Genomic DNA, 72,089 nt, shown 5'->3' with positions numbered 1-72,089 from the left:
GATGATCATTAATGGATAATGATACTAATGATTAATTGTTTATGCTATACATTATTCATGTTTACCTGATCATGTGTTTCTAGGGAATGATAAATTCTTTGCCACTCAATTGCTTAAAAAGATAACCTATTAAAGCTAATCGCAGGTAAAATCAGTGTCAGCCCTTTTGAGCCTCATGAACCCCATGATATAATTGTTAAGTACGACATGTACTTATGCTTGCTTTACTTTTCTATACTTTGGATAAAAATCCTGGATGGGATACCAGATTGCTGGTTTGGAGGAGTTAGGCTTATGGTCAACCAGTCAGTCGTCCCTATGGATTTGGAGTCTACGCCTGAAGATCGGAGTCGACTTTCTGATGTCTATACTCTGAGGTTATTTTCCTTATGCTAATACATTATGTAATAAGTATTATCTCTTGATATTACCTTTATTTGTGGCTATATGTGAGATTTGACTTCCTGGGCTCACATATAGTGTGTATCTGGTTTTGCCTTTAAAACTAGGTGCTACAAAGTGGTATCAGAGCAATGCTGACTGTAGGACGCAAACCTAGATAGAACTAGATGTTTTAGCATGCTTTTATCTTGCTTAGTTCTTATTTTCTCTACAACCTTATTATTTGCTAAAATTTGTGCTCACTTTAGCCATTGTCTGTTATGAAAACTTTGTCTCTATTCTTAATCCTCTTTCTTTGTTTATATAGATGGGTTGTAATGAGGAGACCACCAGCATTAGAGATCAGGAGGACCAAGCTACATTATCCTTGACTACATTCGACAAGGAGAAGCTTGTAGCTGTGCAACAACAAGCACCAGAAGGAATGACTCAACCTAGGAGTGTTCAACAGTGCTTGCCACATGGTCAAACCAACATTCCAAAGAGACCAGTGAAGAGACAAGTAGTAGAAGCTTGAAAGAATATGAAGTCCAACAAAGATGTTGGAAGGACGGCACATGAATGCTAGGATCAACCACAGCCGAAGCAAGAACAGAAGGTCCAGAAGAAATAGGAGCAAGGAAGTAAAGCAAAGAGAAACTACATCCAAGTAAGATTGAATAATGTGGATATGACGACCACTCAAGGAGCTAAGGAGGTTGTGTATGGTTTCATTCCAGTAAACTCAACTTTCGCCATAGTGTTGTTTGACCCCAGAGCTTCACATTCATTTATCTCTAGTGCATACGTAAAAGAACATAAGATAACTATGCTACCAATGAGGAAACCAGTGATAGTTAAGTCCCCAGGAGGAGAAATGAAGGCAAACCGCAAATGCCCAAGAGTTAGTCCTAACATAAAGGGGGTAAAATTTGAAGCAAACCTTATTGTATTAGAGTTAGTGGACATTGATGTTATTCTTGGAATGGGATGGATGTCTGCATTTAAAGGAGTGATCAAGTATGCCCAGCGTTCAGTGCTTCTAACAACACTGTCAGGGGAAAGAATTGAGTATGAAGGTATTCAGCCTATACCTAAGGACAATGTGGATAAGAAGAGAAAGGAGGTCTCACCAGAGTTAGAATTAGGAAGCAAACAACATTCGAGTTCTATTACATCATCACATCCAGCTCCAATCCTTGGTCAGATAAACTCAGACTCTAAAGAATTAGAAGTTTCTCAAGCTAAGGTTACTCCACTCTTTCCACATGAGGTATGCATAGATGGGTGGACAATCACCTACATGGAGTTTCAACCCCGAAAGATCAAGCGAGCTAAAAAGCGGTCTAGTCAAACAAATATGAACTTATAGAATCAGCAAGCTGACAATACTCTAAGCAACAACTATGTGGAGTATGACATCACAAAAGATCCAGCTAAGAGAAAGTGTTATCATTGCCAGCAGGAAGGACATTATGTTAAATCTTGCCCATAGAAGAATCAACAATTACACCAAGGAAGTAGCCAGAGTCAGATCACTACTGGTCTGTCACCAGAAAGTGTCAGTGATAACCAACCTGAAAGAAGCAATTGGTGAGAGTGGTGAATGAAGAAGTTATGCTAGACTATCCAAGATCCTTAGTTAAGGATAGGAGTTGTGCCCCTTATGTAATAAAGACGATAGTATCGCAAGTTGAGTCGATGATTGAGTTATGCATCTTTACTGTCTTGTTGAATTGTCATTATGCTTATGATTGTTTGCATCTTTGTAATGATTGCAATGATCTTGTTGGGTGTTCCCACAATTTCATTTAGTTCATAGGTTTAAGGTATAAGGATTAATGAAATAAATAGTTGGGTTACGATTTTCTTCTATTTTTCCTATCCTGTCTTCAGAGCAGCCTGCCTTTATCGGTTCATATCTCTGATTTTGGACGACCAAAAGTCATGAGGAATTTCTGGACAATAGTAGATGTCAATCACAAGACAATGCAAGCTATACTTTGGTATCCCCTACTTTACCTTATCTTAAGGGGGTAGCCAAGTTGAAGAATTTGCAAAATGAAGTGTCCAACGTTCTAGTTTGTGCAGCGGAAGCGTGGTGGTACCCAAAGATTCAAGAGGAAGCTCTGTTGGATGGTGAACATATGAGGAAAAGAGAATTATGGCCTAGTGATTAGGGTTACCGGAGAGTTATTCAAGGTACCTGTCAAAGTTTTGGAATTAGTTTAGGCATGTTACTTGGAGTAAGGGCGACAGGTATGCAAAGTAAAGTGGATCTTTATCAAGACAGTGGAACTGCATGAGGAAGTAAAGAAGAATCCAGGGACGGAGTAATCCTATCTCTTAGTCGACGTCTTCTGAATCTCGAGGACAAGATTCATCTTAAGGGGGGTAGAATTGTAACACCAAAAATTTGCCTCTTTTGAAATAGTGCTAAAATGATTTATTTATGAATTTTTGTGCACATGAAATATAGGAAATAAAATTTTTCATTAAATTAAAATACATCATAAGGTAGCAACATGTTTGAGCATACATGCCATTGCATTTGATTTTATTGGTTGAGTGGTTGAAAAGTCAAAATAGTTAAAATGCTTTTGAAATGAAATTAAAAATGGCTTTGAAATAAAAGAAAAGAAGGAAAAGAAAATTAGAAAAATAAAAGTATTATTAAAGTTGTAAAGTTTATCTTGGGAAGCCCAACAAAATTGTTCAATTTTATTTGAATAGGGAAGTATATTTGAAACTATACTTGAATTTGATTTGAATTGGTCTTGGATTTGAAAACTAGAAATTGGAAAAGAATTTGAATTTGAAAAACTCTCCTTCCAATTTCAGCCCAATCCTAGGAACTAGCCCGCCCTCTTCTTCCTTCCCCTTCCTGGCTTGGCCAGCCTAGCGGCCCAGCCGCATTCGCCCTCCCTTCTCCTTTTCTACCGCGCCGGCCTGCTCCTCCTCGGTCCACTCGGCGGCCCGCTTCGCGTCGCCCACGTGCACGCACTGCACGCGTCCGCAGCCCAGATGGCATGCCCGTCCGCTCGGCCTTCAGCGCCCACGCTACACGCCACCCCCTTCTCCCTCACTGCCCCATAGGTCCCGCCCGTCAGCACTGCCTCCCTCCCTTTCCTTTCTTCCCCGGTGCGCTCTTTCCTTCCTCTGCCCCGCTGATGGCACATGCCAAGACGGCAAGCCACCGCGCTGTTGCTCCTACATGGAAAGCGACCAGAATCATCGTATTCCGCTCCCCTTCCTTCTACGCTGCATTCTCACCCGCCTATAAAGACCGAGCCGAGCCCTCCCCTCTGCCCCTTCCTCCGTTCCTCCGAGCTCGAGCTCGCCACCGCCACGGTAATACACTGACCTGCGCCCTAACCTCGTCGCAGATGCCACCCGAAGATCTGCCGTGTTCCTCCACGCTCGTAGGTACCGCCATTTCACATTTTGGTCTTGATTTCATCGGATTTCCCCTCACCCGTGCGTTCTCTCTCTCTCTCCAGCCATCGCCACCGTCGTCGACCCGCTTCGGAGACTTCCCGGATGCCGCAACCATCGCTATTGACCTCGTAGTGAGCTTCTCTGTCTCCCTATGCCCTCCGTTCATCGTATTGCACCCTAGAACGCCGTATCAGAGAGCACCCGACGCCGCTGGCAATGGCACTACCGCGGGACGCCGCCTCGACGTGCTCTCCGTCTTCCATTTGTACCTAGTTGAATCCACAAGATCCTATAGTATGTCCATGTGTAATCGGTTGAATGCGTGGTGGCCGGAACCTCTAGAACCACGGACACTGGCAAGCTTTTTGCCACCGCCCATGGCTGACCTTCACGCTTGGCACTATAGCCGCCGGCCGGCTATCCCCTCCCCCCCGCCCCTGCGATCAAATCACCGCCGTTCAAATCTAATCCGATGATCCAGAATCCTCGATACCCCTTCACGTGGCTAATTTTTAAAAGAGCCCCTTGGTTTATTCAAAATAGAACCCGCCGTCCATTATGCATTTCTCAGTTTATGCTTTCTTATTATAAAAGCGTATTTTGCTCGGCTGGTTCCAAAAATACGTTTTAGTTATTTACAATTTTGCCATTCGATTTATTTAGGCTATAACTTTTGCGTTTTAAGTCTGATTTGACCCGTTCAAATTGTGTTAGGACCGTATTTATGTTTTCTATATGTTTATAGTACTATTAGGCATGTTTTCAATATCTAAAATTCATGGGTAGATTTAATCTATTATCTAACTATAGGAAAACTTGTTTAAATCATAACTTATTCATTTTAACTCCGAAATAGTCCGTTCAAGTTGAGTTAGATTCATAACGATGAGATCTACGTGTCAATATTAGTGTTTACTATATTACTATTTCAGAAAAATAATGGTTTAAATCATATCTTGATTAATGATTATGCAACTGGGTTTTATACAGAAAATATGATTTGTTTTACTTTTGTTTTATAATTCAAATCTAAAATTGACTTAATTCAAGCTATATTATTTATAAAATATCTTTTATATATGAATTCATATGGTTAACGTAAATGAAGCTTATAGTTTTCTTTTCCACGTATAAAGCAAATCTCTCGGTAGTTGTAACTTTTCAACCGTAGCTCCGAATAGCGTGCCTCTCGCGACTGTGTGTTCGTAGCGATGCGTAGAATCGTGTTTCAATCTCTTTTACTTATTTTTCTATGATTGGTGTACTGTTCTGATATAGATGCAATTGTATGCTATGCATGTATGTGTATGGATGTTTGTGTGGTGTTCTACGATTACGTCTAGTCGGTGAGATATACGTGGTGATCCAGAAGAAGAAGAAGGACGTGGAGAGTAAAGCTTACCGAAGGATTGATGTGTAAGGCAAGTATAGCATGGGACCATCCTTGTTACCTATTCACATTTAATCACTTAATTCATATTGCATGTGTCTACCTCGATGCCATTAAGGATATCCTAGATATTTGATATCTTGTACCTTGAAATCTTTGGGACATTGCATTGGGTAGTTTTTGCTAGTGCTTAATCAAAACCATGATCTTGTAACTTGACTAATGGTATATGTAATAAACATTAAAACATGACTTTTTAGCAACATGGAAACAGGGGGCAAGAGTGTTTAGCTACTCTCTAAATGCTCTAGATTCCTCTCCCTAAGGACTTATCTGTAAGCGATCATCCGGGACTTACAGTATAGCTGTGAGGGCTATATGGCTCTGGCTTTAGCTCAGTATGAGGACCTTTTCTAGCTTGTTAGTGGTTACCTTTATGGCACATGAGGGTATGTTTCCTTTTCTATTGGGATGTGTGTACCGTGCTGCGATGCCCATGCGTGCCACTCCTAGAGAAGGGCCACATACGACTAGCAGCCCTAACTTGTTAGACGAACCTTTGAAAGGCTTCATAGTGAACCCTACCGACCTTCCTTGGAAGTGGGTCAAGAGATTGGCTACCTTGGGCAAAAGGGTAAATCACGACTCACAGTGAAAGTGTACAACCTTTGCAGAGTGTAAAACTGTTATAACAGCCGTACTCACGGTCACGAGCGGCCTTGGACCCTTATGGAATAGAGATGATCATTAATGGATAATGATACTAATGATTAATTGTTTATGCTATACATTATTCATGTTTACCTGATCATGTGGTTATAGGAATGATAAATTCTTTGCCACTCAATTGCTTAAAAAGATAATCTGTTAAAGCTAATCACGGTTAAACCAGTGTCAGCCCTTTTGAGCCTCATGAACCCAATGATATAATTGTTAAGTACGACATGTACTTATGCTTGCTTTAATTTTCTATACTTTGGATAAAAATCCCGGATGGGTACCAGATTGCTGGTTTGGAGGAGTTAGACTTGTGGTCAACCAGTCAGTCGTCCGTGTGGATTTGGTGTCTACGCCTGAAGATCGGAGTCAACTTTCCGCTGTCTATACTCTAAGGTTGTTTTCCTTATACTAATATGTTATGTAATAAGTATTGTCTCTTGATATTACCTTTATTTGTGGCTATATGTGAGAATTGACTTCCTGCGCTCACATATAGTGTGTATCTGGTTTTGCCTTTAAAATTGGGTGCTACATCGCCTACCCTAGACACGTCCCCTAATGGGCCCAAACATGATACACGGTTCAACGGACCAAAAGACGGTGTCGCAGCATCCTAGCAGATTCTGTACACTGACTTGTTTCAAAGATTCCTATTGATTCTGAAGGGCTTTTGATGTGAGACCACTTGGATTGGCTTCCTTATCAAATTAGCTTTCTAGCCATATGTGGATCATCGAAAATAGAGTCTAGATGCGTCCTGGGTGACCAGTTTAAGGCAGACTGGTCCTGGAGGCCGAGGCAGACTCAAACTTGAGTTGCTTTGGGCCTCCACCTCGGGGACTCGAACCGAATTAGCCTCAGGCCTCCTTCTTGACTTGGACACCCTTGCTGGCCTCCTACCCCTCCATACCATGTGCCAAACATGGTCATATGCATGGGTGTCATGTCCTCATCATCCTCCCATTCTTGATGAAAAGCCGTCCTCGGCGTCGATTGTGCTTGAAATTAATCCAAAGACAATGCAGGAATAGATGGTCTAGCAGACATAGGTAGCCACCAACAATGCTCCCCTTCTTGGAAGTGAACTTGTTTCTTTAAGGAACATGAGAAAATGTTTGTATTATTATGGCTGCCCTCTAAACGATCATAACCTGTGTTCTCAGCAGGAGTAACAGGTGCATTGTGAAGTGATGGTTCTGAATTTGCATATGAGGTTATGAGCTCCTCATTTTCTTTCATGTCATCCTCTCGCTTATAAACATTATCCTGTAGAAGGTTAGTCATAGCAAGGGGAATAACAATAGACTCTTCCTCTAAATGGTGCACCTCAGCATATGAAGTCAAAACATGAGGTGGATTAACAAAGATTTCTCGCATAAGGAGTTTTGTATCATTCCAAGTTTGAGGTTTATCAGAAGGATCTAAAGACTTCCACCAAGATAAAGTAGAATGTTGCAAAACACTAGCTGCATTTTTTACCTTCCTTCTTGGACACAAAAAACGAGTAGCAAATATGTTATCTACGGCAATTTCCCACTCCATGTACTCATCAACACCTATACCATCATAAGTCAGTGGATACGAACAACCTGTCATTGTTAGAAGACAACAAAAGACAACACAAAAGTATTATCCCTATCAAATGACTATGTGGTTACCGTGGTGTCACTTTTCATAGGAAGTGGAAGCGTCTTACCAAGCTCTTACAAAGTTCTTACCAACACAAGCAGTGGGCGTTACAACCGATGGTTGGTTCGTGATACTTGTGAGGCAGTGGTACCGAGATTGCATGGCCCTTTTTCTATACTGATCTGAAGAGTTTGTGAAGCTTGGAAGGCACACAAAGAATAATATGTATATCTGGCACACAAGTCAGTAATAGAAAGTAATGCTAAATTATAGTCCAAAGTACTTATTCTCGTTGCTGGTCTAAAATGTTTTAAGTACCAGGTGTGTGACAAATAAGTATAGTGGATAGCAAGGTGATAGGTGTGTGAAAAACAAGTATGGTGGATAGCAACAGCAACACAAACAAGGAACAAGACAGCACACGCTAACACAGCTCACTTTGGCCTTCTCTATGTGCTCCTCCAGATATTGTTCCTCTTTTGCCCCTCTCTTTTTTCTATTTTTTTGGGTTGTCGTTGTTTTTTTGGGAAATTTCGACTTTTTCTTTTTATTTTTTTGTTGATATTTTTCCTTCACTTAGGAGCACAAAAGAAGTAACCATAGAAAATATGAGATTAAACAAGAGAAAGACGTGGCCTGTGGAAATTTCAGAAGACATGCTCAAAATCGACAAAAAGCCTGTGACCACGAAAAGAGGATATGTGACTAGTTTTTCACCAAAATAAAAATCTCTAACCCTGACATAGCAGGGGATGGACGGATCCAATTTTTTTTTCTGATCGATTTTGATATATGGAACGTCAAAATCCGAGTTCGTATGCGAAAACTAGACCAGTTTTAAGAATTGGCTCCAAATTAGAGGACAAAACGGGAACAATGTGCGCAAAATTGGTCACCGAAGCAAAGATTTGATGGAAACGATGGGGGGAAACACATGAACTGGACTCTAACAAGACCTAACCAGCAACAAGACCTCGACCAGGACACAAACTCAACACGACGGACTCTAAAACTAAAATATGCAAAGGCTATGGCGCGGAAGGTTCTAGGACAGGAAAAAAAACAAGTATGGCACTAGACTATGGGACGAATGCGAAACACTCAAAACTAGGGGATAAATGTAAACCTGATGGTATACCTTAGTTCTGATTACCACTTAATGGGAACAGGGATCCTGATCTTCCGTCAGGTATAGGTAACTATCGTTGTTGCGGAGAATGACACACCGATCCGGCTTCAGATCGAAAGATCAAACCCTGCAATCTTAGTGCCACAACTCTTCTGGTTAACAACCAAGACATGGATCCGGTTGACCTCGCCAAGAAAGCTAATCCCTGCTACGCAACGAAGAACACAAGCAAGAACAAGAAAGAAAGCAACCAAATTACAGATGAATGATTAATCTCACAAAGTTGGGGTCTCACAAACCGATGAACGACGAAACTGTTCTTGACAGATTAATCTAAGCAAAACTCAAAACCTAATAGCGGTGGCGGCGTATGATTATAAAGGTCTTAGGGTCGTCGCCTACCCTAGACGCGCCCCCTAATGGGCCCAAACACGATACACGGTCCAACGGACCAAAAGATGGTGTCGCAGCACCCTGGCAGATTCTGGATGCTGACTTGTTTTGATGATTCCCGTTGATTCTGAAGGGCTTTTGACATGAGACCACTTGGATTGGCTTCCTTATCAAATTAGCTTTCCATCCATATGTGGATTGTCGAAAATGGAGTCCGGATGCGTCCTGGGTGACCAGTTTAAGGTAGGCTGGTCCTAGAGGCCAAGGCAGACTCGAACTTGAGTTGCTTTGGGCCTTCACCTCGGGGACTCGAACCGAATTAGCCTCGGGCCACCTTCTTGACTTGGACACCCTTGCTGGCCTCCTACCCCTCCATACCATGTGCCAAACATGGTCATATGCATGGGTGTCATGTCCTCATCAAGAAGGGTGGTGGGGGTTCTAGAAGAGGGTTCAAGAGAGTGAAACGAACGCAGGGGGAAGCAGTAAGAAGAGAGATGAGAATAAGAATGTGGACAAGAAGCACTACTAACTTCTAACCCTTGTGCAATGATAAAAAACGTTGCAATAGGCCCAATTTGGTTGCAAAAGGTAAATGTTGCAACCAAATCGCATTCATTGCCAATGGTTGCAAAAAGTCACGTTGCAATAAGGTATTACATAATGAATGAGATATTTTTGCTCTCTGTAACACCCTAAATTTTACATATTTTTGAAATAGGAGAAAGTGATTAATTATGCATTTTGTGGGAATTTGAATTTAGGAAAATAATAAATTTTATCAAATAAAAATCAAAAGTAGGTTCACAGTCATGTGTTTGCATCCATGTCGCTGCATGTTTTTGTATTGCTTGATTTAAAATCAGGTTCCAAGTTGAATTGAATTTGCATTTGAAAGTGATTTTGAAATTTGTTTTTGCAAAAATTGGAAACTAGATTGTCCCTCCTCCTTTCTCCTTTTGGCCCAGCTGGTCATCTGGTTTTTTTTTCTGCTCGGCTTGCATCCAGCAAATCGGCCTTGCTCCTCACTGGCCCAGCTCCCTCCCCTTTCTTCTTCTCGGCACGCTGCTCTTCCATGCCTTCAGCTTGGGCCAAAGCCTAGTGCTGCCCCACTTCCCCCCCCCACGCCACACCACTGCTGGCCCAGCGCCGCAAGCCATGCCCCGCGCAAGCTCCCTCCGGCCGCTGACCGCCTGGGCCCAGGCATCAGACCCTCCTCCTTCCTCCTGTCATGGATGGCTCGGACTCCTCCTCGCGCCGATGCCATGTCCGGTGCTGCCACGGCTCCCCTTGATGCCGTGCCGCTCAAGTACCCCTCCCCATAAATAGCGCCTACGCCTCTGCCTTCCTATCCCATCCCGTAGCGAGTTTTTCACCCAAGCAAGCTGAAGCAACGCCTTTCCCTAGCACCGCCGCGATAGATGTCGACCGCCACCATCCATCGAGCACCGTGCCACCTCTACTACTTCCCGGCCCTTTGTTTTGGCTCTAGTGAGATCCCCATCTCCTCCTCTTTCCCTTGGGTTTCTCCATTTGAAAAACCGAGCACTGTGGAGCCTCAACCGTGAGCTCCGGCAGGTCACTCATGGCGCCGCCGTGGTCAAGCCACCGCTGGCACTGTTCCGGCGCCTCTTCTTTCACTCTCTCCCGCCAGATCCAATCTAGGCCGTTCAGATCTAATCCAATGGCCCAAAACCGAAGATGCCCCTTCGCCGTTGGTTTTACAAAAAGCCCCTTACAATTATTTCTGACTTAACCCGCAGTTCAAAGCGCGTTTACAGATTTTGTTTTCTCTTTTTAGAAGCGTATTTTGGTTCGGTTATATTGAAATATGTTCTTGGCTATTTATAGTTTTGCCATTCAACTTGTTTTAGCCATAAAATCTCCGTTTTCACTCTGATTTGATCCGTTCAAGTTGCGTTAGGTTCGTAATTAAGTAATCTACATGTTTATAATACTGTTAATTAGGTTTTCAACTTTTAAAATTTGAGGTTAGATTTAATCTACTATTTTGCTATAGGAAAACTTGTTTAATTCACAACTTTTCTGTTTTAGATCCAATTTTTGTGATCTTCACGTCTGTGTGCTCGTAGCGGGACATAGATTCATTTTCCAAACTTTTCATCTTGATTCTTTGCTGTTGGTGTACTGTTCTAATCTATAGCTTTGTTTGCTTTGCATGATTGCTCCTAGATGCTTGTATGTTGCTGTGGTTATCGAGTATAGACGGTGAGCAGTTCATGGGAGATCAAGGATACAACTTTGATGAGTAGGACCAGCAGGAGTACTTTGCTCAAGGCAAGTATAGCATGGGATCACCCTTGTTTCCTATTCACTTTAATTCATTAAATTCATGTTGCATGTGTCACCTTGATAGGGATTTCCTAGAATTGAACTATTACCTTGTCACCTATGGGTTATGTATTTGGGTAGCTTTGCTAGAGCTCAATTAAACCATGATCTTGTAACTTGACTAATGGTATGTGCAATAAACAATAAAATATGACTTTTTAGCAACATGGAAACAGGGGGCTAGAGTGTTTAGCTACTTTCTAAATGCTTTAGATTTCTCTCCCTAAGGACTTATCTGTAAGTGATCATCCGAGACTTACAGTACAGCTGTGAGGTCTACATGGCTCTGGCTTTAGCTTAGTATGATGACCTTTTCTAGCTTGTTAGTGGTTACCTTCATTGGCATAAGAATGGCTTGCCGAATCGGGTATAGAGCGGCCTCTATCCTCATGTGTATAGGTTGCGTGCCAATGTGCCATCAGGAAGGGGGGCTCTACATCTGTTTACCGATTGAATCTAACGACCCTAACTTGTTAGACGAACCTTTGAAAGGCTTCATAGTGACCCCTGCCTACTCACCTTGGAAGTGTTTTGGGAGTAATTAACCCAGGCATATGGGTATCATGACTCACAGTGAAAGTGTACAACCTCTGTAGAGTGTAAAACTGGTATATCAACCGTACTCACGGTCACGAGAGGCCTTGGAATATTTACGGAATAGAGGAACACTAAGTATTATTTGTTTATGCTATTCATTAATCATGTTTACATTTGATCATGTGTTTTGCATTGGGAATTGAAACAACTTGTTGCTACTCATAAGCTAAAATTGTGACAACTAAAAGCTAAACGCTGTTAAACCTGTGTCATGACTATTGAGCCTCATGAACCCCGTGTTACACTTGTTGAGTACGACATGTACTTACGCTTGTTTATTTTCATTATTTGGATAAAAATCCCAGATGGGTAACAGATGACTTTGGGTATGATGATTTTCCTGAGGACTACTAGACTTGTGGTCAACCAGTCGACGTCCATGTGAAATGGAGCCTCTGTGAGAGATCTTTTTATTACCTTCACTATATTTATGTGATAACTCTGTCTTATTCGTGATGTAATAAACATTTGTGATGATACTATTCATAATTTGTCGGCTTATGTGTGTGACTGATCTCTGGGCGCACATAAGATTTTGCACTCCATTTTATCCTTAAAATTGGGTGTGACAGATTGGTATCAAAGCTATGTTGACTGTAGGACGCAAGCCTAGTTAGCAATGGTCGTTTTAGTTTCTTTTGCTTCACTCATTTCATGCTTTCTATCTCACCCTTGTTATTTGCTAAAGTTTTATGCTCCTTTTGTCTTATTCTATTATGAAAATTATTGCTTCTAGTCTAACCTAACTAAATCTAATTCTGTAGATGCCTCATGCCCACAAGACTGCCCGCATCAGCACTGGAGGGTACTACCCACCTCATGGTTTGTCCATGGAGCCTGAGGAGGAAGAACCCCAGGAACAGGAATTTGATTCGCCAACACCGCCAACCCCCAGTACCAACGCCTGAGCCCGTCTAGGAGGAACCCCAAGAAGTCGAGGTCGTCCACTTGTTCAACGATGATGAAGAAGAAGACGTCGTGGAAGAAGATGAGCCGATCTCGCCCCTAGGGTGGAGGACAAAGGTGTGGTATAAGCCGGGATGTGAATCCTCCATTTCACATCACCGACTCATGAGCATGCTTCAGACCTACTACAGCGACTAGGATGCAGCTGTGGAATATGTTTGCGAAGAACATACACACCCTCTTGAAGACACCTACTAGAAGACTAGGGTGTGCATCACCATCAAGGATGAACAGAAAGGCACATATCAGCTAGATTCAAACTATGCGCACCATGATCACCGTGCTACCATGGAGGACGGCATAGAAGATGCAGCAGCTAAAGCTTGCATAGGCCTCTGGGGTCACCGATTCGAGGGCATGAAGAATGACCAATATCGCTTCCTCCCTCACCAACACCCAGAATTGGGATGGGCGATGATGGACCTACAGGGCACGGATCCAACAACCCAGGTGATGGTACACTTTGGCTATGAGTCCGTGGCAAAGATTCACCAACTAGAGGATCAATTGAAGGCACAACAGAAAACTATCAAGAGACACCGGCAGGTGATAGATAAACAAAGGGTGTGCCTCAACTTGCCAAAGATGTACAGAAAGCTTCCCCATGAGTATCGCCCGTAGATGTTGGAGTCCCTTTTATGTAATAAAACGATAGTAGAACGAGTCAAGTTGAGTCTAGTTGAGTCTATTAGTGCGGTGTGAACATTGGTGTGTTTCATTGATTTATTATTATGTTTATGTGTGAGTTGGATCTTTGTAATGTGCGCTGGAACTTTGTGGGCATGTCCGCAAGTTCCATAGTTAAGAATATTAAAGTTTGGGTCAATAAATAAATAGTTGGGTTGGTATATCTTTTCTCTTGGAATCTGTTTTTGTTCGGAGCGGTCTGTCCTTATCTCAATGCCAATTAAAATATACATGACCAAAAATTATGAAATTTTTTATGGGAATCACTAGACTTAAGCATCTTTCTAAATCCTCTGGAATCACCCCCATATCTGATCTTGTTCGTGAGATATCTCTGTTTCAAGTTTAAGTTTTTGCACAGTCTGGAATCTGGAAATAGTTTCGGTTGCATCCTATTTTTGAGTCACTAACGACAGCATCTGGGAATATGGTCTGAACAAAAGTTGTAGATAATTTCTTAAGCTTTCCAACCATATAAATTATGCCTTATTTGGAATTCTGGAACTCGAGATATGACTGTTTTATAGAGCTACTGATGTTGAGACTCGTCCAGAAAATTTTCAGAATGTATTCTAACATGGAGATTTATAAATTTTGAATATTTGATAATAAATGTCTGGAAGAGGAAGAGGCCGAGGTCGTGGAGGAGTTCCCCTACATCCACCACCACCACCGCCACCGTCTATTGAGCAACTCTTGGCAGTATAGACACAGATCATGCAAGCGTTGGTGCAGAATCAGCAGAACCAATAGGGTGGTGGAGCACAACGTGATAAGCATGGTGAATTCTTGAAGGGCCGTCCCTTGGTGTTCTCTCGTACCATTGATCCACTGAAAGCAGATGATTGGCTTCGTGCAGTGGAGAGGTAGTTCAACATAGCACAATGTGATAATCAATAGAAGGTGTTGTACGCTTTAGGACAGCTCTAGGGAGAAGCTCAAGACTGGTGGGAGTCATTCAAGTATGGATGTCCCGCCAATGCTCCTCCTATTACCTGGCAGGAGTTCAAAGAGAATTTCAAATCCTACCACATACCAGAGGGACTGATAGAGCTCAAGTAGGAGGAGTTCAGAGTTTTGAAGCAGGGATCCATGTCCGTCACTAAGTACCGTGACAAGTTTGCTCAGTTGTCACGTTATGCTCCAAATGAAGTGGCTAATGATGCTGACAAGCAACGCCGGTTTCTCAAAGGTCTGTATGATGGTCTGCAGCTCCAGCTTATGTCCAATACCTACCCTAATTTTCAGACACTGGTGAATCGCGCTATTGTTATTGACAACAAGCGCAAGGAGATGGAGGCCAAGAAGAGGAGGCTTTAGGGACAGGCCTCTAGGAGTAATACTTGTCTACATACCAACCCTCAGCAAGGCTTTCAACAGAGGTTCTAGGGACCACCCAGTCAGTGGAATCATGGTCAGTATTCTCAGCGCAACTAGAACCAGCAGCAAAATGTCAATCAACGTCCTCAGCAATAGAGTGGTCAGCAGACACCACGACAGGGAGCGCCTAACAACACTCCCATGAAGACTAGTGCCCCTAGCACTCCCAGCAAGTGCTTCCGTTGTGGTAAAGAAGGTCACCTATCTTATAATTGCTCTGAGAAGCCCAATCAACAAACCCCCCAAAGGCAGAATAGCTATTAGAAGCCAGCACCCAATACGGCAAAAGTGAACCATGTGTCTACCGAGACGGCGCTTGCAGAACCAGAAGTCATGCTCGGTACGTTCAATGTTAACTCAACCCCTGCCACTGTTCTTTTCAATTCTAGAGCTTCGCATTCATTCATATCATAAGCATTTGTTAGAAATCATAGCATACCATTATGTGCCATGCAAAATCCCATATTAGTAAATTCACCGGGTGGAAGTATGCAAGCTTCATATCGTTGTCTTCTGACTAGTCTATTCTTAAGGGGGGTAGAGTTTAAAGTGAGCCCCATTGTGTTGAGAGCATCTGGTATAGATGTGATTCTGGGTATGGATTGGATGAAGCAACAACAGGCAGTGATCCAGTGCAAAGAGAAGGTAATTGTTGTGACCTCACCAAATGGAGAAAGAATCAATGTTGATGTTGTAATACAAGCATAGCCGACAGCCATAGTGAACCAGCTTGATGATAGCGACAATAGGGAGGACCCAGTGGTCGATGAATTTCTAGATGTGTTCCCCGATGATTTGCTAGGTATGCCACCTGACCGTGACATTGAGTTTATTATTGAATTATTACCTGGAACTGCACCTATAGCTAAGCGTCCATATAGAATGGGGGTTAATGAATTAGAAGAACTTAAGAAACAAATAAGGGAGTTAGAAAGGTTTTATTCGTCCTAGCTCATCACCTTGGGGGCATCGGTTATATTTGTTGACAAGAAAGATGGTACTCAGAGGATGTGTGTTGATTATCGGTTACTCAATGTTACTATCAAGAACAAGTATTCGTTGCCTAGAATTGATGACTTGTTTGATCAATTGAGAGGTGCTTGTGTTTTCTCTAAGATTGATCTTCGTTCTGGTTACCATCAATTGAAGATTCATGCAACTGACATACCCAAGACAGCTTTTACTACGAGGTATGGTTTGTATGAGTACACTGTGATGTCATTCGGTTTGACCAACGCACCTGCCTACTTTATGTATTTGATGAATAAGGTGTTCATGGAATTTTTGGATAAGTTTGTGGTGGTATTCATCGATGATATGTTGGTATTCTCCAAAACTGAAGAAGAGCATACTGAACATCTGAGGTTGGTCTTGCAGAAGCTTAGAGAACACAAGCTGTATGCTAAGCGAAGCAAATGTGAATTCTAGTTGAAGGAAGTTTCCTTCCTAGGCCATGTTGTCTCTAATGGTGGAATCGCAGTGGATCTAGGTAAGGTAAAAGATGTATTGAATTGGAAACCACCAACAGATGTGGGAGAGATTCGTAGTTTCTTAGGATTAGCTGGATACTATAGAAGGTTCATTGAAGGTTTCTCTAAGCTTGCCAAGCCTATGACAGCTTTGTTGGAGAAAAATGCTAAGTTTGTGTGGTCCGAGAAGTGCCAGGCTAACTTTGAAGAGTTGAAGAAGAGGTTGACTACAGCCCCAGTGTTGATTTTGCCTGATTTGAACATGAGTTTTTCTATCTATTGTGATGCATCTCGTCAAGGACTTGGATGTGTTCTTATGCAAGAAGGAAGAGTAGTGGCTTATGCATCCCGACAGTTGAGAAAGCATGAGTTAAATTATCCTACTCATGACTTAGAGTTAGCAGTAGTGGTTCATGCTTTGAAGATATGGAGACACTATCTCATTAGACATAAGAGTGACATCTATACTGATCACAAGAGTCTAAAGTACATTTTCACTCACACAGATCTGAATATGAGACAACGTCGATGGTTAGAGTTGATCAAAAATTATGATCTGGAGGTGCACTATCACCCTGGAAAGGCGAATGTTGTTGCCGATGCTCTTAGCAGGAAGAGTTACGCCAATGAGGTGCAAGTGACATCGATGTCAAGTAAGTTGTGTGCTGAGTTTGAGCGACTAAATTTAGGCTTTGTCACTAATGCAGTGGAGTTAGTGTTGGAGCCTAAATTGGAGCAAGAAATACGTAAAGGATAGTTATAGGATGCGAAGTTGAAAGAGATAGCAGAAAACATAGTGATTGGTAAGGCACCAGGATTCCGTATGGATGACAATGGAACTCTTTGGTTTGGGAAAAGTCTATGTGTGCCTAAGGATAAGGCTATACGAGAGGCAATTCTTTGTGAGGCACATGAGTCTGCTTACTCTATTCATCCTGGAGGTACCAAGATGTATTTGGATTTGAAAGAGAAGTATTAGTGGTACAGATTGAAGAGAGATGTTGCTGAATATGTGGCTTTATGTGATACCTGTCAGTGAGTTAAAGTTGAACATCAAAGACCTACAGGATTGCTACAACCAATGAAGATACCTGAGTGGAAGTGGGAAGAAGTTGGTATGGACTTTATAGTTGGGTTACCACGTACTCAGAGAGGCTATGATTCAATCTGGGTAATAGTGGATCGGTTAACTAAAGTTGCTCACTTCTTATAGGTCAAGACTATCTATACTGGTCCCCAATTGACTACGTTATATATGGAGAGGATAGTTTGTCTACATGGAGTTCCCAAGAAAATTGTGTCTGATCGAGGTACCCAATTTACATCTCATTTTTGGCAGCAAGTACATAGTTCATTGGGAACCAAGTTGAATTTTAGTACAGCATATCATCCTTAGATAGATGGGCAAACTGAGAGAATTAATCAAATATTAGAGGACATGTTGAGAGCTTGTGCGTTGCAGTATGATACAAGTTGGGAAAAGAGTTTGCCTTATGTAGAGTTCTCGTACAACAACAATTATTAGAAAAGTCTCAATATGGCACCTTTCGAAGCTTTGTATGGACGAAAGTGTAGGACCCCGTTGTTTTGGAATCAAACGGGCGAAACTCAAGTGTTCGAACCAGATGTTTTGAGAGACATAGAAGAGCAAGTAAGGATGATAGAGATAACTTAAGAGTGGCTCAGTCTCGACAGAAGAGTTATGCCGACACTAGAAGAAGAGAATTGGTTTTCAAAGTGGGTGATTATGTATACCTGAAAGTGTCACCTATGAGAAGTGTGAGAAGGTTTAACATGAAGGGAATGTTGGCACCAAGGTATATTGGACCTTTTAAGATTTTAGAGAGATGTGGTGAAGTGGCTTATCAGTTGGAATTGCCTGAGAGTTTGTCAGGTGTGCACGATGTGTTCCATGTGTCTCAGCTAAAGAAGTGTTTGCATGTACTTGAGGAGCAGATACCGTTAGAGGAGCTTACAGTTAAGGAAGATCTCACATATGAGGAGTTTCCGGTAAGAATTTTGGAGACGGCAGAAAGAGTTACAAGGAGCCGAGTTATAAAGATGTGTAAGGTTCAGTGGAATCGGTATACAGAAGATGAGGCTACTTGGGAAACAGAAGAGGATCTGAGGAAAACATACCCACAGTTATTTGAGTAAGCATCATCCGAATCTCGAGGACAAGATTCATTTTAAGGGGGGTAGAATTGTAACACCCTAAATTTTACATATTTTTGAAATAGGAGAAAGTGATTAATTATGCATTTTGTGGGAATTTGAATTTAGGAAAATAATAAATTTTATCAAATAAAAATCAAAAGTAGGTTCACAGTCATGTGTTTGCATCCATGCTGCTGCATGTTTTTGTATTGCTTGATTTGAAATCAGGTTCCAAGTTGAATTGGATTTGCATTCGAAAGTGATTTTGAAATTTGTTTTTGCAAAAATTGGAAACTGGATTCTCCCTCCTCCTTTCTCCTTTCGGCCCAGCTGGTCATCTGGTTTTTTTCCTACTCGGGCCACATCCAGCAAATCGGCCTTGCTCCTCACTGGCCCAGCTCCCTCCCCTTTCTTCTTCCCGGGCCGCTGCTCTTCCATGCCTTCAGCTCGGGCCGAAGCCTAGTGCCGCCCCCCCCCCCCCCCCCCCCCCCCCGCGCCACACCGCAGCTGGCCCAGCAATCCGCCAGCCCAACGCCACAACCCACGCCCTGCGCAAGCTCCCTCCGGCCGCTGATCGCCCAGGCCCAGGCGTCAGACCCTCCTCCTTCCTCCCGTCGTGGCTAGTCGGACTCCTCCTTGCGACGACGCCGTGTCCGGTGCTACCATGGCTCCCCTTGATGCCGTGCCGCTCAAGTACCCCTCCCTATAAATAGCGCCTACGCCTCTGCCTTCATATCCCATCCCATAGCGAGTTTTTCGCCCAAGCAAGCCGAAGCAACGCCTCACCCTAGCGCCGCCGCGACAGACGCCAACCGCTGCCGTCCACCGAGCCGTGCCGCCTCTACTGCTTCCCGGTCCTTCGTTTCGGCTCTGGTGAGATCCCCATCTCCTCCTCTTTCCCCTAGGTTTCTCCATTTGAAAAACCGAGCACTATGGAGCCTCAACCGCGAGCTCCGACAGGTCACTCATGCCGCCGCCGTCGCCACTGTTCTGGCGCCTCTTCTTTCTCTCTCTCCCGCCGGATCGAATCTAGGCCGTTCAGATCAATCCAATGGCCCAAAACCGAAGATACCCCTTCGCCGTCGGTTTTACAAAAAGCCCCTTACAATTATTTCTGACTTAACCCATAGTCCAAAGCGCGTTTACATATTTCATTTTCTCTTTTTAGAAGCGTATTTTGGTTCGGTTATGTTGAAATACGTTTTCAGCTATTTATAGTTTTGCCATTCAACTTGTTTTAGCCATAAAATCTCCATTTTAACTCCGATTTGATCCGTTCAAGTTGCGTTAGGTTCGTAATTAAGTAATCTACATGTTTATAATACTGTTAATTAGGTTTTCAACTTTTAAAATTTAAGGTTAGATTTAATCTACTATTTTGCTATAGGAAAACTTGTTTAATTCATAACTTTTCCATTTTAGATCCAATTTTTGTGATCTTCGCGTCTGTGTGCTCGTCGCGAGACGTAGATTCGTTTTCCAAACTTTTCATCTTGATTCTTTGCTATTGGTGTACTGTTCTAATCTATAGATTTGTTTGCTTTGCATGATTACTCCTAGATGCTTGTATGTTGCTGTGGTTATCGAGTATAGACGGTGAGCAGTTCGTGGGATATCATGGATACAACTTTGACGAGCAGGACCAGCAGGAGTACTTTGCTCAAGGAAAGTATAGCGTGGGATCATCCTTATTTCATATTCACTTTAATTCATTAAATTCATGTTGCATGTGTCACCTTGATAGGGATTTCCTAGAATTGAACTATTACCTTGTCACCTATGGGTTATGCATTTGGGTAGCTTTGCTAGAGCTCAATTAAACCATGATCTTATAACTTGACTAATGATATATGCAATAAGGATTAAAATATGACTTTTTAGCAACATGGAAATAGGGGGCTGGAGTGTTTAACTACTTTCTAAATGTTTCAGATTCCTCCCCCTAAGGACTTATCTATGAGTGATCATCTTGGACTTACAGTACAGCTGTGAGGGCTACATGGCTCTGGCTTTAGCTCAGTATGAGGACCTTTTCTAGCTTGTTAGTGGTGACCTTCATTGGCGTAAGAATGGCTTGCCGAATCGGGTATGCAGCGGCCTCTATCCTCATGTGTATAGGCTGCGTGTCAATGTGCCATCGGGAAGGGGGGCTCTACATCTGTTTGCCGAGTGAATCTAATGGCCCTAACTTGTTAGACGAACCTTTGAAAGACTTCATAGTGACCCCTGCCTGCTCACCTTGGAAGTGTTTTGGAAGTAATTAACCCGGGCATATGGGTATCACGACTCACAGTGAAAGTGTACAACCTCTGCAGAGTGTAAAACTGGTATATCAGCCGTGTTCACGGTCACGAGCGGCCTTGGAACATTTACGGAATAGAGGAACACTAAGTATTATTTGTTTATGCTATTCATTAATCATGTTTATATTTGATCATGTGTTTTGCATTGGGAATTGAAACAACTTGTTGCTACTCATAAACTAAAATTGTGACATCTAAAAGCTAAATGCTGTTAAACCTGGGTCAAGCCTATTGAGCTTCATGAACCCTGTTTTAGACTTGTTGAGTACGACATGTACTTACGCTTGTTTATTTTCATTATTTGGATAAAAATCCCGGATGGGTAACAGATGACTTTGGGTATGATGATTTTCCTGAGGACTACTGACTTGTGGTTAACCAGTCGACGTCCCTATGAAATGGAGCTTCCGCGAGAGATCTTTTTATTACCTTCGCTACATTTATGTGATAACTCTGTCTTATTCATGATGTAATAAACATTTGTGATGATACTATTCATAATTTGTCGGCTTATGTGTGTAACTGATCTCTGGGCGCACATATGATTTTGCACTCCATTTTATCCTTAAAATTGGGTGTGACACTCTCAAACTCAACAAGGCAATTATATTCCTTTGATCATATGCACTTGAAAAAACTTATTATGATTGCAACATGGTAGTATATGTGGATTTATACCCTCCACATTTAAACAGCAGCCCTATAGATTTAAAAACATGAAGTGTGTATTTTTTTCCACACAGCTCCTAAATAAGATTCTTGTTGTACATTTTGGTTTAGTAATTACGAGAATAGTCATCTGCAAGATGCTAATATCAATTGGAGGGCACCATACCCATTTTTGAAATGCATTTGCTAAATGTTATTGATTTTCGTTCATTGTAGATTCACTCATAGCTTCTCTTTGCATAGATTATAAGTAAGTGCATGCCGTGTGAGTATCATTTTTGCAAAAATACAGAGTTTCAGTTATTTTCTAAAATGATTAAAACCTGATTAAATCTTTAGAAAAGTTCATACAAATTCATTATTGCTCAAAACAAAAACGTGTATATAACTTTTTCTGAAGATGAGCCCTACCTCTACGCAGTGAAGCTATGCTTCCATGCATATGGATCTTCTGATTTTTGTTGGGATTTTAAGTTTGATCAAATTTTATATTTTCCTTCCTCACTCATCACAACTATAAATACGTGCGTGCCACGCGTGCATGTCAACTAGTTTACATAAAGTTTTATGGCTGCCAATGAGAAGTACACAAGTATACACTAGTGGTAAGTAACTTTCCTGCACAACCTCACACTCTGCCAACGAAAAATAAAGTTTCTTATATTTTTCCTAAGCACTGTGCTCTACAACCTTAGCGATTGCAACGATTTAGTTTTTCGTTGCTATATGTACAAACCTATTACATACAACGAAACATATTCGTTGCAACATAGTCGTGCTATCGCAACCATCAAGTAAAGAGTTGCAATATCATTTAAGTATTGCAACAGCAATAAAGTTGTTCGTAATGCAAATCAAATCGTGGCAACAGTGGCAACTTATTGCAACCGTTTTACAATTGGTTGCGATAACACTTACTTATCGCAACGATCTCCATACTTAGGGCCACGAAATAATTTGCGTGGCAAAAATCCCATCTATCGCAACTGAAAGTGCAAATGGTTGCGATAACACCCCCTGTCGCAACCAAATCTTGTCGTTGTGACAAAAAAATGGCATAAGGGTCGAAAGTTAGTAGTGAAAATGAATCGTGGGGAGGAGGTGGACATGGATGTTGATGGGCTTGACCGAGCTTCTAAGCTGGGCAGGCACGCTGCGGAGATTGTTGATGATGAGTTGAAGAAGGCGGGGCCAGTGGACTGGTCCCGCAAGGATCAATGAAGCTCATGGCTTGGACCTGCCGGGGTTTGGGAAACGCCCCGGCAGTTCGACGGCTTCTTCAGTGCCACAAAGCCGAAGCAGTGGATATCCTTTTCTTGTCGGAGACAAAGCTAGATGAGAAGAGGATGCAGATTTTTAAGAAGAAGTTGGGAATGGCGAATTTGGAGGTAGTTGATTGTGAAGGAAAAGGCGGGGGACTTGCTGTGCTGTGGAGGGGAGGGATCAATGTGGTTTTTCGAAGCAAATCGAAGAACCACGTTGATTTGGAGGTCCCAGAGGCTGGTGGTGCCAAATGGAGGTTCACGGGGATTTATGGTGAGCCACAAACTGAGTTGAAATATAAAACATGGAAGTTGATGGAGTGGCTGAGGGAGCAAGATGATGATCACTTGACGTGGCTATGTGCGGGTGATTTTAATGAAATTCTATTTCACCATGAGAAGGAGGGGGTGCCGAGATCACAATCTTATATGGATCGGTTCAAAGGTGCTTTGGAGGGATGCGAACTTGATGACCATGGTTTCTCATGGGATATTTTCACCTGGCGAAACAAGCATATGAAGGGGGAAAAGCATATTAGCGAGAGACTTGATCGTGCCGTGGCGAATGCAGGGTGGCGTGTGATGTTCCCTCTTATCCATGTGAAGAACGGGGATCCCTACCATTCAGACCATAGACCGGTTGTGGTGCTGGCTGAGATGGTGCAAAGAGGGCGAGGAGAGGCGGCGGCTTTAAATTTGAAGCGAATTGGGTACAAGAAGAGGGGTGCCGACAGGTGATTGAGGAAGCTTGGGAGTCGAGACATGGGGCAGATTGCAGTTTGGGGGAGAGCCTCAGAGGCGTGGCTGCTAGCTTGAAAGACTGGAGTGTCAACGTATTGGATGACTTGGAGAAGTGGCTTAGAAAGGCCAAGAAGGAGTTGGAGCAATGGCGGAGGGCCCCTATTAGTGATACTTCGGTCAATAGAGAGGCTGTCTGGAGTTCCAAAGTTGATAGGTTGGAAGAACAAATAGATTAATACTGGAGGCTGCGAGCTCATGTAAATTGGCTGCATTATGGTGACCGAAACACAAATTATTTTCATAATGCCTGCTCGGCGAGAAGGAGAAATAGAATAGGCAACCTGTGAAGGGAGAATGGGAGTTGGGTGGATGAGGAGGAGGAGGAGAAGAAGGTGTTTATCTCTAACTATTTCTCCCAGCTTTTCAGGTGAAGTGTGGATGATGGCGGTGAGCACATGCAGATGCAGCAACTCCTTGCTGCTGTGCAACCCGGTGTCACCACAGCGATGAATGCTCTCCTAACAGCGGAATTCAGTGCCGAAGAATTTAAAGCAGCATTAGACGGCGATTTAAAGGCCCCGGGGTCTGATGGCATGCCCACGGTCTTTTTCAAGAAATATTGGGACGTGGTGGGGGAGCAGTTGATCAAGGAGGCGTTGGTGGTATTGAGGGGTGGTCGAATGCAGTCAGGTTAGAATGACCAATTATTTCCTTGATCCCAAAGGTTGAGAAGCCGCAGAAGGTTACTGATCTCGGCCCTATTAGCTTGTGCAACGTGGTGTACAAGGTTGTCTCAAAAGTGCTCGCCAACAGACTTAGAGAGGTATTACCTGATATTATCACCCCTAACCAAAGTGCTTTTGTGCGGGGTAGATTGATTTCAGATAACATACTCATAGCCTATGAGCTCACTCATTTCCTGGTTAATAAAAATAGGGGAACCTGGGCTATGCAGCCATTAAATTAGACATGAGTAAAGCATATGACAGGGTTGAGTGGTGCTTCCTGGAGAAAATGATGCAACGTATGGGTTTCAATGAACAGTGGATTTCTTTGATTATGGAGTGTGTCGCAACTGTTCGATATCAGGTGAAGGTTAATGGGATCTTACTGACACCTGATTCGTGCGAGCGAGGGGGACTGCAGGCACTTACAGACTATCCTCTAGTTATATGAAGATTGCTCAGGCCAAGTAATAAACAAAGAGAAATCCGCTATCCTCTTCAGTAAAAATACGCAACCGGCTCAGAAAAAAAGGTAGTTTGTGATGTGCTACAAGTTACAAAGGAGACTATGAAAGAGAAATATTTGGGGCTGCCCGTGCATGTGGGCAAGTCCAAGACGAGCACATTTGCATACTTGAAAGATCGCATCTGGAAGCGTACGCAAGGATGGAATGAGAAATTCTTGTCATGGGCGGTAAAGGAGATTCTTATTAAAGCCGTGGCTCAGGCAATCCCGACGTTTGCGATGGGTTGCTTCGATCTTTGTTAAAAATCTTTGTGACCAGATCGGTGCCGTGATTTGTCTGTTTTGGTGGAACCATCAGGAAGGCAAGCATAAAATTCACTGGTTGAGCAAGGAACAAATGTTCACGCCAAAGGAGGAGGGCAGACTAGGCTTCAGAGATATCCACCTTTTCAATTTAGCGATGCTTGCTAAGCAAGGGTGGCGCTTATGGCAGCAACCAAATTCCCTATGCGCTAGGGTGCTGAAGGCCAAATATTTTGCAAATTCCTCGGTGTTGGAAGCTCAACCAAAGTCTGGGATGTCATACTCATGGCGGAGTATTCTCAGGGGCCTGGAAATTGTGAAGAAAGGAATGATTTGGAGAGTTGGCGATGGGGTAGGACTAAACATATGGACTGATCCATGGATTCCAAGAGATTTTTCTAGAAAGCCAATCACACCGAGAGGTCAAAATCTTCTCTCGGAGGTGGCGGATTTGATTGATCCCTACAAGGGCTGCTGGGACGAGCTGCTGGCACGTGACTCTTTTTGGGAGGAGATGCCGAATTGATCCTTGCTCTTCCTGTCCATCACGGTAGAGATAATACACTAGCCTGACCTGACATTTTGATAAACATGGTGTTTTCAGTGTCAAGAGCGCCTACAAGGTGGGGCGAGTTGACTGGCTAAAGAGTAGATCGATCACTGGTCAGATGGGGGAAGTACTACACAGACAAATGGAACATGGAAGGATATCTGGAAGCTTAAATGCCCCAATAAGATCAAGCATTTTCTATGGAGATTTGCACATAACAGCCATGCTCTTAGATGTAATTTGGCTTATCGTGGCATGAAGATCAGCAGAAGATGTCCTGTGTGTGACCACATGGGAGAAGATGGAGGGCATCTGTTCTTTAAATGCCGCTTAGCCAAGAAATTGTGGTCTTTGCTTGGGCTGGAAGCCGAAAGAGAGGAGCTGGTATCTGCTGCTAGTGCTAGAGATGCAGTTGAAATAATTCTGAATGCCAAGGAGCAGAAGAAGATGCTAATGATCATTGCCCTGTGGTTTACTTGGTCGGAACGGAACACGATCAGGGAGGAGGGGCGACGCCGAAGCACACAAATGTTGGCAAGATGTGTTGAGTTATACGCAATGGAAAATGCAGTGACGAACAGTAAGACTTCAGTGAGGCAAGCTCGTCAGCAAGCTCGCTGGTCCAAGCCACCGACAGAAACTCTAAAAATAAACCGTGATACCTCCTTTCTTCAATATTGCCGATCCGGTAGCTGGGGCTTCCTTATCAGGGACAGCGATGGTGATGTAGTGGTCATGGCAAGAGGGAAGTTGAATCACCTTCTTGATGCTTTTCACGCCGAGCTAATTGCATGTCTCCAAGGGATTCAGGTGGCAGTGGACCTAGGCATTGGCTGAGTAATTGTGGAGACCGATGCCCAGGAGGTGGTGAATGTGATCAAGAACAATGCGTATGATAATTCGACTGTTGGTCATCTGATTGAGGAGATTATGTCCCTGTTGAGTCTTAACTTTCTTTGTTTTGGGTGCGTTTATGTTCGTAGAGATTGTAATGGAGCCGCTCATGAGCTGGCTGTGCTGGGTCATCTTTGTACTGAGGGCCAGGAGATAGTTTCTAACTCCTTGCCTGAACGTGTCGCTGTAATTGTTGCTAACGTTATGTTAGCCAATGAGTAATGAAATGACACCCAGATTCAAAAGAAACCAACATATAGATATAACTCAACCATACAACATCACATATGTGCTCAATACATGTTTACATTCATTACAAAAACAACATTTAGGATACCCCCTGATCATCTGCAAGCTGGAAATGCAGACTGTGCTCATTTGAGCTTTGGTAGTTTTGAATCTGGTGCCTTCTCTCAGTTCTCTGTCTTGCTTTCATCAAAGGTCCACAAAGGCAGTTCGGGGGGGACGAGTGCATATTCCAGATGACCCCATCAGCATCAGTTAATCAAATATATGTCAGGTGAAAGCTTTTTCATGCAATTTTCCAATTCAAAACATGAGATGTACTTCCTCTGATGAGATTGATTGCAGGAATCAAGATTACAATGACAACGAGATGCTCTAAATTCTTCAGCAAATGAGATGCTGAGACAAGAATTGGTATTAACATGGATAACATCGATGGACCTTCAGAGTCTGATGTACTGAGGTAGGGTGCCATAGATGTGCCTAGCTAGTCTCAGGTCATGCATATTCAAACACAACACAGCTAAGTACAATGGAAGACCCACAAGGAAACACACAAGCACAACACCTTTCCCATTTTTCTAGCTTACTAGTACAAGTTCTATTTTTCTCAGAAGAGATAGGATCACTGGTTAGAATATTAGGCAATTTTAGTAGCAATTTAATCCAGAAAATAGCAATAATCAAAAGGTTTGTGACATCATGTATGTGTTTGTGTGTCTTAAACATGACGACCATGTAGATGATACTCAAGCTTAGGATTGATAGCCAAGACCTTAAATGATTTCATGCCACTGCTTAGGTGCTTTCTATGGTTGACTGCTATGCACTGTTATTTTGTCGCTGAATCTAGGGCTATTGGGACACATACTCTTGATGAGGAGCGTGCGTTCAAACATGCTGATACTACGTTCAAGGCTGCAATTCCGAGCGTGCTAGGAGACACCATAGTGGATGCATATGTGCCACTACAGACTGTTAAAGAGATATGTGATGCACTTGAGGCCAAATATGTAGTTTCTAATACTGGCAGTGATTTCTATGTCATGGAGCAGTTTCATGACTATAGAATGGTTGGTGATCATTCTGTAGTAGAACAAGCTTATGAGATACAAACGCTGACAAAAGAGCTCAAAATTTTTGGTTGTGTGTTGCCAGATAAGTTTGTGGCAGGCTGTATCATTGCAAAGCTGCCACAGGCTTAGACAGATTTTGCTACTTCTCTAAAACATAAGAGACAGAAGTTTGGCATTGTCAACCTCATCGGCTCTTTAGATGTTAAAGAGAAGACGAGAGCAAAGGACATCCATGGCAAGAAAACTATTAAGGGAAATTCTAGTGCCCATATGGTGTAGAAAATTTCTCAAAACTCCCACAAGAAGAAATTCCAGCAAGAACTCAAACAAAAGAATACTACACCTTTTAAGAAGAAGAAGAAGAACAAGAAAAAGGGGGATTGTTTCACTTGTGGCAAGTCTGGGCATTATGTTAAGCATTGCCTGTATGGCAAGTGGAAGCACAAGAAGAAATCTGCAAATATGATTGAGGCTGTTGGAGGAACATCGGGGTAAGGTAATTTATTACATACAGTTCTTTCAGTTTTTCATTCACCTGATTGGTAGGTGGATACAGGGGCTAATATTCATGTATGTGCTGATATTTCTTTATTTTCTTCTTATCAGGTCGGGCGGATTTCCTCCTTGATGGGGAACAGGGCGCGTGTGGCTATACGTGGTGTTGGTACGGTCGATCTGAAGCTTACTTCGAAAAAGACCATGCAGCTAAAGAACGTGCAGCATGTCCCCTCAATAAGGAAGAATTTGATTAGTGGTTCTCTATTATGTCGTGATGGTTATAAACTTTGTGTTTGAGTCGAATAAGTGCGTACTTTCTAAGTATAGAACTTTAGTTGAAAAAGGCTATTTGAGCGGAGGCTTGTTCCACTTGTCTTTAAATGATGCATGTGGTAATTTTGTGAGCCAGGTTAACGAAACAAATGTTTGGCATTCGCGCTTATGTCATATTAATTTTGGTTGTATGACTCGCTTAGCTAGTTTAAATTTAATCTCGAAAATTTGATTTGGTCAAAGGTTCTAAATGCCATGTATGTGTTGAATTGAAACAACCTCGCAAGCCTCACAAGGCTGCTGCGGCAAGAGACTTGCACTACTAGAACTAATTCATTCCGGTCTGTGTAAAATGAATGACGAGTTAACCAAAAGTGGCAAAAGATATTTTATAATGTTTATAGACGATTGCACTAGATTTTTCCATGTGTATTTACTAAAATCAAAAGATGAAGCGTTGCATTATTTTAAGATCTATAAAGCTGAAGTAGAAAACCTTCTAAAGAAAAACATTAAACGGTTGCGGACTGATCGTGGGGGAGAATACTTCTCAAATGATTTTTCTGCGTTTTGTGCTGAGCATGGGATTATTCATGAGAGGACCCCGCCATACTCACCACAATCCAATAGGATTGCAGAGAGAAAGAACCACACTCTAACTGAGTTGATTAACACCATGTTAAAGACAGCAGGACTATTTAAGGAATGCTGGGGTGAGGCGATATTAACAGCATGTTATGTCCTGAATAGAGTGCCCACTAAAAACAAAGAAATTACATCATTCGAGGAATGGAAGAAGAAGAGATTAAATCTCTCTTACATCCAAACAGGGGTTGTTTGGCAAAGGTAAATGTGCCAATTAACAAGAAGCGAAAGCTTAGACCAAAAATCATTGATTGTGTCTTTCTTGGTTATGCTATTCACAGTGTGGGTTATAGATTTTTAATAATAAATTCTGTAGTGCCTGATGTGAATGATGGTACTACCATGAATGTGACTTATATGCTTCAAAATAAAGGGGATGCTTGTAGCAGCCTAGTGCCATGAAAAAACTTTGGTGAAACTCAATTCACATAAAATTGTCAATTCAAGGCATAATCCATTGTTCAGTTGTGGATGTGTGAAGCCTATGTTATAGACGGATGTTCAACTTAACAGTCTCCATCGAAACTCTAGTATATCAAAGAAATGTGGTTTTGAGACTATTTTACTACGAACCTTAGAGTTTGGTGAGGATTGTTGGATATATTATGGGCTTGGCCCATATAATATTTAGTATATCAAATAAACTCTATGGCCCGTATTAATGCGCGATCTATGATTTAATACCATACGAGATTTTGACTAGACGTTGACTCTATTTATATGGTTAGACATTGTCTATCTATATTGAGAAGCCGCTGGCCGAGCCGAGGGCGAGGGAGTGGTGAGGCAGGCGGCGATCGAGCGGACGGACAAGGCCGTGTTTTGCCAATCAAGTCGCATAATTGCGGGAGTTTCTTCCATTTTTAATTAGCGACAATTCGATGATGAGAGTTTCCTCCGTTACTGCTGCTGAACCTTGATGGCGAGTGCTCTCTTGTCTCCTATCTCTTGATCTCCTCATGAGCCTCTTTGCTTTCCAGCCGCGAGCTTATAATCCCAGCTCCTCCGAAAGTCATTAGCTTCGCTTTTGAGACAACCACATATTCAACTGCTCTCTAGTTCTCCTCGTCTTGGGTCCTGCGTGCACAGGAAATGGGAGAGTAGGCCTCCGGAACGCTTGCCGTCTTCAAGTTCACCTGCTTGTGTGAAGGACGGCAATCACGTTTTTGGAGAGTGTCGCTGGCGGCACGACTACTCGCTTCATCCTCTACTTCCTGGTGGATCGCTGGTGATCGGCACAACTTCTCATCTACACTACATCGAACGGGACGACTACACCGATAGGCACTAGGTCATCAAGTGCATCCGGCTCTGCCATTGGGTATGTTTCTAGAACGAATCCTTTAAGGTGTTGGCTATCAATCCTTAGTTTGAGTATCATCTACATGCCCGTCACATTTAAGACACACAAGCACATACATGATGTCACAAACCTTTTGATTATTGCTATTTTCTGGATTAAATTGCTACTAAAATTGCCTAATATTCTAACATCATTGACAGTTCTTTATATTATGAAATAAGAGCTAGAAAAACTTTCACCTACATAAAACTTGTCATTTTGATTTATTACCTTGATCACAGAAACATTAAGTGGACCAATATTAAGCTTCGATGATTTCTTTTAACAAATATCCAAACTGACACATATATGGTATATGTGTTGCTATGTTATATGCCAAAGTAATGCCTGTCCAATATGTAGGCACTTGGGCATGATGCTGTTTGACCTGTAGGAGGCATACTATAAATAATATCAGTAATTCTGAACTAATATACTGAAGAATCTAGCTAGTTTTTTTTTTTGTGAACAGAAGAATCTAGCTAGTTTGGTTTCAAATTTTAATACTTATAAATAGGATATAGCGAACATGCCTCCGATCAGTTGTGATAGCTGAAGCAGCGGCAGTGCTTCTGCTGCAGCCTTCCCTCAGAGAAGCTACAGTAACTGTTGCACAAAACAAGCACCGGCTGCGGCTTGTGCAGCAAAGACAGCCGATCAGACTGAACATGTGTGTGCCTTCTGAAAGTGGTACCGTGGAGGATGTTTATGTATATTCTCCATTGAATGTTTCTATCAAAATTGATTTACATGTTGCCTCATCAGCAATTAAATGTCTTAATGTTTAGTTTGAATATCATAACCTGAAATTTTGAATCAAAACTCGTTATCAGATTTCTTACAATTATGGCTACAGTGAAATGACACTTGTTTTATTATCTTTCATGTCCAGTTTCGTGGTGTATGCTTGCAAATCATCTATATTATGATGAAAATGTGCAGCACTGCCCATCTAAATATGCATGAACTATAGAAGCCTAAAAACATTATTACAAAATAAGCCAAGCTTACTAAATAAAGCATACAAATAATGTACAAGAACTTCAACGATTAGGATATGGCCTTGAAATTCCAAATCTGAGACATGTAACTGGAAGTTGAGTTACTGTATCAATCAGAAAACAGAGCAGTACACTGCTACCATGATCTGCAAGCAGATGAAACCAGCAGCTACACAGCTACCGAACTGTTATGGCTACCACTCGCCTAGTGTGATGCTCCACTCTCACACAATCAGACCTGTGTTACGCTGTTAGCACAAACACACAGCCGTGACTTGTGTTTGCTGAAATTCTGGATATACACTTTACATGATAATTTGCATTCATGTCACAATTGAAACCTGTTTACTGAACTAAAAACAACTTCTGATAAGAACCAGACAAATGTGGCTGTGTATGTGGATTTTGTAAGGGTGCTCAAAAGACCAGAAATATGCTCAAAAGACTGTAAAGTCCAATTATATAGACTCCAACACATAACGAATTAAACAACTTATTTGCTTATAATACATGAAATTTCCTACTGATGTGCCTCACTTTTAGAGAACATCCAAATAACTAATTCCAGTTAGTAAATTGTATAGGAGTAAAAAAATCAGACCAAGTTCCTGTAACTACAGCTGAGCCGTAACAGAACCTTTTGCTGACAAAGGTGCAGAGGCCAAGCTGCAACAACGTTCAGGATGTACAACAACCCAAAAACAGGCTGACAGTGGTGCTGCAAAATCTAAATTTGAGCAATGGGCCCGGGAGTACAAACGGTAGAAGCAGAAATTTAGAACAATTTAGAGTTCATGTAAACCACAATTTAGAACAAACATTATAATATCTATTTTGGGACTGCTCAATGCATTTCTGGAGGACCTTAGCAATGTGTCAACATCAGAAATTCTAAAAATCATAGAGCAGATCAGACAATGTGCTCTTCACTGGTATTTTCCAGGCAAGCATGTGAGGTGGTGATTTGGTCGAGCAGTATAATGTTTGGAATTTAGTCCCAAGTTGTAGCTTAGCAATTGCATACAAAACTAATTGTGTCATCAGATTACTAAGCACCGGTAAAATTTCATATCTGGAACTAGAATAGCCTAATATTACTACAGCACTGCATGCCAATTAGAGATTAATCACAATGAAAGGCCAGATTCCCAAAGGAAACACAATGAGCAAATAAATCAAATAATTACGACTACCACAAACTAGTAATAATATGAAGTACTAAAACAATTAGCCAAGACATTAGCCAAGACATCCAGTCTTTAGAACTAAAACAACGAACTTAAACAACTATAACAGGAAATTATTAAGTTCACATAGCTAATTTAAAAGGAAAAATGACAGCAAAAACAATTCTCAGTCCTTGTCCAATTCTTGATTCCACACAGCATCATATCCATGTGTGCAGTGAAAATACAAGCACTGTCTTACCATGCTAGGTCCCAACATGACCGCTCCATCTGTTTCAGATAGCCCTGCAGAAAACAATTGCTCTTCAGTCCTGTGCTAATCATCATGCTGTATAGTAGCTAATCATTTCAGTCCTGAACACAAACTTGAAACTTGGAAAAGACTAAATACTCCTCATGCTGTATAGTAGCTAATTATTTTCTCAAGAACACAGATTTCAGTCCTGAGATATATATCTTTATGTTGAAAAGGATAGGTGGTAGCAAATAAATGGCAGTGTAGTATATCTTTCCAGAAAAATGAGACATTCCTGACTTTGAAACCTAACACAACTCTGAATAAATCTTCTAGAAAAAAATGCTCTATTAACTTGTAAATAAGTAGTCAGGGTTGCTAATACATATAAACAGTCAGGGTTGCTATCACGAATTTCAAACAAGTGGTTTCAGTTGCTTCATCCCAAGGTGAGCCTTCCCGTTCCAAGACATCAAGTGAATAAACATATGGCACAAAAACGAACTTCAATTGCCCAACTAGATGCTTTAGAACTCTCTCTCAATCAAACATGACAGTGAACTGCGAAATTGAGATGAAGAAATTGGGTGCCTTACCATGCAGTATCCCAAGTAGGTGGACAGCCAAATTGAGAAGAAATCGGTGACAGACGACCAGGTGCCAGCAGCAGCAGCCCGTCCTGCCAGAGGAACGCAAGACCCCGAGTGTCTGCCTGCGCTCAGCACCCTTCGCCCTGGAAGCACCACCGACCTCGCCAGCCGCCTGCTTTCAGAAAACATAAGTTGTCAGCCAGTTTCCAACTCCTAATAAGTTGTATCCTAAATGCAAAGCACAATCAGAATATACGATCAAGTTGTCAGCCAGTTTGAGGGTTGAAAATTCAAAAAAAGTAAAGAAACAAAAAACATCCGGTTCGATATGCATATAACAGTTTTTTTTTTAAAGGAGATGATATCGCCAATGGGGGACACTGCATGGTGAATTGGCCGATAGTGTGCAAGCCTAAGGATCTACGAGGAATGGGAGTGCCGGACGTAGAAAGATTTCGGAGAGCTCTTCGCCTCCGATGGCTGTAGTAGAAATGGGTAGAGGACTCAAAGCCATGGGTGGGAACGGATGTACTGTGCAACAACACAGACCGCCTCCTTTTCAACTCCTCTACCACAGTCATAATCGGAAACGGTAACAATGCTCGCTTCTGGCATCATAGTTGGCTTGACGGAGAGGCGTCTAGATACTTGGCGCCACACCTGTTGCAACTAGTGCGCAGGAAGAATTGGACAGTTTGGGGCCAAGTGTTATCTTGGGAAAATCTCATGGTGCAGCTGCCATAGCAGGACCATGCCTGCATTGCCGAATTAATGGTGGGAAGATGCAGCAAGCAAGATCCCAAAACAGGAACGTAGATGTTTTAGTGGAGTACTAATATATATTGTGTGGAACTTGTTGAAGGAGAGGAATAGGAAGATTTTTTTAGAACGAGTTCAAGACAGCACAGTAGGTTGCCTCATTGATCAAAGAGGACATTGTGCAAAGGCGCAGGGCTTTTTCCTTTGCGGGGTAAAAAAACTAACGGTGGGAGGGGTGTATCTACTTTGGTCCTATGACCGGTATAATTGGCCCAATGGGTACCATATGCACATAAAACCCTCTCTTTCTTATACTTAATTGAGCGATAGAGCTCCCGCCTTTTCTTTCAAAAAAAATGCATATAACAGTTTTTAACATGCTGTTAATTGGTTGGCATACAAGCATGTTTGCAAATAGCAAGACCAAATACAGACAAGTCAAAGGTAGCAGTCAATTCATCAGTTTGCAAATAGCCACACCAAATACATAAGTTAAATGTATCAGTCAATTCAACTTGCTGTGTTTGCAAATAGCAAGACCAAATACACACGAGTCACGCACATATTTTGTCATGTGAATGGTTTGCACCTATTCCAAAAGATGTGACAACCCGACATAATCATGTTATAAATTAATTGAGTTAATAAACTGCAAAACCATTATTATCTAAATCACAACTGTAAACCTAACTCAAAGGGACAGCTCTAGTTCTTATGCATGCAGACACAAATCAAGACATAGGTCCTCCATAATCTAAGTTGAAGGAAATTTAGATCTGAGATAATAGTACACTTAGCGTATTCAAAAGGTTGTGAGATAATGAAGTCGGGACAGACTACTTTTATGTTGAGCATATAGCTACCAGAACATTCACTTCTCCATTCACTAATTTACCAAACAATAAAAATCATAAATAGAACTTTAGACCTGAGAAGTGAAAACTATTCTCCGGACGGGGATGAAGTGGGGATCTGTGGCTTCTTGCTCTTCTCGTCCTGCTGCTGGCTGCCTCGCTGCTCGCATCTCGTAGTCGCAGCTCGCTGTAGGACGACTGGACTTGGATGAATCGCTGGACATTGTCTTGTTCCTGGTCCTGTTCATCTATTCCTTCATACAAGTTGTCATGGACAACAGCAGCAGTATTCATAGGGCGATGACTTTCTCGGTGGGCTCAACAGCTCCGGTGCAGATCTCCAGCTAGGACGGCGGGGTCGAGGCCTGCGAGCACGCCGGTCACCGACAAGATCTTTAGATCGGCGTATAAGGCCGTGGCCGCTGCCAGCGCCACCTGGGCACCCGACGACATGCCCTGCTAGGCGATCTCTTCCAGCCGAGCCGGAACACCACACAGAAGTTGCGCCACCTCTGCGACCTTGGGAGCCTCGGCTCAGAGGTAGGCTGCTTGACAAGCAGAACGGGCGGCCTCCGCAACCACTTGCAAGCCTGTTGTTCTCCTCGAGCGAAGTCACCCAAGTTGCAAGGGAGTTCGCCTTTCGCTCCTGGTGGTCGCGCTCGGATTCGGCAACTGCAGTCTCCAGTACGGGTGAAAATGGTACCGATATTTTTCCACCGATACCGAATTCGTTTAGAGAGGTTTAAATCTGTCCGTATCCGAGTCCAGATATTCAACACCCGATATCATATCCATATCCGAATCCTCAAATCACATATTTATGATATCGATATCCAATCGTATCCTATCCAACATGGTTGACACTATCCATATTTGAATCCGAATCCGGACAGAAATATGAAAACAAATGTAATATCAATGTTATTCGTTCGTATCCGATCTGTTTTCATCCCTAGTCTCCAGAGTCCAGGCCCTTGTAGTCCTGCTCGACTCGGTTGAGCTCGGCCCGAAGCCGGTCGTGGCGGAGCCAGAATCTTGAAGTTGGTGTGGAAACTGATAAACTGATTTCCAACTTTCCATTCATTGAAGAAGAGTTTATATAGGGATTACATGACTCTTCATACGCATTCTAGACTTATGGCATTCTATACTCTATGTATTCTAATACCCTCCTAGAATATCAACCGAGAGAGGAGCGAACGTTGAGACCGGATCGGAAATTAATGAAGACTACAGTAGGCAAACCCTTAGTGAAAATATCAGCATATTGGAGGGACGTTGGAACATGAAGAACACGTACAACACCAAGCGTCACACGCTCCTGAACAAAATGGAGATCGATCTCCACGTTCTTGGTCCTTTGGTAATAAACTGGATTTGTGGACAAATACACGGCACTGATGTTGTCACAATATACAAGAGTAGCACGTGCGAGAGGGCGACGAAGCTCGCCCAAGAGTTGGTGAATTCAGCATGCCTCAGCCACAGCATTAGCAACACCTCTGTATTCGGCTTCAGCACTAGAGTGCGAGACGGTGTGTTGGCGCTTCGAAAACCAAGATAGAAGGTTATCACCAAGGAACACACAGTATTCATAAGTGGAGCGACGGGTATCTCGATAGCTGACCCAATCAGCATCTGAGTAAACAACCAACTCATGTGACTGGCTGCGAGAAAGAGCAAGACCATACTCCATAGTGCCTTTGATATATCGCAGAATGCGTTTCATAAGAGCAAAGTGGGACTCCTAGGGGTCATGCATGTACAAGCAAACTTGTTGAACGGTATGAGCAATATCTGGCCATGTGAGTGTCTAAGTATTGTAAAGCACCAACAAGGCTGCGATATAATGTAGGATCAGCTACTGGTGGTCCATCATGGGTGGACACTTTGGAATGAACCTCAAGCGGAGTTTGACAAGGATTGCATGATGACATGTTTGCCTTGGCCAAAATTTCAGCATTGTATTTAGCTTGAGAAAGAAAGAGACCTATCGATGACCGCTTAGCAGAATCTTCGAAGAAGTAATGAAGATTACCAAGATTAGTCATGGCAAATTCCTGCTGCAGGGAGCCAATAATATGTTGAAGAAGGTGTTGGGAGGAAGCCGTCAATATGATGTCATCCATGTACAACAGAAGGTAGGCCACATCTGCCCCATGTGTACAAATGAACAACGAGTTGTCACATTGAGGAGCCCGGAAGCCAACTGAGGCGATGAATGCCTGGAAGCGGCTGTACCAAGCCCGCGGGGCCTGCTTGAGGCCATAGAGGGCTTTGTTGAGCTTGCACACATAATTGGGGCACGCCGGGTCAACAAACCCAGGAGGTTGTTGACAATAGATAGTAAGCATTTTTAACATCCAACTGATGAATAGGCCAATCACTAGAGATGGCAAGAGATAATACTGTACGAATAGTTGTAGGCTTGACTACCAGACTGAAGGTTTCATCATAGTCAAGACCGTGCTGCTAAGAAAATCCATGAATGACCCAACGAGCCTTGTAACTTGCCAAAGATCCATCTGCATTGAGCTTGTGGCGATAGAGCCATTTGCCTGAAACAATATTAGAATGTGGTGGTGGTGGTACAAGGTCCCATGTTTGATTTGCAAGAAGAGCACCATATTCTTCCTCCATAGCACACTTCCAATTGGGATCTGAGAGCGCACCTCGGTATGTTTTGGAAAGTGAGCTAATATATGTGGAAGCTGGAGGAAACGTAGACAAGTTGAAAATTTGTCGCGGTTGAGTAATGCCGGACTTGCCCCTAGTTTGCATGGCATGCTGATTAGTAATGGCAGTAACAGGAACAATGGGTGCTTTCGAGGAGCGCAGAGCAGCTGGTATAACAGTGGAGGTGGAGCCAGAGGGTGCCGCCATGGCTGAGGGCGCTGCAGTAGCTGTGGGCGTGGGTGTTGTTGCTGCTGCAGGCACTGGTGCTGCTGTAGGCACAGATGCTGCAGTAGCAGTGGGCGTAGGCGCTGGGCTACAGTAGGTGTAGGTGCTGCAGTAGTAGTGGGCCGAGGTGCTGGTGCTACAGTATGAGCTGTTGTTGCTGCTGCTGTGGATCCGTGGTGCCATCGCGTGTACACGTGTGTAACCGGCGGCCGATAGGGGGCATCGGTTGCAGAGGGCAGCACCTGAGCACCAGGGTGCCCGAGTTGGAGACTTGGTCCAGCAATAGAAGCACCTGATCCCTGCGATTGGGCAGGAAAGTATGGTGCACCCGCACCTGGTCCCGGCTGTCGTGCAGGGCCAACAACAGGAGCATGCATCGTGCCTTGGTGCGGATCAGCTTCATTGGACGCCGCACCCAACCCCGGTTGTTGTCGATGCTCAGTGCCAGGGGTGGGCGGCTTATTAGTCATAGCGGCATTGGCGCCCAGTAAGGTCGTGGTAGGGCCAGTGGAACCTGATGTCACCAAAGGAGAAATATGTGACGTCGCCTGATCATGATCTATGTCATCCAAAAAATCATAGATACTCAAAGGTGCCGGTGAGTTATGTGCAAATGGAAATTGATCTTTGTCAAAAACCACGTGACGAGATGTGATGACACGATTTGTAGAAAGGTCAAGGCAACGATAGCCTTTGTGGTTCTTGGGGAACCAAGAAGGACACATTCGGCAGATTGTGGGGCACGTTTATGCGGCATGGTAGCGGATAAATTAGGATAACAACGGCATCCAAACACACGGAGGTGATCATAAGTGGGAGGTGCACCAAAGAGAAGTTGATGAGGAGTTCGATTTTGAAGAGTTTTAGTGGGGTGGAGATAAAAAAAGATGAATGGCGGTGCGTAGGGATTTGACCCAGTAGGCAGGAGGCATAGATGCTTGAAAAAGTAAGGTGCGCATGATATTGTTGGTGGACCAAATGACACGTTCGGCCTTGCCGTTTTGCTAGGATGTATGGGGGCAAGAAAGGCGAAGATGAATGCATTGTGCAAGGAAGAATGAGCGAGCGGCATTGTTGTCAAATTCGCGACCATTGTCACTTTGTATGAATTGTATACGGCAATTGAAATGAGTAAGCACGTAGCTATGAAAATTGTGGAGAGTTATGAATATTTCAGATTTCAATTTGAATGGAAAGGTCCATAAATAATGAGTGAAATCATCCTAACACACAAGATAATATTTAAAACCGGATATGCTCATGATGGGAGACGTCCACAAATCATAGTGAATCAACTCGAAAGGTTTAGAAGCCCATGACAAGGAATTGAAGAAAGGCAAGCGAGTATGATGACCCAGCTGGCATGCATGGCACAAAGTGGTGTCATGAGTATTAGGAGTAATGGAAATAGACTTATTTGAGCGCAAGCATGAAAGAACTTGGACGCCGGGATGCCCCAACCGCCAGTGCGAAGTCAACTCCGTGGCAGCAAGGAGGGCACTTGGATGAGTTGTGGACGTCAGAAGGAGCTGGTAAAGGTCTCCAGATCTGTCACATCGGTGGAGCACCATTTTGGTTTGTAGATCCTTCACAGACAAGCCAATGGGGTCAAACTTAACTGAACAAGAATTATTCTTAGTAAATTTACGAACTGAAACAAGATTTGTGATGAGGTAAGGAGAAACAAGGACATTTGGAAGATGTAGCGGGTAGTTGCAGATGGGAAACAAAGTGTGACCCGAACATGTGATAGGTAAATGAGTACCATTACCGACAACAATGTTGGAATTGGAAGGAAGTGAAGAATTGATGGAAGAGAGATTACTAGACGATGATGAAAGGTGTGAGGATGCACCGGAATCCATGAACCAAGTAGCATTGGGCTGCTGTGGTGTCATTGTGTTAAAGGCGTTGGCCAAGGCAAACTGATTCAAGGATGTCGCTGGATCAGCAGGGGGAGCACCCGAAGGATTGCCGTAGGTGCCGAAAGGGTGGACGCCGTAGGGGTAACCGGTTTGGGAAGGAGCAGCAATATGCGCCTAGGCCGCCGGAGGACGGAATTGTTGCTGGAATGTCCCCGAGCCTGGCCTACCACCCAGAATTCCTCGGCCAGACATAGGCCACATCTGGAAGGAGCCACTCCATGAGTTGGACCATGGACAAGCGTGCCAGTTGTTTTTGAAGCCCCGTCCTTTGCCCTTCTCATGCCCCCAAGGATGTGAAGGTGGACGCAGCACCGGCGGCGCTGTGGTTGCAGCGAGCGTCGCAGGTGCCGGCGTAGTAGCATGTGGAGGCGCAGGGGCACTCCTGGGTGTGGCCATGGCGATGGCGGCAGCTTGGGCGTTGTCGTCCATGGCGAGGGGTAGAGGAGAGGTCAGGTGGGGACGTGGGGTAGAGGAGGGGTCAGGTGGAGGTAGGATCAAAGATGGCTGATACCATGTGGAAACTGATAAACTGATTTACCATCTTTCCATTCATTGAACTAGAGTTTATATAGGGATTGCATGACTCTTCATACGCATTCTAGACTCTATGTATTCTAATAGTTGGGGATTCCTGCTTCCGGAAAAAAATCCAATACATGGCAGCCTAGGTTTTTAATCCAATGCATACAGCTGGAAAGGAAAGTAGGTGACAAATAGTAGCTGTGGGATGGGTTTCTACTCGAAAACAACGAATTAACATCCATATATATTATACATATGAGTATGCACACTTATATACATAAAAGTGTACAAAATAGTTGGGTATTCCTAGGAATACTAGAGAATACCCTTGGATCCGCCCCTGAGCCGGTTCAGGTTGATGGCGTCTGCTGCTATAAACAGCAAAGTGCCATTGAAGGGGAGCAAAACACAAATAGCTAGCTTGAGATGGAGGAGCTAGCTACCGACCACGGTGGTGGGGAGCATCCCGCCTCCTCTCCCTCTCCCAAAAATAATTTCCTCCCTCACTTGTTCACTAAATTGGTTCTAATTCACTTTTTTTTATTGGGCCTTAAGAAAATTATACAGAGTACAAGCATGTATGTGAAATAAAATTGCTGAAATCATCCATGTGCATATTGTTTGAAAGTTAAAAAAGTTATATTTCCTAAGCAGAGTTTCAAAATTAAATTTCGACTATGCCACTGTGTTTCTTATAATAAATCCTTCAAATCAAGATCCCACTTGGGTATATTTAGAAAAAATTATTTACATATCTACTACGGAATATCATAAATATATCATAGAACATCACATTAACACTGCATGAATATCACAAAATATAGCATAGAACATTGTATGTATACTACGTGAACATCACATATATCATCAAATATAAAAAATAAAAAATAAAAATAAAAATAGTTAAGTAATTAATTATAGTCCAAGAAAAAGAAGAAAAAATGCTAACGAACATCACAAAATATATCCTAAAACATCAATGTATACTACCGAACATTACAGATACATTGTAGAACATCACGTTAACGCTACAGAAACATCACTAAATATAGTATACAACATCATATGTATACTACATGAACATCATAAATATCATGAAATGTAAAATAAAATAATAAAATTAGTGAAGTAATTAACTAGTCAAATAAAAGAAGAAAAAAAGCTACCAAACATTATAAAATATATCCTGGAATATCAATGTATGCTTACTAAACATCACGAATACATCGTAGAACATCACATTTCTACTCACGGACATCACAAAATATAGCATAAAACATCACATGTATACTACATGAACATCACATATATCATGAAATGTAAAAAAATAAAATTAGTAAATTAATTAATTAGAGTCAAATATCACGCAAGAAAAGATGCAAAACCATTAAGGGCTTTCTCTTTAGCATCATTCAGCACAACATCGGTAGCGGCTAAGGAACAAATCAAACCATTAAGGGCTTGGTGCTAAGTCACCAGTCGAAGAAACAATATCTTGGGTCTCCAGCGACGCCTAAGGCCTTAGTTCTCTTCCTCCAGCTCGGCTACCCGAGCATAGAGAGCAGTATAGCTCGGCTGGGTGAAACAGCTCCGAATGCAATCGGAGTTCGCTTCTGAATTCTTGGCCGCCTGGTATCACAACAAATAAACAGGTTAAGTCTTCGCTCGACTATGGCCAAGTCCACCAAAGACATGGTATCTCAACAAATAAACAATCTCTCTATGTGTTAGATTCGAGGATCTTGCCGACAATCCCTATATGGGTAGTACATTGCCCTTATGTTGTTTGTATGAAGTAGAAAGAACTAGCAGACAACAAGTTGTCTTGTGCGGTGTACAATGTTCACCGAAGCGTCGTTCTATAAAAGCAGGAACGGGGTACCAAATGATCTTGTCCTTGATTTAGGGTGGTTTTAAAAGTGTCAAGGTACTTTTACTTATGTACTAAGCCTTATTCTCACTTCTTTTCTGAGTTACAGTGCTGCAAGGTCTATTTGTTTTGCTCTTTGGTCTTGTTGTTGTAGCGAGCAGTGGAAGGCAAGTAAAAAAAAGCTTCTGCTAAACATGTTACTGATGGAGTGTCTATTTCCAGGTCCATTGATTTATTCAGCACTCATTTAGAATACAGTAGTTTCATACCATTTTTATTAGGGTATTTCTGGCATATTGGTTTTCTAGGGTGCGGAGGCAGATGATTAGTCGAATATTGCCATGATGTTAGAGAAGATCTTGTTAAGCTAGAATATCCGGGGCTGTCTAGCCACCGCGAATTGAGCTTTTTTTTCAACCACAGTAAACTGTGGCCTGTACATCCAAATATATACTTGGACAATCAAATTCTATGGTACATGGGACATAGCTTAGACATGTTAGACTTAACCTTAATAAGGATCGAGATTAGCATAACCTATGAATACTGTTGGGTAAATGCCCAAGTCAATGTGGGTTGTCCAGCCCGTATGGCCCAAACGGTGGCCCATTAGCACAATATATATTGCTAATCACCGGCCAGGGGGCTGATCCAGCCAATTAACTCTAACACTCGATGGGAGGCTGCCGCCGCCTCTACTCACGTGATCAGGACGCCGCCACAAAAGGCTGTTGCGGTGGTGTTTGATCTGCTGCAGTTCGCGTGCGTCGACGAGCGCTAGCACGCTACGTTGACGTTCTCCTCTCCGTATGTGTGGACGTCTATAGAGGTGCCCCTGCATTGCACACTACGTCATACGGTATGACTATTTCCTCGATGTCGACTACATCGACTACACGCATTCCATCAAGTCTTCTGCTACGCCGCGTGTTGGGAAGATATAATCTATGATCATCTATATGCAAGCGATCCTATTTTTACGTGGTTATTAATTTATGCTAGCTTGTAGCCATATGTGTAACTCTACATTGGTATCAGAGCCGTGCTTGCATTGTTTTTGGTCTATATTATTTTAACACAATTGTCTGCAGAATAGATCGTTTTAACAGATAGCATTATGCGTTTATTAGATTGCTTTACTTAGTTTTTGCTTCCTCATTATGTGACTGGCTAATCGTCCATCTTTACGACAGCGTGCGAGGGCCACGTGGCTAACCACGAGGTTGTGAATTTGTATAGTGAAGCGGTTGATACACAACCTGTATGGCTATGCGGGCTAGAACGCCATGATTGTTAATTTGTTAGCAGCATGCGAAAATCTATTCTATCCATCATCGGCTGGCGGGGCCATTGCGTGGTTTAAAAAAATATCAATAACGTCGTTCATATAGAAATGTTTAACTCATTTTTTTCAGAGAATGATGTGATGGTATTTTCTTAAAATCATATGTGATGATCTGTGTGTAATATTTGGTGCGGCATGTGTGTCGCTATTTATTACAGCTAGGTTGAGGCTGTTTGTTTATTGTATTCGGTCTGCGTGTCGTCCTGTGGAGTGTTCATGTGATATAATTTATATTTTAATTTGCTATTAGCATGTAATAGGCAAATTAAATTATGTAATTTATCGACATGAGGCAAGGTGACTCGGCGACCACACCGTCCAGAAGAGGGTGTTGAAATTGAGACGCCTAGGGGTAGGCATCCTCACCCGTTGCTGGCGGTCGCCTAGACGCGCTAAGTTTCGTTGCACGAAAAGAGGCTATACTATCACAATAATTTGATTATCTGTGATGTTTGTATTTATACATTGCCTATGATGAGTATGAAAAATCCCTCGTAAAAATTAAGTTTTATGCATGTCAGTGTTTTGTAAACCAGACTAGTGAATTTATACGATTGTCGTACTGCTCTAGGAAGACGATGGTAGAATCCAAAAGATATGAGGATTTATACTAGTTCAGACAAGAGCCATATATCCAGTCTCAGAGGTGATCGAGTGCGTGTTTTCCGCTTGAATGCTCTAAAGTTCTTACAATATGGGGTGCAAGAATGGTGGAAGAGGTTGGAGAACTAGAGCTAGGAGATGGACTACCCGAAGGGAAGCTCTAGGATCCCTACTACGATGGAGAATGAGTAAAATGGTAGACGATCCCAATGTGTTCCTAGATGGATACCCTGACTGCCCTTATGTAGAGTTCGGGGCCAGGGCTTGTACAGAGAAGGAGGTTCTCCCGACCGAAGGGTCATGAGCCTGAGGAAGGTCCAAGCTAACCTGGCTTGCAAGCTACGCCGTCTCATGGTGCACATCTAGGCGTGGTTGTCATCACGGCCCTATGGCCATGTTGTGACATGGTGTGGCATGGTGCTACTATGCCGGCCATGGCGGCACTGTAGGCACGATGGTGGTTCGCCAGCCATCATGTATGACGTGGTCTCTGCCATGGCCTTTGTCATCGCCTCCTAGTTTCCTAGGGCGCCATACAGGAGTTGGTAGCCGCCTCTAGTTTGTTGATTGCTTCATTGGCTTGAGAGGCCGAGGGCCATGATCCTGATCATTGGGGTCTTGGCTCCCGCTGGTCTGGTTGGCCTCTAAGTCAAGGCCCTCGTCGTGGACCCCATCCCGTAGTGGGTAGGATCATACATACGTCTTGTCGGGCTATATCTGGCCAGTGGTCATCGTACTGGTCGTCACCGCTTTGGGCGATATTGTCTTGTGTAGGATGCGTGGCGTAGGGGTGGCGTTTGACCGAACGGAGGTGACTGCTGTCACCTTAGTCCTTGCGAGGTCAGTGCGGCGTGCTTGTTCTTATTAGAGCAGGCACGTTTGGCTGTGCTCGACCTCTCCCTGTTCCTCCCAGGGGTTAGGGCAGTGGAGAGGTCATGTGTCTCTCGCACGTCGTGCGGCTAAGGTGGAAGGAAGGGTCATGGTCGTCTCCGTCCTTGGCTTTAGCAGGGCCTCGGTCGTTCAAGTCTTCACTACAGATGTGTCGTGCACCACTTGGCCTGCTAACTAATCGGTGCCTTGAGACACCCCATGGTTATAACCCCGATAGTAGCCCCCGAGCGTTTTTGTGATCACAAAGTGATTGTGAAAGCGCTGAAATGCGTGTGCGTTTGTGCACGGGTTTGTAGTCGTGGTCTACTCGTGCTTTGTCGCTCAACCCCTTGTGGGCTGGTGCGTTCAATGCAGTAGGTGGCTGTTATGTTTGGCCTTGTTAGGACACCCTAACGACATGGTACATGACTGCTAAGCCCTCCCATGTCAGTGTGCCGTGTTTCAGGGTTCGTGACCTAGGCAGGGCCAAGTGGTCTCATCGACGCTGTACCGGCCCTACCTTTGCGAGGTTCTCGATTTTCTTGACCTCATGCATGCATCTGACTCTGGCTGTGACCTCCATGGTTCGTGTAACAACCAATCTTTTTGAGCATCCAAAAATGTGAGCTTTTTAAATTTTTCCCGCAAATGTGTGAAGCATGTAGTTGCTAGGTCAAACCCTAGTCAAACTAAGGAGAGCTTGCTAATAAATTGATGCATCATATAGAATTGATTGTAGGAGTGTGCCTATGTTATTGAGTTGGTTCTGGGTTTGAGTTTGTTTGGAGTTTGGAGTGCACAAATCCATAGCGAGTCCCTCTAGAACCTCTTTTAAATTCATCATGAATTCCATTTGAATCCCTCCCAAAATCCCTAGAGTCATAATTCATAAAAGGAAAATTTCCTTTTTCCTTTTTTCTTCACATCTGGCCCAACCGGCCCTCTCTCCCTTCTCTTCTCCCACGCGGCCCAGCCTGCATGCCTATGGCCCATCTTGCCTCCTCCTTGCCTAAGGCCCATCCTGAGCCTCAGCCTAGCTCCCTCCTCCCATGGTTTGGCCCGCTCCGCTCCCCGTAGGCCTAGTCATGGTCCCCGTAGGCCCAAGCAGCCAGCGCAGCCTCTCCAAACCCTAGGGAACTATTGCTCCCTAGGCGCAATCACCACCGCCCGAGTGGGGAGAAACCCCGACGCTGCCCGTGTCCTAGCATCCGTGCCACGTAGTTCATGTCGCATGTCCCACCCACGACACGGATGCCGAGGATGGCCTGTAGCCCTCCAAACCCTATCCGTTCATGGTATAAGAAGCCATAGCCACCACTCTCTTCTCATCTCCCTATAGCCACTACCGCGCTCCTCTGCTCCCTTCCTCGTTTTCCTCATCAGCCCTAGCCGGCCATGGCTGGCACTCCAATCACCGCTACTCCCCTTCCTCCAAGCAGCGTCGACCATAGAGCCGCAACACCGCCGGTGCTTTGCCATGCCATGCCACCAGCTGAGCCTCGCCATCGAGCCGCACTAGAGCCATCCACCATCACTACGCTCTACCTCCTCAGAGCTGTCCTCGCCTCGTCGTGCTCCATCGCCAACAAGCACTGCAACCTCGCCTTCCTCCTCGCCGAGCCCTGCGCCCCTGCTCCACATCGACCACCATCACCATCCTTTGCTCCTCCTCCTTGTCTAGCAGAGCCCATGATGATGTGGTCTACCTTGACCTCACTGAAGCCATGCATCACCACCTCGTTGTCACAGCATAGCACGACCACGACCTCCTTCACCCTAGTCCAAAGCACTTTGCCTCACCATCGAGCCCATGCCCAGCATCCCCGACCTCCCATTCTCCAAGCATGGGACCACGATGCCACACTCTATGTCATCCTTGTTGCAACCATGCTGAGCCATCTCCATCGTGCCAGACTCCTTCACTGGCGCCGTTCCGTAGCACCACCCTACCGCCGATGAGCTCCTCCATCTCTAGTGAGCCACCATAGCCAAAAGCTCCTCCCTTTCTCCTTCTTGCCATCATTCATTCCTAAGGCTGGCCTTCATGCCATGGTTCTTCACTACCGTAGAGAGGCCATGCCGTTCACGCTAGGAATCAGAGCTGCTGACCACACCGGACACCTCACCGGATGATAGCAGCGTCACCTTCCCCATTGCCCTACCTTCCTGCAGCTCGGGTGAGCTCTGTACCCCTATAGCTCCCTCTTTTCCTTGAAACCCGCCTCTATTCCTGATCGCTTCCTACTGTAAGCTTTGGCCGTGGCCTTGCAGCTTACCCTGCCGACTTTGGCCATCACCGTCGCCACCTCCGATCGCTAGCAGCCCTATTCGGCCAGCCACAGCCACGTTCAGCCAATCCATGGCTGACCAACAGCAAGCCATAGCCAGTTGGGGAATACAGCAGCAAGCCTTAGCCGGCCAGAACACACAATAGACCTTCGCCTTCCTCATCACAGCAAGGTCAAACCCTAGTCGACGCCGTTCCTAACACCGACGAAAACTCTTTCATGTTCTTTCATACTGGTCATACATGATGATCTATCTATAGCTATGAATGCATGTGTCATGCCTTCGCGCCGGTCTATCTCTTGTGCTATGGATATGTGCTACTCCAAGTCATGTTGTTGAGTTGTTGGTTCTTTGTGTGTTATGTTGTTGCTTGTGGACCAAGCCTTCAAGCCAATTGAGGGATTCAACCTCGTTCGAACATTTCGATCGTGGGTTCGTCCCACCATGGCCGTGATGCCAAGCATAACTCATTCCCTCATGTTTTAGTTGACTCCATAGTGCTATGATCGTCAGCTCCTATCTTTGACCCTAGGACATGGCCATTGGGGACTCGATGTTGATACCGATGCAATTCTTACCTGCATATTTTGAGCCCTTCATGACCTAGTCTAGTGGGATATGAATTGGGGGATGATAATCATGGAACTATAAAAGCGAACTCATGTGGGTAAAGCTCATAGCCACGAGTTGCCTTGCCATGACCATTGGGCTCTGCCTCTTTTGCACTTTGGTTCTCTTTTGCTCCTTTGTTCTTCCTAACCATCTCATATGCTTATGCCACTTAGATAGTTGCATTTCTATGGTTCTCATGGTGACAACCGCACCGCTATGGACCTTGGGAATAGCAAAGTGCTGATCTAGTTGTGCATAGGTCATGGTGCCCTATGAGTTGGTTTGGATTGAGAGACTATGGTATTGTCTCTTTTCTTTCAACCCTTGCTGTTCCCATGGCGTGTTGGTTGAGAGGATGCAGAGACCGTTATTCTATCTTCTCTTGTTCTCTCTTTTCAATCCTCGTCGATCTAGTAAGATGTGGATGGATCTTCTTGTTCCAATTTCTTCGATCTATGTCTTTTGCCATGACATGTGGATCGAAGTGCTGTGGAAGCAAAGTCCCTTTTCACCTATTTGTGCCCATTTGGTGTTCTTTGTGGCTCTCTTGATTCAAGTCCTTTGATTCCTGCCGACAGCTATGGTGAGTGAATCAAAGGAAGGTGAGTCCATTTCCCCTCTCTTTTGGCTCTTTCATGCTCGAACCCCTTGTATGCTTGTACCTATTTTAGACCTCAGCGCTCTCTAGATTCTCGCAGTGACAACCGCACCGCTAAGACCCTAGGAGTGTCTTGGTGCCATTTAGTGCACATGGGTCAAGGTACTCTACGAGTGGATTTGGGCGTTTGTGCTCTCTTGTGTGTCACTCCTTTCTGATTCACCACCTTTTGCCATGGCGTGGGGATTGGAAGAAGCAGACCACCGCTCCTTTCTTTTCTCCTATTCCACCCTCTCTTTGGTTCTCATCAATTGCAATGGCGTACGGATTGAGAGAGACTAGAACTATTTTCTTTTCCCCTAGAGCCCATTCTGTTCGATCCTATCCTAGCCATGACGATCGGATCAAAGACCAGACTATCACTTCTAGTTAGCGAAGCTATGGTCTATGTCGTGTTCTCGGAACCATGCGAGTTGACCCGATCGACCTTTGTAATGCCATCCACACTGAGGATGTGACATGGACATGCCTAGCTGACTTTCTCCTTTTTAAGCCCTAGGATACGGAGTCACTTCGTGAGGGCTAGTCTTGTTTTCCATGGTTTTGCTTAGGATGAGCTAAGGTCTAGGCCATTATTCTTGAAGCCGTACAGGTCAACATGATTGGCCCAGGAGGTACTGGCTAGGCTGTGACTTGCGCTTGTGCTTAGCAAACAACCACTTCTGCCTCTTTTGGCTGAAGGATCAGAAATCCTCTGCTAGGGCTAAGTCTTTTTCCCTTGGTGTTCTTTTGGTCTTGTTCGATCTTGCTTAGTGTTGTTGCCCTTTTAGTGTATTGATTGCTCTTTGCCTTGTTTATCGCTCTATCGAGGTAGTTACATCGAGGATAACGTTGATCAGACTAGAACCCATTGGAGGAAGGAAACGTGGATGGCCATAGGACTTGGAGGAGAATGACTGTTAATACATGGAGGATCTTGGAGATGACCAGTCAATAGGTGCCACGTCCCACCCAACCTCATAAAGTCCTATTAGACATGCAATAATGTAGCTACTAGTGCTCTACTTTCATGCAAATGAACTGTGATAGGTTGCATGGTAGAATTGCTTGAAGCCATTACCTTGATGCAACCTTTACCCCTGCACACCTGCTGTTAGGTTAGACGCTTGCTTACTACTTACTGCTTACTTCTACTATGCATTATATCTGTGATGTGATGCTTGGTGGAGGAATGTTTGTGAGTGGATAAGGCACACGATGCCCATAATGTGGTCATAACTGGGGAGATCTTGGCGTGCATCTTGGGTGTGTGGTGTGGGTTGAGTTGACTAGATAGGATTCTACGAGAAGTCTTTGGACAAGTCTTGTCAGGGGGATGTGACCTAGGCATTCCCTATGAGAGGTACCTATGGTGCATACATGTGAGATGAGGAGGTTTTGGGGTGGAGTGTCTTTGTGGGATGAAGCCCTGGGATGGAGGTGCCATCAAGGCATGGGGTGTTGGTTATCCCCTTTGAGAGGATATCATGTGTAGTGCCCCTAAGGACTGGTATGTCGAGAGAACCAGATCATAGGACCCTACGTGCACGCCACTCATTCCTAAATGGGCGGGGGATGGATGCTGACCTGCTAGGACGGTGCTACTACTGCTAGGTTGTAAGTGGATAGTGTAGGGAGGCATGGGCATATGGCTCACACCCTCCTAAGATAGCTTTGTGACCTCTAGTGCCCGGTACTACATCTCATAGTCTCAGTGTTTTGGTGGACTCTAGGGTGGCCTAGGGCTGAGTGGTAGGGTGGCATCGCACCGGTTGCAAGGTAGCCCAGCATCAGCCTAGACGGTGGCTACCATCGATGATGGTGATCTTGTGGTTCTAGGTGTACATGCTCTGCAAAGTTGATCGATCTATACGTATAGCCGTGTCCATGGATATGGACATTCCTATGACCTACGCTTCTCTTGATTAGGGAGAGGAGTCCTTTCTTCTTCTCCCCCCAAGTTTGTTGGTTTTTGGCTGTTAGCCAATAAGACAACGCACGAGAGGGAGTCATCCTTGCCGCCTAGAGAGTGAGAGTGTGGTGAGATGTGTGTGATGGGATGGGTGAACGTGTGGATGAGATGAGTTAAAACTTGATGAACTATTATAAAATATTGATGAACTTGCATAGGAGAACTATAGCCATACATAGACCTTTTGCTCTACCCTTGCATTCCACTTACCACAAAGCAACGCAAAGCATAGGGTGGGAGCCAGTGGCCACTACAAATTGTACTAAAAGATATTTGGCAGGTTTGGATGTCATCAACGATGACGACAACAGAGATTAGAAGGATTAGGTGGTCATGTTCCTATGCTCAAGTTTGGTTGAGGAGATGAAGTCTATGCCCGCTGAAACTCTACGCCTACTCTGATGATTGCCCGTGAAGGAGGAGCCTTCACCCGCCGATGCACCATGTCTACTCTAATGCTGATCTATGTGCATTTTTGCTAGTATATGTTGTACTTAGGTGTGTTACCAAGTGTTGTATTATCTTGTAAACTTGTAATTCTGAGATGTATGAACTGTGGTATCAACTAAATAATGATAATGTGGCATCTTGGTCTTCCTGGACTATCACATTATGATGTAATCTGTGGATTTCCCTTCGAGGAAATCATGGATCGTTTTAGTTGGTATCAAAGCCATACTTGACCCTAGGACGAGACCCTTAGGACCAAACACTAGTATAGAAGCCAACCATCCTGTTTGTTGTAGAACTATAGGTGCTAACACTTGTTTCCCTCTCCACCTTGAATTCTGATGCTGACTGAGCCCCCTGTTGTGGAAAGTTGACCTATAGAGAACCTTCCCCATTATCGCCCATGCTGGATCAGTAGTTGTGTGAGACTTTGAAGGCCTGGGAGTTGCCATAAGTCAACATTGTGTATATAGGAGTTGTAATGCTGTTTGATTGCCTGGATCTTGCGTTGTTGTGCTTCTTGGATGTTTTATTGTCTAAGTGGAGGCTATAGGAGCTATTTGATGCATGTAAGACTCTGGACCCTGGCCAGCTTGAGTCATAATCGCTTGAGTCATAATTCATAAAAGGAAAATTTCCTTTTTCCTTCACATCTGGTCCAACCGGCCCTCTTTCCCATCTCTTCTCTCGCTGACCTAGCCTACACGCCAGTGGCCCATAGAGGTGCAGGGGCGGTGGTTTGACTAGCAAAATCTCACCAACGACAAGGTCATTGGCGGTAGCGTCACTTGCGTTAGACTCCACTGCCATTCCAAGATGACTGGTACCCTTGGTTGGCTCCGAGGCTCACCAAAGCTAGATCAACGGTGGCCATGGCGGAAGGCGGTGCTATGTGGTAGCGGCCTCACCCTCTCCGGTGATGATATGCCCAGGTGAGCATTGCTACGGCTTCAGGGCTACCTAGCGAAGACCTAGGGTTGGGATTGAGCCATGGTGGAGCGGCAGCGAGGTTTGGCCACGTGCATGGCTCGATTGACATGGGCTTGATTGACACAGCTAGCGGCTTGGGAAGGTGGAGTAGCTCATGGTAGACCTATGGCTGAGGTGGATTGGGTGGTGGTGCTACGTGGGCGGCGAGCGTGACCGGGGGAGGCACGATGGCAATGCTGCTCTGCTGTTCCGCCCGACGTGCGTGAGAGAGCGAGAGTGAGGGAGATAGAGAGGGCGAGTGAGTGTGGTGGGAGAGACTGAGCGAGTGCTCAGAGCCTTTCTCCCCTTCGACATGGCAACACGGGGCCAACGACAGCATATGGCTGCCCTGTGGCATGCGCGTTGATGCCGGTCAGCCACTGCTCCTGCTGGTCGTCCGGTTTTAGACCGTCGATGGCCGACTGATAGTCCCACTTTGCACCTCTATATCTCCTAATCTAGTTCGAGTTAGCAAAAAGACCATTAATAGAAATTGTAGAGCTATAAGAGATCTACAACTTTGCTTTAGAAAGTTTTGTCTAATTCACGATGGCTTTCAAACTACAGAGCTCTAAAGTAGAAACTAAAATCATGTTTTCTAAGTTATAAAACAACATCCAAATTGAAATTTAGGAGCTCTATTTGACCCACTTAAGCACTTATTCAGCTCATGACCCTTAAACAGTGTTTGTTCTACATGGCATGAACTACAACTTTTATTTAGGTCACATAGCCATGCAAGCTCTCTAAGCTATTGTTCAACTTTGGTCAAACTAGCATCATGTAAAAGACATTTCAAAGTAAACCAACACTTAGAAGCAAATTTGGGCTTGGTCATGAATACAAACATTGGTCCATTTTCTAACCTAGATGCGTCTAAGGTGTTTTTGTGACCTCACAACCATCCCTCGCATTGGTCACACATTATCACAAGCATATGCATGTATATAATCAACATTACATGTTATAACATATAAAGAATGAGATGAAATTTCGTATGCTCATGCTCATGAATGAATGGATGATGCTTGTGCTCATGAAATGCAAGTGCCAAATGCAATGCTTAACACTAGGGTGTTATAGCCCCTCCCCCTTATAGAAATCTCATCTTGAGATTTGAATGACCTACCATTTTTCATAAAAGGTGGGATAAACCTAACGTAGATAATCTTCTCATTCCCATGTGGCATCTTGTTCACTATGGTTATTCCGCACCATCTAGTGGAACTTAATGACTTTGCTCTTGGTTACTCTTTCCATTTCATCTAGCACTCGGATTGGTTTCTCTTCATAAGTCAAATATGATTAGAGCTTAATATTGGTGGGTTCAATGGCTTCATCAGGTACGCAAAGACATTTTCTTAGCTGAGAAACATGAAAGACATTGAATATAGTACTCATCTCTAGGGGAAGTTGTAACTTGTTGGTGACCTTTCCCTTTCATTCAGTAATCTAATATGTCCCTACATATCTTTGTGCAAGCTTCCTTTTTACTCCAAATCTCTACACACCCTTTATGGGCGAAACTTTTAAGTACACATAATCTCCCACTTCAAAGGTTAGTGGTCTTCTTCTTTTATCAGCATAACTCTTTTATCGGGCTTGGGCAGCTTCAATGTGTTGTTGGATAATACACACTTGTTCTTTAGCTTTTTTGACAAAATCAGTACTGTAGTACCTCCTTTTCCTGGGCTCAACCCAGTTCAAAGGAGTTCTACATTTTCAGTCATAAAAGTGCTTCAAAAGGAGTCATCTTGATACTCTCTCGGTAACTATTATTGTAAGAGAATTCCACGAGAGGTAACCATTTCTCCCACAATCCCTTGGAGGATATAACACAAGCTCTGAACATATCTTCTAAGATCTAGTTCACTCGCTCAGTCTGCCCAAAGGTTTGTGGATGGTATGCTAAACTTCTAATTAGTTTAGTTCCCAGGGCCTTGTGCAAGTGTTCACAAAAGCAAGCTATAAAATGTGGTCCTTGATCTGAGATTATGGTCCTTGGTACCCCATGTAGCCTCATGACCTGAGAAACATACAGCTTAGTGTACTTCCTAGCGTGATACTTTGTGTTAACCGGTACAAAATGTGCTGACTTGGTGAGGCGATCTACAATGACCCATATAGAATCATGACCTTGTTGTGTCTGTAGGAGGCCTATAATAAAGTCCATACTTATTTCCTCCCATTTCTAGCCTAGAATGGACAACGGCTAGAGCAGTCCTCCATGTTTTAGATGATTTGCCTTCACTTGGCTATAGACATCACACCTAGCAACGTAGGCTGCAATTTCCTTCTTCATCTTTATCTACCAAAAATGGTTTTTCCAATCTTGATATATTTTGCTACTACCTGGATGGATAGACAACTTGGATGAATGAGCTACATCTAAAATTTGATTTCTATGTTCATAGTCTTTCGGTACCACAAGTCGGTCCTTGAACCATAGCACACCTCTTTCATCTAACCTAAAATGTTTGGTTTCCTGTTCCTTCGTCTTTCTCTTGATGTGAAACACACCTACATCTGTGTTCTATAGTTCGATGATCTTGCTCTCAAGTGAGCAACTGACAGTGATGTTGTGTAGCACAACAGGATGCAACAGATTAAACCCATCTTCCAACAGTGCTTCTAAAGCATTACAATGAGATTTCCGACTAAGTGCATCTGCCACAACATTGGCTTTTCTTGGATGGTAGTGCACTTCCAAATTATTGTCCTTGATCAGCTCTAATCACCTTCTCTGTGTCTGTTCAGTTTCAGTTGAGTGAAAATATATTTGAGACTTTTGTGATCAGTGTATATGTGACATATATTTCCCAACAAATAATGCCTCCATATCTTTAATGCATGTGTCGACACAGAATTTCATCCCGTGCCGAGGACACATGAGCAAGCCGGAAGGGTCCGCTTGATGGAGCTGGAGATCCACCTAGCTTTACCGTAGGGGTGGTCGATCCTGCGCACTCCTCCTGAGACATGCCAGTCAATTTGACCCTGCAATTGACAAGGAGAAAAAGTTTATCAGTAATTAAGGGCGGAACGTGTTGGTGTTGCCAGACAATCCCGAATGTGCGGCTCTGAGAGCCGATATGAAAGGAGATCGACTAAATAGTTGATTCCAGCATGTTCATAAGAATAATCGGTTATCACTCTTGATGAATATCATTGTTTAGACAAGTATTGGTCACTAGCAAAAGGATATCAATAATAATTAGTTCATGCTAAGCCAATGGCTACAAGTAACCAAACCCATCACTACTTCAACGATCTCTTGACATGAACCGTTCTACAATAATAAGATAATGGAAGCAATAGCCAATATCGATAACTTAATGAATCTATCTGAAGGAACACAACCCTTAGATAGAGCTGATAACTTGACCATAATCTAGTTTGAGCAGTGGAGGTCGACTGGATCGATGCAGCCATACTTGAACTAGACAAGAGTCGATAACTAACTTATACCAAAGTCGCAATGGAGGTCGACCGGATCAATGCAGCCATACGAATTGAGGTATAAGCCATGACGGTACTTACAGACAAGCAGTGGAGGTCGACCGGATCGATGCAGCCATACTTACTGAAGAACTCACCGAGATCTACTCTACTCCTACTCCTAAGGGGTGGCCAGAGCCAAAAAAGTAAATAACTGGTATTTGATTGATTGTGTGTGTTCTTTACAATAGCCGGGGTTTGATATTTATACCCGGGACCTGCGCATGACTCCTGTCTAAGCACAACTCATCACAATTTTTGACCCTAGAGAAAACATTCCTAATTTAAGATAACTTGGGCTCTAATCTTTCCCTTTTTGTAGAGTCCAACATATCTCGTCCTAGCACCGATCATACCCTTCGTCGTTATCCGCTGGCGCTATATGAAGAAAGCTGATTCTAGTTTTGCATTCGAATCAGCTAGTTCCGATCTGCACGCAATTGATTCCTTGATGACATGATCTTGGCAGTTTTTGAGTCCCTATGACTCTTATTCCAAATTTTGGTGTGAACACATTCCCGCAATTTTGGGATAAAAGTAATTTTTATTCCAAAATTATCTTGTATGTGCCCTCGATAGGTCCACAGTCATTGGTATAGAATCTTGATTTGGGGTCTACTATTTATCATTGTCTATGTTAGCTCATGAGCCAATGCTTCAAAACTTTTACAAGAGCATCATTGCTTCATGGGCTCTTGGATTCATCCTTCAGGCCGGCTATAAAAATGTCTATCTGACCCTGGTGAGAGCAACTCAACAATTCAGCCATGTTTCTCTTCTATCCTCCTCCTCAAGTGCTCCCGACTCTGCTGGACCCTCCATGGTCTATCCTTTTGCTATGAAGATCTTGAGCGGTTAGAAGAATTCTTGTGCATAGGGTGATTGTGTCTCCCATCTTAGCACCTTGTCGAACAAGAGAATCAGCTACTGCGGTTAGAAGAATCCTTGTGATATCGCTTGGGTCTTCTCTCCATGCTCGCAGAGCTGTTCTAGTGTTTGCAAGGGCCATAATGCATGGACACTTTCCCCTTGTTTGCTTTGCTCCTGCGGGCAATACACATTGTACCGGCTTTTACCCCTCTGGGTTTATCTTCGCACTAGAAGCGATACCCTTCTGGTATCAGCTATTCGAGCTGACAACTGAGCAAATTGGTTGTCAAGTATTAATCCAAACATTAGGGTAATATTCCTTTAAATATTCCCCATTTGATTACTCTGCCGAATTCTTCTTCTCCTTTCAGTGTTTCCAAAATATAAGTATTACCAGGTGCACAACGCTTGATCCGATAAGGTCTTTCCCAATTAGGTGACCATTGTGCCGAATTTGCTGTCCTTTGACCCGATCGGCAATTTTACTCTCCAGACCAAATTTCTCTTAGAGAATTGCTCATTCTTGACCTTTTAACTATAATATTTTGCAATCCTCAGTTTATGGGCTTCAATGTTTTTCAAGAGCACATAGCCAAAGGCAACTCAAGTCTTCTAAGTCATTCATCACAAAATTTCTTGTAGACTTTGGCTGATAAATCGCTCTGCAACATAATTGCCTCGATCCAGTTTGAACTTCCCAAGGAGGGACTATATTATGGATATACACGAGTTCATAAGGTGACTCTATCAGCTCTTTTGCTCTTGGTCATCAGGGGTAATTCATCCTTGGCCCTCTCTAGAGTCTTGTGTCCCTTCTTCATTTTTGAAGATCAGGTCCTAAAGGTGACACAGGCTTCAGGGGAGTTTTTTTATCATGAAATTCTTTTGGCCAAGGGGAACTTGAATAGGCGTGAGGCTAAAGGACTATCATAGTCGATTGATCACCTTTGTTCCGGCTAAAGAGTCGATTTTTAAAATAGCTGATTCTAGACTCTTGGTTTTAATCCTATCTAGGTCTAAAAACATGACCTTTATTAAGAGAGCCCTTCGATCTTATATCCTTAGTCATCCGATGCCGTATTCTCTTTACTACTAGTGAGGTGATGCTTTGCCTCCTATTAATTGTGGTTGCCTTTTAAACGACCCGACGCGTCCACCCCTTTGTCTTGTGGCTTCAAATACCGGCCGAGGGCTCTAGCCTTGAACACATCCGCACTTGCAACCGTTCCTGTTTCTCTGCCTTTCTCTGCCCTTGCAGAACTCTGTAGTGGCCTTTCTCTCTTCCTATAGATTCAATCAACTTCATGGCCGGCAAGGAGAACCACGACAAGCACACAGCAGAAGAGGTCCCGGAGGAGAACATGCCAATGAACCAGCGCCTCTAACGCATGAGGTGAGATTGATATCCTCTGTTCATGATGATGATCTTTTCTGATTCGCCTATAGGTTCATCGTGAATGATAGTCTTTGTCTCCTCCCTAGGGCCAGCAAGCCCTCTGATGCTACATCTTTCGCGTTGGCTTTGTCATCAGACTCTTCCAACTCGTATGATGGCGATGATGCCCAACGCTTCTTTCAAGAATGGAGGGCGGCGGAGGACCGCTATTCCAAAGCAATTCTAAAAAATAGCCAGCTTAAGATCTGTCTAGGGGTCTTCCAAGCGGCCCTTAATGCGGCTGAGGAGGAGGCCAGCGCCATTCGAGCGTGGCTGGTTAAGTCTGATGACATGGTGGTAGGTAAGATGAGTTCCATGAACGCTTCTACTTTGGTTTCCACTACCTTTGTCTTGATAGTCTTCTGTAATCGCTAGCCCAAACAGTGCAGTTGGAGTCTCTCCAACAGGCAGTGAACGTGGCCGTGGATGCCATCAATGCTCGGGGTTCCCTCATTGATGCTCGTCTCCAAGACATCCCGGCCCACGTTTAGGAGATTACCCTCCATGGCGTTCGTCATGGTGCGTCGGTGGCGTTAACCGCGGTGTAGGTCTGGACTGGGCATGACCTCCATGCCATGGAGGTTGGCTTCCTGGTTGGCGACGGCCCTTAGGGACATGAGGACGTGCTCAAAGAATTTGTCGTTGCCGTGGAGGCCATTGTGAACATTACATCCGCTCATGATGTAGTGAACAAGGTCTTTGATTAGTTTGTAATTAGGGTAATCCGATGAACAAAGACCCCTATTCCTCCATGAATGTGTCTTAGTGCAATGCCCTTGTGTATGACTGTTTTTGCTTTTTGTTTTTGCTCTGTAGGCAATACATATCATATTGGTTTTCATTATCTTCAGGTTTGTTTTTTGAACTAGAGGCAATACCCTTTTGGTACCAGCTATTAGAGCCGACAACTAAATGAATCGGCTATCGAGTATTGATCAAATGTCAGGATAACATCCTGTAGAACTTTTCATACCAAAGGTCAAACAATTTATCAACCCAAGTCAAGCATCCCATTAAGCAAAATAGAACTCCTTTAAGAAACCTACCAACTCTAAATCGCACTTAGGATTCCATTTAGCATTCATACGTCGGCCTAAATCCATACTCAGAACTAATGCTTATTTTTCCTTAATCCAATGGTCAACATGAATCTGTGACTATTCACTAAAACAAACTCTCAGAGCCGATCGCTTGCATTGGTTGTTGGCTTTCATTGCTAATCTTAATGAAGCCTCCTTCCCATAATTTGCTAGAAAATCACTCAAAGTCTCCTAGTTCCCAAAAGACTGGATCGGTTGTTGCGATGCTCACAGATTCATCAGCGCGAACCACCTCGACATCATCTCCATGCCATTGAATCAAACACTGATGCATGGTTGATGGTATATAACAGTTCGCATGAATCCAATCACGACCAAGGAGCAAACTGTATGACCCTTTTCCATCGATGATGAAGAATGTGGTGAGCAAAGTCTTACTCTCGATTGTCAGTTCAACGTTTATTGCCCCCTAGGTTTTAGATGCATTACCTCCAAAATCCTTAAGCATCATGTCAGTCTCCATCAGATCTTCTGGTCCCTTGCCAAGTTTACAAAAAGTGGTGTAAGGCATGAGATTGACAGAAGCACCTCCATCCACTAACATCTTGTCCATCAGCTTCCCATCAACAAAACCTTTCATATATAAAGCCTTTAAGTGTGGATGCTTGACTAACTTATCAAATATTGCTTGTTGTATAACTGTCAACTTGGTAACTATCTCCTCATACTCCAATTCATCGAAATCCAAATACACTTCTTGATTTGCCGGAGCTCTGAATTCCGATGGCAATAGAAAAGCCATTTGGATATTAGCCGATGGTTGCTTTCTATTGGCTGTTTGCTTAGTACACCACACTTGAGGTTTACCGGATGCCTGAGCTTGTTCCATCTCTTTATTCCTTGGGCATTGCACCCTTCTCTTCTGACTTCTTGTTAAACCTCCTAGACACCATTGACCTTCCTACCAAACATATTTTCTTTCGTTGCCTTCTTCTTCATAATCAGCCTAGTCCTGGTCAACAACTCTTTTTTCCAGCCGATTATGAACACTTCTATTTTTCAAGTGCCGATCCATGTTATTATGATGATATGCATCTTGAGCATGGATAGACCGGCGGTTAGTTTGAAATTGCCTAAACTCCCAATACTGATAGCTGCATTCTGGACAGCCATGTCTGGTAGGCAACTTTAAAACTTCATTCCAGTAATGTCTGAAGAAAGGACAATTCCAATGTGATTCGGCTTGTTTCCTTTCATGCCTCTCTCTTTCCAGTTGACGCTGGTATTCTTGATCCTTTAACCAATGTTGATAATCCATTTCCTTCTGCCACTTCCACTTATTCAACAGAATCCGAGATGTAACTTGTGGCTTTGTCGTCCCTGCTTTTGACGTTCCTCCTTGCTCATATCGGCTCTTTTGCTCATCGCGATGTCTCTTAATTTCCCTATATTCGTCAACTGATATTTGCATCTTGGGATCGACTGTTCTAGCTTCTTTTGATTTGGTTGATGTTAGGACCTTAGTCTTTCCTTTGATCAGCCTAGCATCAACCATGTTTTGATCTCCTAGGAGAGGATTATCATCAACTTTCATTTTTCAAGGCATATCAAATTTGAGCCTCCCTTGCTAAATAGCCCTCTGTATATACTGCCAGAAAATTCTGCACTCATTAGTGGAATGAGAAGTAGCATTATGGAACTTGCAGAACTTCTTATTCTTCAATTGATTAGGGGGTAACATAACATGACCATCGGGCAGCTTGATTTGCCCCTTCTCAAGCAAGAAATCAAAGAGCTTTTCTGATTTAGTGACATCAAAGTCATAGCTCTCCTCGACTCCTCTTCCCCAAGGATTTGGCACCATTACTGTTTTGTTGCCCCAATTCCATTTGGTTGCAGCAACCTCTTCTTCTTCATCTTCATAGCCGTCATCAACTGAGTATGGATTATAAGCTTCGGCCACTGTGGTATTCTTCTAGAATCAGGTATCTCTATGCATATTTTGGAATTGGCTATTATGCGCTGCCACTCCTTGAGCCAATTGACCCAAGTTGTCAAATTCTTGTCCTAGCATCTTTTCTTTCTACATTGGTAGCATTCCTTGAATAGCTAAATCAGCTAGTTGATCATCAGCCAAGTTTAATGAGAAGCACAAGTTCCTTGTCTATCGAAACCTCTAAAGAAACTTAGTGCCTGATTCATTAGTCTTCTACCTTATAGTTGTCAAATCGGTTATATTCTTTTCCCCAGTCCCAATATAAAAATATGTATGAAACTTCTTCTCTAGGTCAGTCCAATTGGCAATGATAAAAACCAAGTGAAGGCTAGCCCTGATAGGGACAAGGAGAAGAAATGAACTCGATGGGCATCCTCAACTGATGCTTCGCCCAATTATGTAAGATACCGACTGACATGTTCTATCGTACTTGTACTGTCTTGGCCAGTAAACTTAGCAAACTCTAGGAGCCTGTAATTTATGGGAAGAGCGACCAAATCATACCATTCTGGATATGGGTGTTTATACAAAAAGGTCAGCCCTTTTGGCTTCACACCGAACTAATTTTTCATCATCTCGATCACCCTCAGCAGCAACTCATCAGCATTTGAACTCAGATTTCTCTGCACCTGCTGACCCATCTATGGATTGAAATCCCGTGTGCCTTGATACCCTATATTTGGAATCATGTGAAGGGTATTATAGTCTAATCCATAGTGATATCCTTGTGGAACCTCTATCTGCTGGGTCCTTTGCTGGCTTGCTGCTTGAAGTCTCTGATTATAGACATAAGGATCTATATCTCTACAGATTCTTTGAATTGATGGTGCTATTTTTTGAGCCGACAACGATATGTGGCCTGATGTGCCAAAATTGATCACCTAGTTCTAACCTTGCCCCATGGGCTGTTGCACATGCTGTACTGGTGGTCTAGGATTATACTGTATCTAATTCATAGTAGTTCCTTGAGTCTGTTCAGATGAACCCTGAACTGCCTGGACATCACCATTAGCAGTTGGTGCTGCTTCTTGATGGCTAGTACTGACTTGATTAGTCCCTTGGGTTGACGAATCTAGAATGTTGTAATAAGCCGGCCCACCTTGACCAACTGGAAACCAATGAATCACCTCTTTCATGGCGTTGTGGAATATGTCCAAGAAAGCTTCATTTTGGCTTGATATGGCATCACAAACAGATTTGTCTACAACTTCCATAAAGAAACACTTGTCTTCAACTTTAGTTGTATCTATCTGCCCGTGTAATAGAACTCTTAGTAGTGGAAATTTCTGAACAATTGTGTTGTCACGTGTTTTGGTGTAGGACAACAAACATTTGCTCTGAAACTCTTCTATAGCTTTGCCGATGACATCTTTATCTCCATCAGATAGATCTTCATAATGTAGTATAAGGATGTCTTTGTTGTTGTGAACCGCCATGATGATTGTGGGGTCCCACCAAGCATGCCAGAAACGTGTGTTGACATGGAATTTTGTCCCATGCCGAGGACGCACTAGCAAGTCGGAAGGGTTCACTCGATGGAGCTAGAGATCCGCCTAGCTTTAGCGCAGGGGTGGTCGATCCTGCGCACTCCTCCCAAGACATGCCAGTCAATTTGACTCTACAATTGACAAGGAGAGAAAGTTTCTTAGTAATTAAGGGCGGAATGTGCCGGTGTTGCCAGATAGTCCCGAATGTGTGGCTCTAAGAGCCGATATGAAAGGAGATCGACTAAATAGTCGATTCTAGCATATTCATAAGAATAAATCGATTAAGGCTCATGGAGTTATACAAGAAGAATCGGTTATCACTCTGGATGAATATCATTGTTTAGACAAATATTGGTCACTGGCAAAAGGATATCAACAATAATTAGTTCATGCTAAGCCAATGACTGCAAATAACCTTTTATAAAAGAAAAAGTTCATCATCATTCAACCATTTAATAGAGATAAATCTAATGAATATATTAGATCTCATCTATCACTATAACCAGTGGGGCATGAGGCAGAATCATGCAAGCCGTAGAAACAACAATAGACTCGATGACCCTAACTTATTACTAATATCAGTGGGGCATGAGACAGAATCATGCAGGTTGTAATACAATAATAAGATCATGGGGCTAATACATCTTTCAACCTATCGCTACTTCAATGATCTCGTGATGTGAACTGTTCATGAAAGCGCTCAATATCGGCTAAAACAACCAATTCAGGCATAGCGCACAGCTAAGGTCATGCCCTCTCAGGAGTAGATCTACCAAATAACGATCCCCACTCCATGGTGCTAATAGTGGGATGTGAGGCAGAATCACACAGGCCATGATAACAGGCGAAGGAATAGTTTTTGCTAGCCAATAGATCTACTCAAGATCAAACATGCCTTAACCGCACGCTATGCACGATTAAGATTGATATAAAATAGCCGATAAAATATAACTCATCGTTTAATGTGTAGATTAGATCAGTTTAGATTAACAAATAATGGGTTAAAAAGGATATAAGGTTGATCTAGATCAATCCCTATCAGACTAAGTGATATTGCTTTAATTAAATAGATAATGGAAGCAATAGGCAATATCGATAACTTAATGAATCTATCCGAAGGAACACCACCCTTAGATAGAGCCGATAACTTGACCTTAATCTAGTTCGAGCAGTGGAGGTTGACCAGATCGATGCAGTCGTACTTGAACTAAACAAGAGTCAATAACTAACTTATACCAGAGTCATAGTGGAGGTCGACCGGATCAATGCAGGCGTACGAATAGAAGTATAAGCCATGACTGTAGTTACAGACAAGCAGCGGAGGTCGATCGGATCGATGCAGCTATACTTGCTGAAGAACTCGTCGAGATATACTCTACTCCTACTCCTAAGGGGTGGCCAGAGCCAAAAAAGTAAATAACTGGTATTTGATTGATTGTGTGTTCTTTTACAATAGCTGGGGTTTGATATTTATACCCGAGACCTGTGCATGACTCCTGTCTAAGCACGACTCATCACAATTTTTGACCCTAGAGAAAACATTCCTAATTTAAGATAACTTAGACTCTAATCTTTCCCTTTTTGTAGAGTCCAACGTGTCTCATCCTGGCACCGATCATAGCCTCCATTGTTATCCATAGGCGCTATCTGAAGAAAGCTGATTCTAGTTTTGCATTCGAATTAGCTAGTTCTGATCTGCACGCAATTGATTCCTCTATGACATGATCTTAGGAGTTTTCGAGTCCCTATGACTCTTCTTCAAAATTTTGGTGTAAACAACATGAACAACTGCTGCAAGCTCTAAATCATGTGTAGGGTAGTTAACTTCATGCTTTCTCAACTATCAAGAAGCATAGGCAATAACTAGACCTTCTTGCATAAGCACACACCCCAAACCTGTACCCGATGCATCACAAAACACATCAAAAGGTTTCTTCACATCGGGTTGTGCCAGAACAGGAGTAGTGATTAGCAAGGTTCACAGAGTGTGAAAAGCAGCCTCACACTTGTGGGTCCAATTAAACTTTTCATCCATCTAAACCAATCTAGTCAAGGGCTTAGCTATCTTGGAAAAATCTAGAATGAAACGACAATAATAGCCTGCTAGCCCTAGAAAACTCCGAACTTCATGAACCAAAGTCGAGGCCTTCCAATCCATGACCTCTTGCACTTTAGATGGGCCTATAGAGATTCCATTTTTAGATAATATATGACCCAAGAAAGGTACTTTCCGCAACCAGAATTCACACTTGCTAAATTTTGCATACAATTTATGCTTTCTCAGTCTAGACAAGACAATCCTCAGATGTTTTGCATGATCTGCCTCGTCCTAAGAGTAAATTAGGATATCATCGATAAATACAACCACGAACTTGTCAAGCTCAGGCATGAATACCGAATTCATCAAATACATGAAGTAGGTAGGAGCATTTGTCAGTCCAAAAGACATGACCAAATACTCATACAAGCCATACCTAGTGGAGAAAGTTGTTTTAGATACACATCTTCTGGCCTGATCTTGATCTGGTGATAGCCTGATCTCAAGTCAATCTTAGAGAATAGCATTGCTCTTGCTAATTGATCGAACAAAATATCGATAAGGGGCAAAGGGTACTTGTTCTTTATGGTTACGGCATTGAGTGACCTATAATCCACACACATCCATAATGATTTGTCCTTCTTCACAAATAAAGTTGGACAACCCTAGGGAGATGAACTAGGTCGAATGAGACCTTTGTCTAAGAGTTCTTGTAGCTGAATTTTAAGTTTGGCTAACTCATTTGGTGGCATCCTGTAGGGTCTTCTAGAGATAGGTGTTGTACCTGGCACTAACTTAATCCTAAATTTCACATCCCTATCAGGCGGCAAACCGACAACTCATCTGGGAATACATCTAGAAATTCACAAACTACTAGAATATCATAGAGAGTAGTGGCTTGGATAGCACATGATAAGTTTTGAAGATCAAAACTCTAGGAAGTGGTACTAGAAAAGCACTACCCCCTTTGGTTCTCTCAACATAATTGTTCTAGTGGAAGTGTCAATAAGAACTCCATGGCCACTCATCCAATTCATGCCCAATATCACATCTATGGCTAATCCTAGCAATACTATGAGATCCATAGTATACTCCCTCTCTTGTATGGAGATGAGCACATCTCTAACTATTTGGTTTGTAGAGATAGTAGCCCTAGCTAAACTTATACTATAACCACCCTTATCTACAACCACTATCTTCTGATCATGCTTAGATGCAAATGTTTGACTCATAAATGAATGTGAAGCTCCAGAATCAAATAAAATAATTGTGGGGTGTTTGTTTACAAGGAGCATACCAGCGGTAACAACTTCCCCTGCGGGAATTTCCTCCACAGCTATATAGTGCATGTACCCAGGACATGTCTTAGGATTGGCCTGCTTTTGGTTACCCTAGTTTTGATTTCAACTCTTCTTGGGATAGGGGCACTCCTTGGCCTAGTGGCCCGTCTAATTGCAATTGAAGCATGGTGGTTACTTCTTGGCCCTGTTGAGGTTCCTTGGCCTATGCTACCCTTGCACAGAGCAATGGTGAATGCCTTGCGAAATGCCTTCTAAGGGCGACTGGCCTAGGCTTTCTTCTGGGGAGGCCTAAACTTAGGTGCTGGGGGACAGAACTGCAACCTTGATACCATCGAAGCCCTTGACTGAGATGAGCCTAAGGCACCCGCCTCAGTGGCTTGCTTGCGGCCTTTTGCTATCGCATGTAAGTTGTTCTAGTTCTCTTGTGCGAGGGCATCTCTAACAAATTCATTATATGTAGCACATCTGGAGTTGGCCATGGTTTTCATCAACTAGGTGTGAAGGCCTCTCTTGAAGCTTTCTATCTTTTCTCTTCTATTTCCATGAATTCTGGTGCATATCTGGACAAGTTGTTGAATGCATGCATATAATCGATCAGAGTCTTTGTCCCCTATGTTAGCTTCAGAAACTCAGCGGCATTCATCCGCATCAGCCCCGGGGGTATATGATGCCCCCTAAAGATTGTCTTGAATTGTTCCTAGGTGACATTTGCACCCATAGGTAGGGGTAGATAGATAATGAGTCCACCAAATCCCTGCCGGTCCCTGTAATTGATGGGATGCATATTCTGCCTTCATCTATTTAGTGACCCTCAACAAGCGGAATTTTTGCTCAATAGTGTTTAACCATTCAAATGCATAGAGCGGCTCTTCTACCTCCTTGAAGATGGGAGGCTTAGTGTCCTAAAAGTCCTTGAATGAGCTATATTGATTGGGTTATGGCCCCTGATTTTGCTAGCGGGCACAGGCAATATTCTACGCAATGAGGTGCAGTGTTTCTTCCATCGCTCGCTGATTCCCCAAGAACTGAGCGAAAAACTCATTCGTGGAGAGTGGCGGTTGTGGTGGTAGGTCACCAGGATTACCACCTTGGCTGGTACCTGCCCTAGTGCGAGTGCGAGTCATCTGCAAAATTGCAACAATAAGTGATTATTTGATGATATCAATAAATTGCAGAAGAATTGTGTAATCATGCCAAACTAAATTGACTGGAGAGAATTTAAACTCATACAATAAAATAGAGGCACAATAATTCATTCTCACAACATAACATCACCAATTTGATCACTTATCGTACTCGCAATACGTTCTGATGAGGAATCAACACCAACCATACATCCATGCCGGCACAAGTACCAGTTTCTAGTCCTATTACTCCTGCCCGTGCTCATCAACTTAATCATCAAGTAAGTTCACTCTTGAGTTCCTATCCATCATATTTAGATGATGGAGACGCGTGCACTCTTGTTTTGGTTAGGAACCAGGGAGTGGATCGAAAGGGAAAAGGATTCACGCAGGCTGGATTCGGACTCCAGGACAGCTCCAACTTGTGTTGGTCACCACGGTCACATACGGACTCGGATTGGGGCATTCAAGTACTTCATGGAATCCTTATGAAGTCTATTTATACATGGATCTAGAATCAAGTCCATATCTCTTTTGAGGCGGCTGTAATGACCGAATTAGTACTAAGAGGTTTTCTATCCAAAGGTGTCGCGTCGCCTTTGTTTGGCCCAATGGGCAGTGTATCAAGTTGGGTCCATTAGGGACGCATCCTAGGGTTTCACTACTTGATTGTAAGAATGCGTGCTAGATTAGCTGCCCATCTTCTTGTCTCTGGAACACCACCTTATTTTAGATTGAGTTTGAAACCTTCATCTTCATCTAGTAAATCTAGTACTTGTTATACTTGTTCTTTCTAGTTCTTCGATTGCTTGCAGGATGAGTGCCCTAGTGGCTGCATGACACGCTCCACAAGATGGCGGCAGCCATTGGAGGTGGTGTATCAGTTGCTAAGGCATGGCTTGGAAGGTTGTAGTCGGGCCATGAACGTCGTCTCTATCCACCAATCAAGTTATCCCATGCCCTCTCATCAAAAGTTCGGGATTGAACCCTAGCGGGTTCATATCATGTTCGCATGCATGTCACATTTTTCTAGTAAAATGAATCTAGAATTTCATTAGAGTTCGACCCATAGTGGACCAACATGCAAGGTTCCAATATTACATCGAAGTTACATCACGAATACTAAAACTTAAACTAAAAGTCCATTACAAAAGATAGCAGGGGGTACATTTAGCACATCGAACTAGTCACTAAGCTTCTCTACTCATCAGCGTGGTCACTGTCAAGGTCGGAGATAGCATCATCCTCATCCCAATCCAGGATCGGGTGTAGTCGGTTGTTTAAATAATGCACCTCATGTTGAAGCTCCTAGCGCAAATCCCTTTCGACATGGTCCTGTTGTGTGGCTAAGACTTCAGCTCTGTCTCGTGCTACTTCTGCCAGGCCTGCACGATTCTTTTCTTGGATCTGCTAGCTCGTAGCTATGAACGCCTCAACATGAGCGGCCTCTAGTTGCCCCCGAAGTCCTACTAGCACTAGCTAATCATCAGCTCTTGCCACTTGGGCGACAACTCTCTGCTGATCGACTAGTTCCATCTAAGTCTAGAGGGCTCCCAACACGATATAAGCTTCGTCTGTCCCAACGAACCTTCGTAGCTACCTTATTGTGCTTGCGCACATGCTTTCTTAGCTTTCGCTATGCTGCCTCTACCATCATGAGCCTATCCATGCGAGTGGCATAGGACTCCTGCCAAAAGTACCTAGTGTCCTGGCATGTACAAAACATATTCATTACTGCAAACATAGCGCTCATAGTGGGACTAGAACTTTTTGCCCGCTCATCCCTGCCACGAATCAATACATTACGGTTGCATTGTGCCCAAACTATTGTAGATGGATCCACTCGAGGAAAAGTATCAGTTGCACTGTTGATCAGCTCATCCTCGTGCTGCTGACAAACCTAGCTCAGCACCTCAAAGGCAACTACTTGGGCACCTTCCCAAGGAGTTTTTCCCTTAGAATCCACCTTCCACTCCTGCCATAGAGGTGCTTGGGTACGAGCAGGTATGGTTAGCTGCACCTCATACCATGGTTGCAGTACCCTCCAGAGCAGGACAGGGGTACCTAGTGAACATCTCTAGGAAAGTCTCACTCCTAGCTGATGCTACCATCTGTACCAACAAAATATGGTGCATCTCTTTGTGAGAACAACGTTATAATAGAAAAGTGTTACTAAACATAATAAGAAACTTATAAGGGAAGGAACAATGCAAGTATGTAAATGGATGAATTATCATGATGCATGCACGCTCCATATGTCCTCACAAACTTAGGAGAAATTGAACTTCTAGCAGCATACATATGTTCTCTCATAATATACGCGTAACTAGTCGGGCTACACGTTTCGCTGTTAGTGTACCTGCAGAAGAACTTCATTTCAGCCCAACCCCACAATTATTTATATATATATATATATATATATACAGAAATGAAAATCTGGGCTCTAGGTTGCAAGCTAAATACTTCCATATATATATATATATATATATATATATATATATATATATATATATATATATATATATATATACTTCCATATCAAAGCTACCAAAAAGTAAATACGTCCCATAGATACATAAGAATATGCATATATAGTCGTATCAAGGCTAACCCATAATTAAATACCTTCGTATATATATGAGACATATATATACTTTAGTATCAAAGCTACCTCTCCCCTTAGACCGCACGCTCACATCTTGCGGTCATGCTACTCATCATGTTACCATAGGCGTAGAGGCATTTGATCCATACATTACCAATCAAGTGAATGGCATCCATACAATAGATTGCTATATGGACGACGAAAATAAAACCCCCCATTTTAGTACTTATTTAGCAACCTGAAATCCTTAACTAGGCATAAAGGAAATGATCACTAGCACACTTTAGATTCAAATTTTAGATTTGAACACCTATATATATAACTATAAGTTGCCAAAAACCGGTTTTGAAAAACAAAAACCTTTGTTTTAAATACACATGTGGCAAATAATGTTAAATCTTGCTCCGATGCCAGCTGTGATAGAACCGACCAATTTATAAGAACACAAGTACAATGGTAGCCCACGAAGCGGTCGCACTTTCATTCTTGAGCCCATATAAACCCAGAAGTCTGTCGAGTACCACGAAGGGTCTTGATTCATCACCAACATACAACCAAGATCATACATGATTCAACATACATGCCACATATTACATAGAGTTCACAAATACATTACCATCCATCGGAGTACAATTAAAAGTTATTACAAACCAAGTTCAAATAAAGTAGTAGTAGTAGTAGCGGAAGCAAAGGTAGTTTTGAAACTAACATCTCACACCATTGTTCAAATACTTGCTAGTTTGTGATCACGTCCCACAAAAGCATCATAGATTAGATATATAGAAGCACCTTGCCCATGGCCTACTCCTCATCCATGGTGGGACAGAAGTAGTTCTTATAATATCCATGATATACTATGTTATCTACAACAAGTGGGAAATAAACCCTGAGTATGAGTAGGTACTCAGCAAGACTTATCTATCATAAACCAAAAATAAAGTGACACTGAGGATCATGCAAGGCTTTATAGTGGAGCTAGCTTGACAACATTTTGCATAAAAAGCTACTAGTTCAACTATACATTTTATAATTCGGTTACCAAGTTAATTATAGCTATTCATCTCTAGATTAGCAACTAACCTATGCCAAACATGTGGTATATCATTTAGTAGCATAACAATAGTAACCATAGCTAGTGTAATAATTCCATGTTCATCATAACCATCATATTCCATAATCCAGTTACTACAATGTTGGAGCTAGTCAAGTTTCTCACTATCCAAGAGTGACGATGGTTCGAATCGGTTGCAACTAGCTGGGCAGTATTCCTAACACAAACCTAGGTCTACCAGCCACGGTAGCCTTATGTCACCTTTGGTACAACTTAGGTCCACATTTCATGGGTCCGATCAGCGCCGCACAATCAAGGACAACCAGTTGCTAGGACGTTCAGGCCTAGCCTACCCTTGGGCTCATGTCTGGCTCCCCACATATCCTTACCACCTCTAGTGTGCGCACTGTTACAGAATGAGGCCCGGCTTGAGTTGAGCTACTCGGCTTCGTAGTCGGAACAAGTTATTCGGCCAGCTAAGTGAGAGGCATGCGCTCAATCTCAACTGAAGTGCCAACAACGGTATGGTCCTTAATCAACATGGACATATAAGTTCTCGCTCAGTCTCCACTTAATAACACCCCATGGTTATCTTCGGCGATAGCAAATATAGCCAACCGTGCTCTGGTATCCACATATATCTCGCAGGTGATAGGAAATCACCCGACTTCTACTGGTCTAAGCATGACTAAGCATATGTTCGAATCCTGGACCTACATAGGGCTCAAGGTATATTTTTGGACAAGGTAGTTCTATGCATCAAGTGTTTCCAACCAACTCTTATAACCTAATGCATCAAACATAAAGGACTTAAGTGATATTTGTAAAAACATATGAGGCTTAGAATGCTCCAGGGCTTGCCTTTCCGAAATGAGGTAGGCCTATGATCAGGGCACTCCAGTAATTCGTTAGGAGCCTACTCGTCACTTTCAGGAGCTACCTGCTTTGGTGCCTCCTGATTCTCGTCCTGCTCTGCCTCGACCTCCAAGAGTGATTCCTTCTAGTGATCCTATATGCATGAGCGCAAAATAAAGATACAAGAATGCATAGGTAATTATATGGATGATATGATATGATTCCTAATTCATAAATGCCTTAACAACAAGGTATTAGGGTGATAATAAGGTTAACTTTCTTTTACTGAGTATGTGCATATCTCCTCTCTAGTAACTAAACAAACATCCATTTAAATCGTTTTCTGGACAGCAAGACGGCAACTACTTGTTTTGATAATAACTGGAGTTATACACATCCAAACAATATGATTATGGACTTTCTGGAAAGATTATGAAATTTCCTACAACTTTGTTTTAATCATATTAAGGTGATTCAGTAGTTATCTAGGTCAAATAATTCAATCTTTCAGATATAT

The 72,089-nt window shown here is 43.2% G+C and overlaps 1 protein-coding gene and 1 long non-coding RNA gene across 2 annotated transcripts; one reads left to right on the top strand and one right to left on the bottom strand.

Annotated features, from left to right (window-relative positions):
• Positions 1-23,033: 23,033 nt before the first annotated feature.
• On the top strand, positions 23,034-23,660 carry LOC136460994 (uncharacterized). The gene has a single exon (XM_066460490.1). It carries the CDS (start codon positions 23,034-23,036, stop codon positions 23,658-23,660), a length of 627 nt encoding a protein of 208 aa, XP_066316587.1.
• Positions 23,661-32,875: 9,215 nt separating this feature from the next.
• On the bottom strand, positions 32,876-35,890 carry LOC136490622 (uncharacterized). Its single transcript, XR_010767824.1, has 3 exons — positions 35,382-35,890; positions 33,701-33,866; positions 32,876-33,154 (listed from the first exon to the last, which is right to left on the bottom strand). It is a non-coding gene; the product is annotated as an uncharacterized lncRNA (long non-coding RNA).
• Between the last annotated feature and the right edge of the window lie 36,199 nt (positions 35,891-72,089).

The sequence above is a fragment of the Miscanthus floridulus genome, chromosome 1 (genome assembly GCF_019320115.1).
Source record: "Miscanthus floridulus cultivar M001 chromosome 1, ASM1932011v1, whole genome shotgun sequence".
NCBI lineage: Eukaryota > Viridiplantae > Streptophyta > Magnoliopsida > Poales > Poaceae > Miscanthus > Miscanthus floridulus.
The sequence above is the reverse complement of the archived record's forward strand: the minus strand, read 5'-3'. Positions and strand labels throughout refer to the sequence as shown.

Excerpts from the sequence above, each read along its gene's own strand:
- LOC136460994 (XM_066460490.1), top strand. The coding sequence starts at position 23,034 with ATGGCGAATTTGGAGGTAGTTGATTGTGAAGGAAAAGGCGGGGGACTT.